This window comes from Bos indicus, chromosome 16 (assembly GCF_029378745.1).
Source record: "Bos indicus isolate NIAB-ARS_2022 breed Sahiwal x Tharparkar chromosome 16, NIAB-ARS_B.indTharparkar_mat_pri_1.0, whole genome shotgun sequence".
In the NCBI taxonomy this organism is placed as follows: Eukaryota; Metazoa; Chordata; class Mammalia; order Artiodactyla; family Bovidae; genus Bos; species Bos indicus.
In genome coordinates this window covers 51,002,633-51,064,356 of record NC_091775.1, presented here as the reverse complement: position 1 = coordinate 51,064,356, position 61,724 = coordinate 51,002,633, and the positions used below count along the sequence as shown (strand labels likewise).

Sequence of the window (61,724 nt, the reverse complement as noted above, 5' to 3'; positions counted from 1 at the left end):
AGCCCAGTGGGAAACGACCTTCCCTGGGTCTGCCCACCCATGCTCCAGGCAGGCGGGAGGTGCCCCGCTTGGAGAAGACAGGCTGGCTGGAAGAGGTTAAGTATTTCGAGGCAGTCGGAGAGCTGAGCTGAGAGCTGGGCCTCTGGGAGAGCCCTGCACACTGTCCTGTTCACTGCCTCCTGGAGTCAAGAGGCAGGCATCCTAGACAGGAGGAGGGGGTGGGGCGGTCTGACTCTGCCCCAGGTCTCCCATCACCAAGCCCCACCCCCAGCCCCAACAGCTGGAACATCAGACCCTCCTCTATATGATTTGTCTTGGAGTCAGACAAGAGGACAGATGTGTGGTGCCTAGCACAGCTGTGTGTTTGGGAAACACCTGGCGGGGGTGGGGGTGAGGGGCAGGTGCAGAGGAGCTGGAGGGTGCACTGGTGGCTGACAGCCCATGCGGAGGGGCTGTCATCTGTCTTGGAACTCAGGCTGCTACTTTTGTGATCCCTAGTTATTTTACTCCCGTATCCCTGATGCTAGGAGACTGAAGGCTAAAGGAGAAAGGGGCAGCAGAGGATGAGATGGTTAGATAGCATTACTGACTCAATGGACATGAGTTTGAGCAAACTCTGGGAATAGTGGAGGACAGGGAAGCCTGGTGTGCTGGACACAAGTTAGCGACCAAATTAACAATTAAGACCCTCATAACTAACTGTTCTTTAAATTCTCGCTATTTAAATCACTCGTGTGGTTTCTGTCTCCTAAGTGGACCCTAATGACACATGAATTGGCCACTAGGAATGACCCCAGGAGGCACCCCCAAACATGGAGTTTGGGAACCAGCCTGCTTGTATCCTTGGGCCTGACTGTGGGACTGAGCGCCTGGGAGACGTGACTCGTGGCAGCGGCTTTAGGAGTGACTGAGCTACCACCGTGCTCGGCTGTGAAGTGTTAGCTGAATCTGGGCCCAGGGAGCGAGGGCTGCGTGCTGCTATGGATGAGCGGCCCCAAGGCCCCTGGTGTCCTGCACACTCACATGGAGACGACAGGAGCTCAGGTCTGGGCTCAGCTCCACCACAGCCCTGAGAGGCCCTTCTGTCTCACAAGCACGGGGCTGACAAGGCTGAAAGACAGACACAACATCTGCTCCTGTGAGTAGTACAATCAGTGCTGGGACTTTCACGGCCTCCCCAGGCTTCTTAGGAGAAAGTTCAAGCACTGATTGGGAAGGATTGGGACCCTGAAACTAGGAATGGGATGTCTGGTTGGCCTCAGATGGGGCTGAGAACCTCGAACCCCTGGGGCCTCTGAGCCCCTCCCATGTCCAAGGAGACAAGCCCCTTTCACTATAAACCCTGCGAGAACCTCCTGTGGACCAGATACTTAGAAAGAGGCTGCTCATTCTACTCGATGTCCATAGTTGGCCCTCAGACCCACAAGTATGGTCCAATCTCTGCATGCTTAGGGTGGGGGCGAGTATAGCGTCCAACCCAGAATAAAACAACTTACAGTAATAGATCCAAACAATTTCAAGACATAATTAATCGACGCCAAGAATCCTGGGGATTATGCCGGGTCGGGTCAGGGGTGTCAGACCACAGTGGAGGGAGCACAGCACTGAGCTGGGCTGGCACCATTCACATAGGTGCACCAGCCAGAGAGTCTAAATTTGTGTGTTGGCTATGGGCTCCCCTGGGGTTCAGCGGTGAAGAATCGCCTGCCAAAGCAGGTGATGCAAGAGGCATGGGTTGGATCCCTGGGTTGGGATGATTGCCTGGAAGAGGAAATGGCAAGGAAATGGCAATAATTCCAGTATTCTTGCCTGGGACATCCACGGGACAGAGGAGCCTGGTGGGCCAATGAAGCTGAGATGCTAGAACCTCTCCTGTGTAACGTAGAGGAAGGAACCCAAGGGCACAGGGAGGTGACATGTTGGAGAGGACTTATCATTCATGACCCATGCCTCTGATACAGCCTCCGGTAGGGTCACAGAACTTACTTTAAGTATTTCTGTGGTTAACTATACAAACACATTTCCTGATTTTGAAAAACCCTTGCATTCCCATGTATGTTGCTGTCGAACATTTTGTTGAATTCAGGTTTGTTGGCACTTCATTTAGTGTTTCTGAACTGATAATTTGTAAATGAAATGGGTTTGTGGCTTTCATTTGATTGAGATTATGCTTTCTAAAAAAAAAAAAAAACTTGGAAGGGAACTATATTTGGTATTTTGTAATAAAAAACTATAATGGAAAAGGATAGAAAAAAAGAATACATATACATATATACGTGTAACGGAATCTCTTTGCTGAGCCCCAGAAACTAACACAGTATTGTAAATCAACTATCCTTCAACAGAAAAAAATAACTTGGAAGCTTTTCTTCTTTTCCTTGGCTGTGAAGGAGTTTAAAGCAATTACGAGCTGACTGTTCTTTAAAGGCTGGCAGATCTCCCCGACACCATCTGGAACTGGAGCTGTTTTGGGGGAAGCTCCCTAACCACCTTCTCTTTTCCCTCCGCGATAATTGTCCTGTGCAATTGTTACATCTACTCTGGAGTCAGTTCAGTTAAATAATATTTTCCCGGGAACCAACACATTTTATCCAGGTCTTCAAATTTATTTGCACAGAGGTGAGAAAAGTGATGTCTTATGATTCTTTAAATTTCCTGTGTGTTGTTTTTACTTCTAAAAATTTTGTGGCTTTGTTCCTTTCCTGTCTTTCCAGATTAAGTCAGATACTGGTTCATCTGTTTGATTTTCAAAGAACTGTATTTTGGATTTTTGAGTTCTTTCCCTTTTCTATTCCCAATTCATTAACTTCTGTTTCCTGTTATTCATCCCTGCCTGTTAATTTCCTCTATTTCACTGTCCTTTTTAAACTCAAGTTTAGGATGCACTTCATTTTGATTGGCTAGTGATGCACTCAGGATGTGAACTTTCCTCTGGGCACTGCAACTCATAGGGGCTCCCCTGGACTGCTTTTTTTTTTTTTTTTTAACTATTTTTCCAATATTCTCCAATTCCAGTTTTGATTTTTTTGGATCCAAGAGGTGTTTCACCTGCAGGGAATTTTAAAACATCAGTTTACATCTTTATTGTCTTGAGAATAGGTAATGCTTTCTGTACTACATCATAAACATTTCTTGGTAACCTCAGATTTTGAGAAAACAAGGTGCAGCCTGTGTTCTAGGGGGACAATCTGATTTACACTGAAACCACCTGATTATTCTGCCATGATGGAGGCCATCCAGGGCCTGTGAGTTCTTGTCCACTTGGGCGCCATGGCAGGAGGCTGGGATATGGCCTCACGTGGACCTGCAGATGTGGTAACGACCCCCAGCCCATGTGGAAGTGGATGGGGAGGACTCAGGGTGGGGGTCTCTGCCAGCTCAGCAGTGAGGAACTGGGGGGTGGGAGACTGGTTGGGGGCTCTTCCAAGACCATCAGCTCCTGGGAAGCTGTGGTGAGTCAGGCATCTGCAAGCTCACTGTGATGAGCCTGGCCTTGAGTGGACAGAGGAGGGCAGGACATCTTGGGGGGAGGAGAGCAAATGCACCCTCTGTCCCTTGCTTTACTAGATGGCCTGTCCAGCAGTTGTGTTCGTGAACAGGAGAGAAAAACTGCACAACTCGGACCTGGCTTCTTTGAAACCAACAGCAATGGGACCAGGGCTGGACTTCTCCACTCCCTCCAGGAGAAGTTTTCCAAGCCAACTGTGGTGGGAGTGGGTAAGTTTAATTATGTAGGAAGCACCTTTACATCCGACAGGAGATCAGATGCCAAGTAGATGCCTGGCTGCTCTGCTCATTGGAGGCCCCTTGGGGCAGGTGTCTCTGCTTGGCAGGGAAGGGAGGCCATATCATCCTCCCAAGGTGCTGGCTTCCCTGGAGAACAACCTTGATGAAAGCATAGGTTTTGGGCCCAGTTTGAGAGTTTTTTGCCTTTGAGGAGCTCCAGGCCCTGCAGGACACCTGGCCAGAGGCCAGGCCAGGGTCAAAGGCTGCTCCACATCTGGAGAAGGGTTTCCTGGGCTGGCACCATCTCCCCAGGGCTACGAGGGGCCAGCCTGAAACCCACTCAACCTGCAGGTCCCAAGCCAGGGATAAGGAACAGGACTTCTCTCTGAGGCCCAAGAGGGCCAAGAGGGCCCCAGCTTTGAGGACCAGGTCGCTGTTCAGGGAAGAGGCTCTGAGCTTCCTAGGATGGTTGCTCCAGGCAGGTGGGGAACTCTCTCCTCTGCTTCCCGAGGCTGGCCATCTGCCAACCCACCCAAAACTATGAAGAGGGAGAGGGTGGGGGAGCACCTCCTCAAGCAACCTCCCCAGGGGCTGGTCGAAGAATGATGATGACAGGGTGGCCTCACAGCTGGGCCTGGGGAGTGCTGGTCAGTAGAGCCGGCAGCCAGAGGACGCCTCCCTCCGGATTCTCGCCTTCAGCCTCTTCAGGCCGCTGTGCTCTGGGTCCAACAGCAGGCCGGCCTCTGCCACTGTCCAGGCCTCGCTGTAGCGTTGCTCAACTAGGCAACACCGCGCCTGGCACAAGAGTATGTGGGAGGCTGGAGCCCGGCCTGGCCGCTCCCACAGGCTGCTCTGGGCCTGGGTGGGTGCCAGATGGAGGGCCTGGGCGAAGGCCCCCGCAGCCCCAGCCTCATCCCCCAGACCCAGCAGCAGGCGGCCCCGGGAGCAAAAGTCCTCCACCTGTGTCTGGAGGTCGCTGTCCCTTGAGCCCTCTCGGAGCACGTGGTCTAGGTCCCCAAGTGCCCGGCTAAACTCCCGCAGCTCTGCCAGGCAAGTGGCCCGACGGCGCAGGTGACAGGTGCTGCTGCCACCTGCCAGGATGGCCAGCGAGCAGTAGCCCAGCGCCTGGCGGGGCTGTCCCAAGTTCAGGAGGGTGTCAGCTTCCTGGACTGCGGCCTGCACAGAGGGGATGGAGGGAGGGAGGTCAGGCCATCCCCTCCGAGCCCTGCACAGCCAGCCGCTGCTCGCTCCCCCATGCAGATGCTGTCTGCTTCTTCTGGGGGGTAGTGTATGGAGGCACAGGGCAGTGACCACCCCCTTGCAATCCCTTCACCCTGCTTGGGTGTCCTCCTGCTTCTCACAGCCCTACTGTCCCACCTGTGGTCCCAGCTCCTCTTACCTGGGTGACCTCCTCTCTTCCCTCTGCTTCTCCCCCTCTGATGGGGCCTCGGCCAGCCTCCCCCCTCCCCTGGGATGGCTGCCCAGCCCCAGGACAGCAGCGAATGCCCTTCAGCCCAGCCTGTTCCCGGAGCCCCCTCCTGGACCCCAAATCAGAAAGGCAGGGTCTGCTCTGTGCTAGCGCTCTTCTCACTTCCCTAACCAACTAGCCACTCCCGCAGGCCCAGTGGAGCCAGAGTCAAGGCCAGGGAGACACTCTCCAGGCGCCCCCGGTGTGTCCAGGAAGGCTGTGGTGGACTCACCCTCTGCTCATGGATGCAGCAGGGCAGGACCAGAGGTCAGAGGGCGCTGTCCATCCTAGCACTCTTTCCCTGGGGACTGCTGGACTGAGGCGCTGGCCGCCCCCATCTGGGTGGAGCAGCTCCAAGGGCCAATGCCACCCCTCTGCCCCCCAGGCTCACTTTCCTTTTTTGAGTGTACAGGAAGCCCATTCTTCAAACCTGCCAAAATGCCTTACCTCCCCTCGCCAACTGCCCCGGATAAATCCGCTTGCCTCCCTTGGCTCCTCCTGCTCTCAAGAACCCATAGTGGCTCCCCAAGGCCTGATGGGGAACAAACCAGATGCTGCCTCTCCCGCTGTCCCTCCCTCTCCCATGCAGTCAAGTGATACCAACGCCCCCGGCCCCCGCCTGTCCCCAGGAAAGCACAGTGCACCCAGCAGGTGAGCGCGTGGTCTTGTCTTCCCGGCCGTGCCACAGAGGATCGGCGACTCTCTCTCAGTGCAGCGCCCTCTCTACGGGGGAGGTCAAGAGCATCAGCAAGAGAGTCAAACCCTCGCGCGGCCCAGGGCAAGTATTCCATTTCTTCTTGCTTCACCTACGGCTTCTGCGAAATAGGTGTGGAAACTGACAAGGCACCACCAGCCGCGCAGGCGTAGTACCGCCGGAAGCGGGGCGCCACTACTTCCGTCTCACTTCCTCGTTGGCCCGCGTTGCCCAGCAACGGCCCAGCATCTCAAGAATTCTCGCTGCAGCGAAACTGGTCTCCAGGCGGCCAGGCCCAGCGCTCATCTCCCGGCCCAGCCCTTCTAAGAACTCGAAGATACACCTTTGCCCAGCCTTGTCTTGTGAACTCCGAGACCTCAACCTAGCTCCCTTCTCCTAGCTCACAGCCCTCCTCCCCTTCCTCTGGGATCTGAGACTCTAGCCCAGGACCCGCCTCTGAGATCTCTGGGCTTCTCAGCCGCCCCTCTGGTTCTCGGTCCTGGTAACACGCTGCTTGGTCGGCTCAGGGCTTCTTTTATAAGTTCTTTGACTTCCCTTGTAGCTCAACTGGTAAAGAATCTGCCTGCAATGCGAGAGACCTGTGTTCGATCCCTGGGTTGGGAAGATCCTCTGGAGAAGGGAAAGGCTACCCACTCTAGTATTCTGGCCTGGAGAATTCAGTCCATGGGGTCGCAAAGAGCGCAAAGACACGACTGAGCGACTTTCACTATCAGTTTTGGCCTGCTCAGCACTACAAGGGCCGCCCCCCTACATTGCCCATGGCTCCCTTAGCTCTTTCTGTCCCTAATGCCCATCCAGCCAACTTCCATACTGACCCCTCGTTGAAACCCCTAGTGTGGTTCTGTTTTCCTGATGGACCTGGAGTGACAGAGCCTGTGGAAGCATAAAGAGGTGAAATTCTTGCCCCAGGTCGTGCAGGGGTTCTTGACTGGCCTGCTGATGCTCTTGGCTTCTACCACCTACTGGTCCCTTCACTGCCCACCCCGTCCCCTGCTTCCTCAAAAAATAAAAATTAAAAAAAAGGGTTAAATTCAGCCACTGCAGGGAAATCCATTCTGCTGTCTGCATTCCCCCAGTCCACCTCCTGTACCTGCCTGGCTGCTTCTGCCTCCAGCAGGTGAAGGGAGGGGCCCTTCCCTCTGTCCCCACCCTGAGCCTCTCATGCCCCTTCCCCTGTACTCCACACCAGCTGCATTTTGATCACCTGTTTCTTGAACACTCCCAATTCTTTCCTGCCTCCAGTCTTTTGCCTTGGCCTCTGTATTGCCACGGCAATGTCACCTCCAGAGCTGCCTCACAACCCCACTGCCCTGTCTCATGGTCTTCCTGCACTTTCACCCTCTGAGGTGAACCCCCCCCCCCCACCACGGTGGTACCCCCTGAGATGCGAGGGCCATGGTGCTGGCAGTGGCTCCACCCAGGGCCTGATGGAATGTGCTCTTACCTTCTTGTCAAATGAGCAGCCGAAGGAAAAATCCCCTACCCAAACAGCCTCAGCCCAACATCCCTTCAGGGTCCCCTTCAGTTCACTAAGGGTTCACCTGCTTGCTCTCTGGACGGATGTCCCTCACATGGCCTGACTAGGGGGTTGGGGCAGGGTTCCAATGAGGGCCAAGTGTTCCTGCCTGGCTCAATCTGGCTCTGAGGATGCCGTCCCCTCCCTCTTCTCAACCCTGAGTCAACTTATATGTTTTACACAAAAAAGACACCCTGGGGGTGTCAGGGCTTGAGCTGGCCAGACCGAGGTGCCTTCTGATCAGGTACAGGGGGCTTGCAGGGCTGCACAGGGCCCTGGACCTGGGGGTCTCACACCTCAGGTGCTGGAGAAGGGCTGGGCTGGGGACTCCGAGGGGTGCTGTGCCCACCTGGGTGAGGCTCTGCCGCTCCGAAGCCTCCAGGAGACACAGCAGGAAGCCGAGGTCCTGGGCATCCATCTCTGCAAGGCACTGCAGGTCCTGTGCAGCGGCCACCACATCCCCCTTCTTGAGCCGGAGCAGCCCACGCCGGGCGCGGGCTGCCTCTGATGGAGGGGTGGGGTGCAGGACTTTTTGCAGATGGGCACCGGCCTCCTCAAAGCTGCCTGTCAGAGATTGGGGAAGGACAGTCACTGTGGGGCTGGGGCGGTGGTGGGGGGCGGGGGGACACAAGTAAGCTCACTACAGCATTTCTTGTTCAGCGCTGGCTCTGGGAGTGGCTGGTTAATGGAAGGCCTTGGTCCCAGAAGGAAGGAGCAGGGAACAGAGGGGCAAAGTGATACCTTTCACCTGATGACCGAGCCCCCCACCAAGGGGGTGTCATTAAATTCTATGACCCCCGGGTGGAGCAGTAGGACTTGGAGTTCCCTCACCATGGTCACTCCAAGGACCTGCTGTCTCTCCTGAGTAGGGCTGCATGGGATCAGAGCAGCCTCTGGGGTCCCCAAAGGCCTTGGTGGGGGTACCTCACAGGCTTGGAAGTGATGATGACATGCCCGGGAAATGCAGGTTGCAGAGAGAGCTCCCTGTTCAATTTAGCGCTGAAATATTCTCAGGACTTTGCAGTAAAGACCAATGTTTTGGTACATGTGGGCCTAATACAGTCTCGCCCAGAACCGGGCAGTCTGTAAACTTCTGAATAAATGCATGAATTAAAGAGGAGGCCTAAGCATCTGAGCCTTTCACAAAACCCCACATCATGGCTTCATCTCATCTCCCAGTGGACAAAGCTGCACAGGGGACCCACATGGGAACAGGGCACAAGTTCTGGGACTCAGGGTGGGAGGTACCTTAGACGCCACTGAGTCCAGGGTCTCTTTCTCCCATTTTACAGGAAAGAGTTCAGGATGGGAGGAGTAGGGATGATGTTCACGTCCCGTGTCTGGACAGACACATACCCACCGCAGCGAGCGCATCTGCCAGGAGCATGTGCCAGAGGGGCTGCCTGGCATCAATTTCAATCAGTGCCTTCCCCGCAGCCAGGAGGTTCTGGGCGTCCTTGTCACTGAGGCGGGCCCCTGTGTCCGGCAGCTGACTCAGGAGGGCCCGGCAGCGGGAGGAGAGGCTCTGGGTGATGAGGGCCTGGGCTTCTGGCTTCAGAGAGCGGATCTCGGGAACTGCAGTTTTCGGGCTGAGCCTCAGAGCGGAGAGGATGTCGTCCACAGCCTCCTGCAAGGGGAGGAGGGCAGGGTGGGTGGCAGAAGTCATCCCATATTTGTGTTCCTCTCAGTGCCCTAGTGTTGGGGACACCAGAACGGGCAGATGGCCCAGTCCCTGCCCTTTCACCATGGGGTGAGGGTCAGTCAACAGGAGGGCCTGTAGGGTAAGCTGTCAAGGCAGCATGTGGCGAAGTTACAGCAATGGTATCAGAGTTCTGGACAGGGGTGATGGTCTGAAGCCCCAGAAGGGCCATGCTGATCAAGAACCTGCTATGGCACAGAGTGGGGTTTGGGCTGGCAGCAGAAGGGCCAGAGGCCAGGGGCTGAGTCTGTAGCTCGGAGGTGAGGAGGGGAAGAGGAGTCTGGAGGCCCTGATGGTGCTGTGGAAGCACATGAGGTCCGGTGAGGCTGGGCCCTTTAGGAGAGCCTTGACCCCGGTGAGTCATTTGCATCTGACCTCTGACCTGGCCAAGAGTCCAGAGCCATGAAACCGCCCTCCAGTCCATCCTCCTATTGGTTTTCTACTTGTCCTTTTCTTTGTACTTTGATGTCTTTCCCCCTCCTTTTCTACCTTCTTTTAGGTTAACTGAAAAGGTTTATTATTTTATTTTAGTTCCTCCTTTAACCACTTCACTCTGCCTCTTTTTGGGAATTCCCTGACTGCCCTGAGGTTAGGACTCTACATTCTACTTCAGGGGGCACAAGTTTGATCTCTGGTCAGGGAACTATGATCCTGCAAGCTGCGCTGTGGCCAAAACAAAAACACAACACAACAAAACAAGAAACTCTGCCTCTCTTTAACACTTTCTAGCTGTTGTCCTATAGGTTACAAAGTCACTTGCTCAGTTGCTCAGTCATGTCCGATTCTTTTGACCCTATGGACAGTGTCGCCAGCCAGGCTGCTCTGTCCATGGGGTTTTTCAGGCAAGAATACTGGAGTGGGCTTCCACTTCTTCCTCCAGGGGATCTTCTCGACCCAGGGATTGAACCTGTGTTTCCTGCGTTTCCTGCATTGGCCACTGAGTCACCTGGGAAGCCATAGGTACAAAATGTGTCTCTAGAAATGGCATAGCATCGTCTTCTGGCTTCCACCGTTTCTATGAGAAGTCAGTCATTGCTCACACTGCTCTTCTGTTGCTCAGTTGTCTCCGACTCTGCAACCCCACGGCCTGCAGCACGCCAGGCTTCCCTGTCCTTCATCTCGAGGAGTTTGCTCAAAGTCACATCCATTGAGTTGGACTGTTACTGTTGTTCTACTATATGTAATATTTCTTTTTCTCTCTGGCTGCCTTGAGTATGTTCTGTTTATCTTTTGTTTTCAGAAATGTGATCAAGGGGTGCCCAAGCGTGGTTCTGCTTTGTGTTTGTCATCTTGGGATTTGTTGAGCTTCTTGTAAAATTTTTGGGCATTATTTCTTCAAATACTTTTACAACAACATATACATATATTAATATAAATACATGCACACATATTTGTCCCATTGTTTCTCCTCTGGGACTATAGTTATACATATGTTGGACTTCTTGGTATCATCCCAGAGGTCACTGAAGCTCCCTTCATTAAGAAGAAAATCGTCTCCCCCACTCTGTTCTTCAGACTGGATAATTTCTACGGATCCATCCTTAACTTTACCAACCTTTTCTTTGGCAGTTTCCAACCAGCTGTTAGGCCCATCTGGTAAATTAAAAATTTTAGATACACCTTTCAGCTCCAGAATTTCTACTTGATTCTTCTCTATAGTTTCTGTTTCTCTGCTACGATTTTTCATCTGTTCATTCATTACGAAAAATTTTCCTTGATGTTCTTCACATGTTTATAATCCCTGTTTTAACACCCTTATCTATTAATTTCAGGAGAAGGCAATGGCACCCCACTGCAGTACTCTTGCCTGGAAAATCCCATGGGCAGAGGAGCCTGGTAGGCTGCAGTCCATGGGGTCGCGAAGAGTTGGACAGGACTGAGTGACTTCACTTTCACTTTCACTTTCATGCATTGGAGAAGGAAATGGCAACCCACTCCAGTGTTCTTGCCTGGAGAATCCCAGGGATGGGGGAGCTTGGTGGGCTGCCGTCTATGGGGTTGCACAGAGTCGGACACGACTGAAGTGACTTAGCAGCAGCAGCAGCTATTAGTTTCAACATTTGCACCATCTCAAGTTCTGTTTCTATTGAGTACTTAGTTTTCTGATTATTGGTCACATTTCCTGGTTCTCTGTGTGTTCAGCAGTTTTTTGATTTGGGGCTGGAAGTTGTGGATAGTACATGGTAGAGTCTGGACTATGTCACCGTCTCATAACGGAGGTTGTGTTTTATTCTGGTGGCTCATTTTGGTTCTGTTAGATTTGGTTTTGTTCCTTGTGAGGGCAGATCCATTTCAGTTTTGAACTTAGTCCTAAAATATGACCTTGACTTGGCCTCCCTCGTGGCTCAGTGGTAAAAAAATCTGCCTGTCAAGCAGGAGACATTGATTCGATCCCTGAGTTGGGAAGGTCTCCTGAAGAAGGAAATGGCAACCCACTCCAGTATTCTCACCTGGGAAATCCCATGGACAGAAGAGCCTGGCGGGCCACAATTCATTGGGTCACAAGAGTCGGACGTGACTGCAGTGACTAAAAACATGACCTTTACTTAGGACATGGTCTCAGCTGAGTGCCTAAGGTATTCAGAAAAGTCTCTACTCTGGTGGGGTCAGGATTCCAACATCTCCTGCCACCTGTGAGCTCTGTGGGGCCCCCGCATGTGCAGATCAGTTCAGACAAGAACCCACCTGGAATCCCATGAAGACTTCGCCCCTCTGCATAGCCCCAGTTTCTCCATTGCCCTTCGTTGCAAATTTTAGCTACTGCACCAGCCAGGAATCCCAGGCTCTGCCTCCTCAGCTCAGCAAGCCGACTGCCCCACCTCCTGGTGAGTAACAGGAAAGGCTCCCCAGGCAGAAAGTCAGGTTATTGTGGGGCTCCCCTGGGGCTCCCCTTTTGTGGTTTCCCGTCTCTCAGGGATGGCAGGTCTTCACTGTCTGTTGTCCAGGGCCTGAAGACAGTTGTCATGTATTTTATGTAGGTATTTTGTTTTCAGAAGCCCAGTATCTATTACCCCTTCTAGCCACACACTTTAAAAGTCCAGAAATGGAGTTCTCCTGGAGCACGTGTGTGGGGGACAAGGTCTTAGAGAGACAGAGTCCTTAGATGGCTGGATGAAAGTATGGTCCTCTCTAATCCTCCCTAGACCATGACCTGGATCCTACCTGACCCTGGTGCTGGCCAGTGGTAAACCTATTGGCTGGTTACCTTTGCAAGGAAAAAGTCCAATTCTGTGCTGGCTCATGGGAATTCCAGCTACCACCCATGGAGCCCTCACTGAGGACCAGGCACCAGGCTGAATGGGGCTTCCCAGGGGGTGCAGTTGTAAGGAATTTACCTGCCAATGCAGGAGAGGCAAGAGATGTGGATTTGACCCCTGGGTCAGGAAGGTCCCCTGGAGTAGGATATGGCAACCCACTCCAGTATTCTTGCTTGGAAAATTCCATGAACAGAGGAACCTGGCAGACTATAGTCCACATGGTCTCAAAGAGTTGGACATGGCTGAGCATACTCGCAGGCACCAGGCTGAGTATCTGACAGCCTTGAATAAGCACTTCTACCTCACGGCTGAGGATCTGATAACCTTGAACAAGCACCCCCCGCCCCCATTTTACTGATGTTGAAACAAAGCTCAGAGATGTTTCAGGATTTGGTCAGAAAGTTAGAGGTAGGGGAGAAGGGTTCTGGATTCTGGACCCTCGCAGGCTGACTCAGAGCTTCTCTCTCAGTGAAAGGCTGGAGGGCTTGTGGGCACTTGGCCTCAGCCCATCTCCAGGAGGAGGAAGTCCGGGGGTACAAGGTGGGGTAGCCTCTGCTTAGAGATGTTTCTGAGGCACCTCTCAGAGGAGCTGGTGGCATGCTGGGAGCACCCAGGGGCGCGGTTCCAGGGGTCCGCCTCTTGGCTGAATCCCGTCTCTGAGAACACAGGTGCTTTCCCAGCACAGGAAGGGCCCTGCAGAGGGCTGGGTTCCCAACCACATGTGCGTGCCCAGGCTGGAACAGACACCAGGTGCCAGTGGCCTCGGGGGAAACGCGATACCCTGGCAGGCAGAAGCACCGTCTGCAGATGCTCTCATTCCAGTGGTATCTTGTATGGATCACTTTTCCTTGTCTTCTGGGACTCCAGTCCTTAAGGAATTCAGAAACCTGGCAGGCTGGTTACCTCTGGGTGTACTTTGACCCAGCGAAGCATCAGAGCAGACAATTGGTTTCAGTTTCTCACCCATGACATCGCTCTTGGCTGCAAAGTGCCCTTGTCCAGGGCTGTTTGGCTGTGGCTGCCTCTGAACACAGCTTCTCTGTGGAAAGTACCTGCCCTGGGCCTGGCAATGGACTACCTCCCACCCCTGCCCCTGCAAGCCAACAACCCGAAACCACAGGTCCTGTATAGACAGCTGAGGGTGGCACCCAAGAGGCAGCCAAGGTGTCTTTACTCTAAGGTGGGGTCCCGCAGTAAGCCCGAGGCCTTGCATATCTATCCACACTGATGGATGCTGGGAGCACAGGGACTCTTCAGATGAGAGCGACAGGCTACCTGAAACCATGGATGTGATGGTGAGGCTCCGGGAGCCCCAGAACGGGCGGGGTTTTGATGCATGTGTCACACTCGATGCCTGGCTCTGCGTCCTCTCTCCTGGGGGGCTGAGAAGGAGGGCAGTGCCTCTCCTGAGTACCACCAACTGCCCTGTCCCAAGTGGGGGGCGTGGGGCCGGTACCTTCTGTTTATCCAAGGCCAGGTACAGGAGTGCCCGGCCGCACAGCGCCTGTGCGTTCCCCGGCTCAGTCCTCAGCACGGAGGTGAAGTCGAACATGGCCGTCTTCTTCTGGCCCAGGAAGCCATAACAGCGGGCTCGGGCAAGCAGGGACTCAGTGGCCTGATTTCCTGAAGGAAGGGGGCATGGCATCAGAATGTGACCTCTGCCAGGCACGGCCAGGTTCAGCGTGTCTGCCCTCACCCAGAAGTTTCTGCACCCACCCTGGTGCCCAAAGGGTTGGGGGAAGGGGTGCGCCAGCTCTGGGGTCACCTGGGGAGCTCACAGACTGCTGCACACCAAGACACTCTGGGGAGCAGTCTGGATTGGCCTGGGGGCCCTGGCTGTGGAACATAGCCTGGCTCTGGGAGCCCAACCCAGATAGGTGGTATCTGGGAGAGTTGGTGGACAGTCCGAGGGGACTTCCTAGAAGAGGGGGCACTGCAGCTGCATCTGAGGTGAGATGAGGGGAGGTGGATCTGAGCAGCTGGTCATGGAATGGCTGCAGGTGTGAAAGTGCCAGCCTGGTCCCCCTACCCTCAGGGCCTGGATGTGTGGTATGGAGCCCAGGATACAGGGGAGGGTCCCAGCTCAGGCCCCAGCTGGCTGGGCCTTCTCCTAGGCCTTAGCATGAAGGTGACCAGGAGTCATGAAACACCTGTGAACCAAGCATGTGCTCAGACCGCTGGTGCCTGACAACACCCCTTCTCCACACGGCACAGGCTCCCCTTATCCCCAGGTACCTGGCAGGATGGGGGTGGGAGGAGGGGGCCGGGAGGCTCTTACCTGAGGCAAAGATGGCCAGAGAGAGGTAGGCGATGGCCTCCCTGGTGTGGGCCCCGCCCTCGGCCCCTCCCGGTCGTGCCCGCAGGATGGCCAGGGCCCTCGCGTGGCAGTGGCCCCAGAGCAGCTGCCTGTCCTCGTGAGAGAAGACGGCCAGGGTGGACTGGAGGCAGGCCGTGTCCCCGGACTGGACCACCTTTTTCACCAGCTACAAGGGAAGGGGTGTCACCACTGGGTCCTGTCTGAGGCCCGCCCAGACAGCTCCACCCCTATCCTCCGCGTAGGGGAGTGGCTCAGGGAGGTGGCTTGCAGGGGCGTGGCAGGCAAAGGTGTGGCTCATGGGGGCGTGGCTCTCGGGGGAGGGACTTCGGGCTGGGGTGGGGGTGGTGGTGAGGAGGGGTGGTGGTCTTAGCCTCCTCAAGCCGCGCCTCCTCCTCCATGACCGGCAGGCAGAGATCTGGCCTTACGGACCTGCGCACGGCAGGTCTGAGAACTTCAGGGAAAGCGGGCTTTCAAACTAAAAAAGTGACAGAGGCCCGGGGAGTCCTTCAGAAGGCACCAGGAGGGATCCTGGGACCTGTCCCTGCTCTGGGCGGAGTGCGTAGGGAGGGGGCAGGACATAACTTCACAGAAACCCACCCGATGCTGCCCCTGCCTCCTGCACATGTGTGGACGCCGGTCCCAGAGCAGGACAGGCAGGACCAGAGCATCCTTCCCTCCCACCCTTACGGCCCAACTCAGGGCAACCAGAGCCCAAAACAGGCCAGAGTGGAAGAAGGAGGCTGACAGGTTCCACAGCCTTGCCCCAAAGTCTGACATCTCTTCCCTGGGAACATGATCTTCTGCCCTCACAGGACCTGAGGGAGGCGAAGTCACACCGCTCCTGGGAGTAGAGTGGTCTCCGAGGGAGGAGAGCAGGGCTGGAGAGTCTGGGGGCTCCTCCACCCTGGGACAGGGTCACCAGCAAGCCTAGTTTACTTGGGAGATTTGGGACTAAGCTCCGCTGACACTCAGCTCATGGCTTTTTCTTCATAACAACAAAAGCAAATACAGAGCGCTACTGCATGATGGAGGTCGGCTGGGCCTTGGGGTACCTCCTGCAGCTAATTCTCATGAGAACCTGAAAGGCCAGGGTACAGTTGAGGAGACTGAGGGTCAGAGAGATGAGGACCTGCTGGAGGTGGCAAAACTGGGGCTGAGACAAGCTGTGCCTGGGACAAGCTGGGGCTGGGACAAGTCTGGGTGCAGGGTGTTCAACGAGGGGCCAGTGGGGGCCTGGTGCCCTCCACAGCACTGTGCCCTGTGTCGAGCTGCCCTGCTGTGGCCTGCCGGGGCCCTCTCACCTGGTTGGCATCGTAGGAGAATCCCCTCCGGAGCTGCAGCATGGCCAGCCGCGCCAGCACAGGGGCCGCCTGAGGCCTCCGGGAGAGGGCCGCCAGCAGGGCCTTGTGGGCGTCGTCCAGGCGGCCGAGGCGATACAGGGCGTCAGCTGCCAGGAGGCGCGAAACCTCATCCTCCGTGTCCAGTTCCATCAGAAGCGTGGCCAGCTGGTGCACGCCGTGGGCATCCCTGTGGAGAGAGCAGCTGGGGGAGAGCTGACCCTTCCCTATACCTCTTCCATCTGCCCAGGAGGTGGGCTGCAGGCAAATCCTACTTCATGCACCTTGTACAGGCAGCTCCCTTCCTGCTGCATCTCAGAGACCAGGTTTCTGCTGGAGGGTGCCTGCTCACTGGCCGCAGAGCCCGGAGCTGCCCTTTCTGACCCTCTCCCGGCCTATGGGGCAGGCATTTCACAGATGAGGAAGTGAGGCTGTATGCTGACCCCCAGACCACTCTGCCCCAGTTTTCTTTTCTGCAAAAACAGGTAACAGTGTTGGGCTTGCAGGGCTCAGGTGTGTGGTCTGCAGAGCTAGATAAGGCACAGGCGGCACTTGGAATGACCCCGGGGCCCTCTTGGGAATGAGCTTGAGCTCCTACTGGGACACAGCTGGAGCCTGGAATTGACGGTCCCCAAGACAACAATGGCACCCCACTCCAGTACTCTTGCCTGGAAAATCCCATGGATGGAGGAGCCTGGTAGACTGCAGTCCATGGGGTCGCTAGAGTTGGACATGACTGAGTGACTTCACTTTCACTTTTCACTTTCATGCATTGGAGAAGGAAATGGCAACCCACTCCAGTGTTCTTGCCTGGAGAATCCCAGGGACGGGGAAGCCTGGTGGGCTGCCGGTCTATGGGGTCGCACAGAGTCGGACACGACTGAAGCGACTTAGTAGTAGCAGCAAGAGAACAGATATAAAGGGCCCCAAATCTCCTACAAGAAAATTCCTCCTTACCAGCAAATCAAAGCGATGCAATTGAAGGAACTGGGGCCGAAGAAGCCAGTGTGTGTGTGTGTGTCTGTGTGTGTGTGTATGGTATAGGGATGAGGATGCTGACATCAAACACACCAGGGGCCCCCCAGCTCAGTGTTGTTAGTTTTGCTAAAATACCTTCTCACCACCTCCCAGCAACCAGAGAAATGCCAATCAAAACATCTGCAGGTTTACCTACTGGGCTGCTGAAAAAATTTGCAGAAGGAGCATCAGGGCTGGAGCGTGTGGCATGATTGGCAGGTGGACAGCTCCAAGGTCAAGGGCCTCACAGGGAGCTGTGCCCTCTGACCCCAGAGCTCAGCTTCTGTTGAATCTTTAGGGCAGACTAGTCCAAGACTGGATGTTACCTGGGTAGCATTATAACTAAGAGCAGAGGAGCTGGGAATACCCGAAGCCCTGATGGGATGTTCACAGGATGAGCTACCAGGCTGTCTGAGAAAGGTAAGTAGCAGCAGAAGAAATGTTCATGATCCAGTGAGTAAAAACGTGGGTTATATTTGCATATTGAGCACAAATTCAGTTTTGTGAACTCTATTTTATATGGACAAAGAGAAACAAGGGAATGCAAACAGTGTGATGCTGGGTAAGTTCTGTTTTTTTCATTTCCATTTTTGAGTTTCTGATTTTCTAAGTGCATAATGTATCTGCCCTTTGGGACCAAGGATCCAAGATCTGGGCCCCAGGACTAAACCCCCGACCAGTGCCTTAGGGAAATCACCCAGCAACTCCCTGCCTCTGTTTGCTCATCTATAAATTAGTACTGCACACACCCCGACTACCTTGGAGCAGACCAGAATGAAGCAGCAGCCCCAGGTGGGTGTGCGGGGCTAGTGTTTACCCTTCCTGCACAGCGCGGCTGTCTGTCTCCGCGGCCTTAGTCCGGCGGCCCCGCCAGCTCTTGGGTGGTGGCTCTGGCCTCCCCTGCAGCATCTTGCGGCCCTCCTCGCGTAGCACGGTCAGGAGCAGCCCCCGTTGGTTCCAGGGCACGTAGGTCTTGGTGACGAGCAGAGTTTCCTCGGGGCCTAGGCGGCAGGCGGTAACGTAGTCCAGTGCGCCCAGGAAGGCGCTGCCCGCCAGCACTCGCAGCAGCCCGCGGCCGCACAGGGCGCGCACGCAGCCGCTCAGGTGCGGCGGTCCCAGCTCCACCACCGCCTGGAAGTCCTCCTGAGCGCTCCCTGAGTCGCCAGAGTGTAGCGCGCAGAAGCCGCGGAGCGCCATCAGGGGCGCGCGGTCCCCGGCGCGGTCCGGGGTGCGCGAGGGCCGCAGCAAGCGCTCGCACAGCGCGCGGGCGCCCGCCGCGTCCCCTGCCAGCAGCAGGCACTCGGCCAGTCGGGCGCCCAGTGCCGGGCGCGCCCCGGGCGGGGCGACCCGACACAGGACCCGGAGCGCGCGGGTCACCGGAACCAGCAGCTCACGGCCAGAGTCCTCGCGGAGCTCAGGGCGACTCCTCACGGTCTCCTGGAAGTGGGAGAAGCCCAGGTCCGCAGCCTCCTGCACTTGGGCGTGCAAGCGCTCCCGGTCCCCGGCGGAGAGCACGGCCTCGAACTGCCTCCGAGCCCCCGAGGGGCTCTCGCGGAAGGCCCAGTGCAGGTCCCGAAGCAGGTCTTGGGCCCCGCTGTCTAAGAAAAAGGTCGCTGCAGCGCGGGTGACCAACAGGGTGGCCAGACGCTCACCTGGGGAGAGAACAGAGGCGTTGGTCTGTCTGTTGGGCCATGTCCTCCAGGGGAGCCACCTGTAGACTCCAACCCTCCAGTGGAGGACCCTCTGAAGCATCTCATGCCAAGCCCCTGGAGTCTCTCAGTGGCCAAGGACAGGGCATGAAGAGGATGAGGGCTGTCAGGAGGCTGGGAGCCCCTCCGACAGTTCCTGGCCTCTAGAATACAGGTTCAATAGTTGTGGCACACAGGCTTAGTTGCTCTGAGGCATGCGGGATCTTCCTGGATCAGGGGTTGAACCTGTGTCTTCTGTATTGCCAGGTGGGGTCTTTACCACTGAGCCACCAGGGAATCCCTGGGTCAATTTCTGTTGACTTCTTTATCTCCTGACTGTGGCTCACCTTTTATTTTTGTTTCTTTGCATGTTTAGTAATTTAAAAAATTGTACACTAGACATCTGGTTGATTTTTTATAGAGACTCTGGGTTCAGTTATGTTTCTTTGAAGAGAATTGAATTTTGTTTTAGCAGGCAATGAGTGTTCATTGGAAGGACTGATGTTGAAGCTGAAACTCCAATACTTTGGCTACCTGATGTGAAGAGCTGACTTATTTGAAAAGACCCTGATGCTGGGAAAGATTGAAGGCAGGAGGAGAAGGGGATGACAGAGGATGAGACAGTTGGATGGCATCACCGACTCAATGGGAGATGAGTTTGAGTAGAGTCCAGGAGTTGGTGATGGACAGGGAGGCCTGGCGTGCTGTGGTCCATGGGGTCTCGAAGAGTCGGACATGACTGAGTGACTGAACTGAACTGAAACTGGCTAGGTTCAAACTCCAAATTCTGTCTTCTAAAGTGGGCAGCAGCTGAAAATCCCATTTAGTTCTTGCAGCTTCCAGCTGTTGCTTTTTCAGGCAACCCAGTCTCTCCTGTGTGTGCAGGTCAGTGGACAGCCAAGGATTTAAGTGGATTTAATATACAGATTTAATCTCCTTTCAAGAAGACTAAACCAGTCATTCTTAAAGGATTAACCTTAAATATTCATTGGAAGATGCTGAAGCTGAAACTCCAATACTTTGGTCACATGATGCGAAGAGCTGACTCACTGGAAAAGACCCTGATGCTGGGAAAGATTGAAGGCAAGAGGAGAAGGGGATGACAGAAGATGAGGTGGTTGGATGGCATCACTGACTGGGTGGACATGAGTTTGAGCAGGTTCTTGGAGTTGGTGATGGACAGGGAAGCCTGGTGTTCTGTAGTCCATGGGGTCATGACTTAGTGACTGAACAATGAAGGACAGCAATACATGGATTTGGGGTCTTATCTCTTTTCCTCCCTGAATGTGGCTCTCTCCTTTTTAGGATTTCCCCTCTAACTTTGCAACTACTTTTTTCATCCCTAGTTTCTGTCATATGACATCTCAAGTGAGTAAAATGGCAACTTTCTGTCCTACATGGATTGAGGAGTCAAAAGCTGCAAAACTACAAATCTCACCTTGTGTAATCTTCATCTTTTAGGGTCAGTCTCTGGTTTCTGCCTGCATTTGGTCATTGTTCAATTGCCAAATATTTTAACTTTATATTTTGCCCCAATTTTATAATTATCTGTGGGACACACAGTTTAGTCCAGCTGCTGCTGCCGCCGCCACTGCTAAGTCGCTTCAGTCATGTCCGACTCTGTGCGACCCCATAGACGGCAGACCACCAGGCTCCCCCGTCCCTGGGATTCTTCAGGCAAGAACACTGGAGTGGGTTGCCATTTCCTTCTCCAATGCATGAAAGTGAAAACTGAAGTCCAGCTAGTTCAACATTATTGAAATCCAGAATCTTTTATTGTTAGATTAAAAAAATTTGACAATCTGGTGGTGAGGGGATATAACATGCTATAATGTTACCACTGTTCTTTTAATTTTCATCTTCCTGATTGCTGGTGAGGCTCATTTATTTAAAAATACTTTGCTGCCAATCTGGTGGGTAGAGAAAGTGGGATCTCATTGTTTTAATTTGCATTTGTATCATTACTATGATGTTGAATATTTTCCACATGTTTATTAGCCATCTGTGTTTTCTCTTTTGGGAAATGCATTTGCCAGTTCTTGTACTGATTTTTTCTCCCTTATGGATATGTAGGAATTCTTCAAATACTCTGGGTACTCATCTTTTATCCTCTGAATATTTTGCAAATATTTTCACTCTGTTGTGGATTGTCCTCTCATTTTCTACAATTATGGGCAAAATAGAAGTTTAAAAATTTCAATTCAATCAAATGTATCAAATTTTTCTTTATTGTTTCCATTACTTTTGCATCTTAAGAAGCCTAGCTGTACACAGAACCTTAAGATAGTCTCTCATATTTTCTTTTAGAAAATGTAAAGCTTAGCTGTTAACATAATTCACCTGGAATTTACCTTTTTTTTGCATGATTTGAGGTAAAGAATCAGTACTATGCATTGAATCATGGTCCTCTTTTTTTCCCCTGTAGCTTTGCAATGCTCACTCTCATATATTAAGTTCCAGATAATTATAGGTCTGTTTTTGGCCTCTCTAATTTGTTTTATTAGTTCATCTATTTCTTAAGTCAGTATCTTTCTGTATTGATTAGTATGCTGCTGCTAAGTCACTTCAGTCGTGTCCGACTCTGTGCGACCCCATAGACCGGTCAGCCCACCAGGCTCCCCTGTCCCTGGGATTCTCCAGGCAAGAACACTGGAGTCGGTTGCCATTTCCTTCTCCAATGCGTGAAAGTGAAGTCACTCAGTCGCGTCCGACTCTTTGCAACCCCATGGACTGCAGCCATATAGCTTTGTATTAACTGGTAGAGAAAATCCTATACCAGTGTCTTCTTCTCCATCTTCATCCCTCCCCACTCCCCTTCTCTTTCTGCTCTTCCTCCTTCTTCTTTGTCTTGTCTATTATTGGCCCTTTGCTCTTCTATCATATCAAATATTTCTATCGGTAGACATTGGCTATCTCTCTGCTTACAGAGGCATTATTTATTCTCTTTTAATAAATGTTTACAGTGTTCTCCATAAAGTCATATGACTCATTGAAATAAATTATTTTCTTTTGCTCCAGTAAAAGGTGTACTGTAAAACCATTAAGCTCCTATTCATTGTTGGTGTCTGTAAACATAAATACTTTTTGTATCTCCTGTTAAATTCTACCCTTATATCTAATACATTTTTGTTGTTTCTGTTGGGGTTTCTACATAGCTAATCATATTGTCTGAAATAATGGTTACTTTATCTCTTTCTAGACTTATTATTTCCCCTTATTGCATTGGCTAGCATCTCTAGTGCAGTGAGGTATAAATGGGGGAGTGGGCAGCCACCACATTCTTGGTTCTAAAATATCACCATTAAGTGTGATATTTTGGTAGGTTTTGATAGATTTTATCTTTTCCAATTAAGTAAGTTTTCTTCTATTCCTGGTTGTTTAAGTTTTGGAGATGTTAAATATTATATAATACTTTCCCCTAATTTATTCCCTAATTTCTTTTTTCTTCCATGAATGAATGTTGTAAATTATATTATTACAGAAACATAACCCTATAAGTCCTGTATTATTTAAGTCAGTTTTGGTTAAAAGATGCGTCAAAAACCAATGCTTTGACTCAGCATGCAGTTGCAGCAGCCACTCTTGCTGTGTAACGAATTGCCACAACACCTAGTGACTTAAAGCAACAACCGTTTTCTATTTGCCATGATTCTTCTTCCATTTGGGCTGAACTGGCAGTTCTGTTGGTCTTGTCGGGGATCACTTCGGTGGCTGAAGCCATCTGGTGGCTTGCCTGGGCAGGCAGGTGTAAGGCGGCCTCGCTCACGTGTCTGGGGTTTTGGTGTTGGCCGTGGGCTGAGCCTCCTTCCCGGTGTGTGCCCTCGTGATTCACAAGTTATCTTCCATGCATGGCACTGGGGAGGTTCCAGGAGGATGGAGATGGAGCCTGGCTTCCAGAACCACACAGCATCACTTCCACTGTTTTCTGCTGGTCCCAGCTAATCTCAAGGCCAAGCCAGCTCTGTTTCCATGCTGGGTGAACCATGGCTATGTCTTCCACCTACCGCAGGAGTTCTTAATGAGGAATCTTGAACAAACAGGAGACGGCCGCCGGGAACTTTCCAAAGATAAGCAGTCAGGTAACTTCGACCCCAGGGAGACGTGACTCTTGTTCTGTGTCTTGTCCTCATGCATCGAATGTCTCTGTATTGTTGTCGCTGTTTAGTGGCTAAGCCATGTCCAACTCTTCGTGACCCCATGGACTGTAGCATGCCAGGCTCTCCTGTCCTTCACTCTCTCCCAGAGTGTGCTCAGATTCATGTCCATTGAATTGGTGATTCCATCCAACCATCTCATCCTCTGTTGCCCCTGTCTCCTCCTGCCCTTAATCTTTCCCAGCATCAGGGTCTTTTCCAATGAGTCAGCTCTTCATATCAGGTGGCCATAGTATTGGAGCTTCCACTTCAGTATCAGTCCTTCTGAAGAATATTCAGGATTGATTTTCTTTAGGATTGACTGGTTTGATCTCCTTGCTGTCCAAGGGACTCTCAAGAATCTTCTCCAGCACTACTCTTCCCTGTATCTCCATCTACTAAGAAGGACTGAGGATATTCCCAAATATGGAAGACTTGTTCAATGTTTCCAGGGACTTTGGATAAGTAGCCTTGAGAATAGAATACATTTGTTATAGGAAGCTACATTTGTAAAAAGTCTGTTATAGCAAAATGCATTCATTCACATAGTAAGCCATGCTTGTGCAGGTGTGATAAGGTGGCTCCCAGTGATGGAAGTGATTTTGGCCTAATTAAGGTGGTGATTTGTAGGGAAGGTTCTCCTGTCCATGTCAGAGCCCAGGCAGGACAGACAGCTTCCTGCTGTCTCTAGGGGGTGGGGAGCAGAGTTTTTCCAGAACATGTTCTTCCAGGCTGCAGCCCATTGGAGGCTGTGGATTTCCGTAGGGGCTCTGTTTTTTTTTTTTTTTGTGCTCAGTTGCTTCAGTCGTGTCCAAATGTTTGCAACCCAGTAGACTGTAGCCTGCCAGGCTCCTCTGTCCATTGGATTTTCCAGGCAAGAATACTGGAGTGGGTTGCCATTTCCTTCTTCAGGGGGTCTTCCCAAGTCAGGGATTGAATCCAGATCTCTGCATTGCAGGCGGATTCTTTACTGATTGAGCCACCAGGGAACCCCAATACATCCGGGTTGTCACTGGTTCTTCTGACCAACTGGCTATAAATCAGAGGTTCCTCTGAACCCCTCTTTGTTTAGTCACTCACTCCTGTCCAACTCTTTGTGACTCCATGGACTATAGCCTGCCAGGCTCCTCTGTCCATGGAATTCTCCAGCCAAGAATACTGGAGTGGGTTGCCATGCGCTCCTCCAGGGGATCTTTCTGACCCAGGGATCGAACGTGAATCTTCTGCATTGCAGAAGAGGCAATGCCTCAGGTGCCCACTGAGGCACCTGCAGGGGCTCTACTCGTCATTAAAGTGACAGACCTGCCCCTCACCCAGGAGCTGCTGAACGACCCCAGCTCACAGGCCTCTGTGTGTCTGTGCTTTGGGCACCAAGGGCCTCCTACTCAGGATTCTGTTGTGACTCTGTTGAGCATTTTTAGGTCATTGATAGTAGGAGGACTGCAGGGTGTCTGCTCTGGCATATTCCTAGAAAGAAATCTGCTCACTTTTCAGTTCTGTCTGGTTCCCGTCTCACCTTGGCATCACCAGGAGCCTCACAGGCACACTGGACAGACATGCCCCTCCCCCTCTGCATGGATTGGCAGAGGCAGCTCTTTATCTCATAAACGCAGGTGTCATCACCCTGCGGGCTCCTGAGTTCCCTTCTTCTTGTCCTCCTGTCCCCTTTGCTGGGTCCTCTTTTGTGGGGAGCAGCGTGGTGGGTAGTTAGGAGCACATGAGGGCCAAATTCCAGCCTCTGTGAACACTCTGTGTGCCCTTGGTGGCCCCATCGGTGGAGTGGATATCCTGCATCCAGCTTCCAGTGGTGCTGTGCAGTGCCGTGCACACATGCTTCTCATACCTGAGCAATGGGTCCGCTCACTGAGTGGCAGCTCCTGGCCCCTGCCTCTAGGTGTCCAGCTGCCCTACTCTGTCCTGGGGGCTCTTCCGATCTGGACCATGACCATCAATCTCTTCCAAACACCTTGAGACCATGACCCGGGGATCTCAAGGCTCATGTGTCCAGCTGCCTAACTACACATCCAATTGATGGACTCTAGGAACATTTTGGAAGAACTTAGTGGGTTACTGGAGAGCACTTAGTGGTGACACCATTTTCAGGGTTTGATACACAATTTCACTGAATCTGCCCAGTAACCTTCAGAAATGGGTGTGACCACCACCCCCACATGTGCACAGGGAGGCCAGTGGGTGGCAGGGAGTTGGGAGTGGGGTGGCAGGCTGGTGTGTGGCTCCTGGGTGATCCCAACCACGGCCCCACTACTTCCGGGCAGGAGCAACATCTCAAACTGGGGGTGTCTCCATCCCCTGAGGCCCCCTTTCCTGTCCTCTCTTCTCTGTCCTCTGCCATCCAGCTGCTGAAGGTGAACTCTTAAAGATCTTCCCTGTGCGCACCCCCCGCCCCCGCCCCCAGCCCCTGCCATCACTACATCCGGCCAGTCTTATCATTTCTGTCTCAGTGATAACTCAGACCTGGACCGCATCCAGCCTCTGGCAGTTTCTCTTCTCAGTCTGGCCCCCAGGGCATGTTCTGTGCACAGCAGACAGACTTGAAAAATGCAACTCAGAATACCTCACTCCAGTTTAAAACCTCCCTGACTTCTTGCTGCTCTGAGGAGAAAATCCAAAGTCCTCAGCCAGAGGGCTTAGCCACGGCTACTGCCTTTAGAGCCTTCTGTTGCCCTCTGCCCCCACCCACTACCCCCTACCAGCCATGCTGGATCCATTCAGTGGCATGGACACCCCAAGTTCTTTCTCACATCCTGTTTCTGCTGCCAATCCTTCAGTCTCAGCTCAAATGATGCCTCCTCCAAGAAGCCTTCCCTGACCAGCAGGCTAGAACAGCACCTTGCATAGTCGCACAGTGCTTTCTCAAAGCATAAATGTTCTTTTCTTGGTGCTCTGTAAGGTCAGGGGCCTGTCCGTTTTGTCACTGTGGTGTCCCCAACGCCAGCACAACCCCCTCCCCCACCATAAGCAGGACTTAACCATGCAGTGAAGCGACAGCAGGAGCAACTTTTGACCTAGTCCTTGGCGGGTGTGGAGGGCATGCCTACCTTGGGGTCTGCAACCCGTTGGGGTGGCCTCCAGGGCCCGGCTGCAGGCTGCCCGGCAGTCCTCATACCTGCCATGCTGGAGCAGGGCTTCAGGTGACAGGGTAATGCTCCAGATGCCCTCAGGGTCCAGGGCTGCAAGGAGTCCCTGGCAGTTGGTCACCTGTTGGTTGGCACCGTCCCCAGCCTCCTGATGTTCTGAGATGTAGTCCTGGAGGGCTCTGACCAGAGCAGGGAGGTAGGGCTGCTGATGCGTGTGAACGAAGGCCACGGTCCGGTCGGCGCTCTCCACGAAGGCCTGGAGGTAGTCGGCCACCCCGGTGCGCACCTGTGTTCTGGACAGGACCCAGGCCAGGGCGCGGGTCAGCCGCAACTCCAGGCTCTGCTGGGAGTGGGCGTCCAGCAGGACCCCACAGCGCCGCACCACTTCCCCGTGGTGCCCGTGTGCTAGCAGCCCAGCCAGGGAGTGCAGGGCTGCAACAGGGTGGTCGGGGCAGAGGGTGGCCAGGAAGGCGCAGGCCAGGGTCCCTGTCAGGGAGACCACTGCCATGCCGTCCCAGTGGATGGCTGGTATCTGGCTGTCACCTCGGCACCAGGCCTCTAGGGTGGCCACCACAGATGACCCCCGGGTCTCGGGCAGGGCGGCTCGGACACTCCGCAGGGCCGAGGGAGCGTGGCAGCTGAAGGCAGCCAGATAGAAGGCAGTGGCCAGCGGGGTCTCCCCCAGCGCCAGGTGCTGGTCACCCTCTCGACAGAGGCAGGCCACGAGCTCCTGGGCCGACATCACGCCCGCACCTCCGATGGGCCCATGTCCATCCTCACAGCACCTGGAGGGGGAGTATGGTTAGTGCATAGATGGCCCACCTGGCCTATGGGCCCCCCCCCATCCTGCTTCAGGGCTGCCCCCTTCCCCTTCCTACTGAGACCTCAGGGTCAGCGCGGAGCCCCCAAATGAAGACAGGGTGAATTCAGCCACCAACGGGTGTCTGGGGTGCCTGCCCCGCAGGCGTCTCCACCGGGCTGGGGCACATCTCCCAGGCCAGCCCCCAGTTGCTGTCTGCCTCCAGGCCTCAGTTTCCTCCTCTGCAGAGGGGGCCATGACCCCGCTCAGTGATCAACACTCAATGGACATCTGACTTCTGAGTATCCACATGGGGAGGAATCGGGCAACCTGAGGGGTCAGGGACCTCTGGCCCTCACTCCAACTGCTGCCCCTCCTAGCACAGAGCCGCTCAGGAAGGTGGGACCTCCCACCGCCAATCTGGGTCACACAGGCATCCCCTACACCTTCTCAGGGCTCTGAGTTTCCACTGACCTCCAGCCTCAGGACCACAGCCCTGCCCACCTCCCACACTTGGGCAAGGTGGGGGGAGGGGGTGGTGCAGGTAGGGCTGGGGTGGTGAGGGGCACATGGCCAGCTCTTGGGTGGGGTGGGGAGCCATGCTGGTGAGGGGGGCAGTTCTTGAGGTCAGTTCCGGGACCAATCCTGCAGAAGGCCTCTCTCTGCAACCAAACCTTCCCACCTGAAGAATGGCTCAGTGGCTGGGGATTTCTCTCCTGGTTCCCACGTGCCTGCAAACAAGCCCCCCACCTAATGTTTGCTCTCTGACACACACCCAGACACAGACACACACCCGTTGCACACACGCACGCACTCACATGCATATGCACACACACGGCACACACGCAGGTGGCTCCCAACGTGCACACGCGCTCACACTCGCCTGTGCTCCGAGGCTGTGCGGGGTGCGCGGGGAAGGAAAAGGCTCGCCACCCAGACTTGGGGGGCGGACAGGAGCAGGGGCGGTGGATGCGGCTCCGGCGGAGGGTCCGCGGACCTGGGCTCTCAGAAGCGCCGGGGTCGAGAGGGCGGGTCCGTTTCCCTGGAGACTGTCAACAGCCCGGGCGGGCTGGCGGCTCAGCCGCGCCCCCAGCGGTCCGGCGCGCCCCCGCCCCGGACCCCGCCCTCTGTGGCCCCTAGCCGCCGCAGCCAGACCAGGCTGGGCTAGGGTAGGGGGCGTCTGGACGCTGGGGAGGAGCTGCCCACAGTCTAGGACGCACCTCCAGACCCATCCCCACACAGGTGGGGAAGGAGCTCCGCGGAGGTGGGTGGGCCTGGGGGCCCCCGCCACCCCCAGAACTCTGCCTTGCTGCTTCAGTGCCCCTTTCTATCGTCCACGCCCCTCCTGCAGGGTGCTTCTAGGAAAGCGGCCCCCAGGTCACCTGTTCACTTGGGCTCCTGTGGGTCTCCCTCCCTATCGTCTACTCTCTGCTGAGCAAACAGACCAGACCCCCCTCCCCACCACACCCCGTCCCAGCAGAGGGCCTGTCCCCTCCTTGAGATGAGGCCTGGAAGGTGGCCCTAAGGGGCTGTGACATGCCCTGCTGGCCCAGGATCACCTGGACTGTGGTGGAGGAAGGCCGGTAGCATCGGCTGATATTTTAGGAGTTGACGCCCTCCCAGTAGGGAGGGGGATGGGTGGGAGGAGGCAGCAGAGGTGGGCAGGGCAGAGCTGGACTGAGGCTGTTGCACTGGGGTCTGAGATGCTGAACCCTGCCCTGGTGGGGCCCCTAGGGAGGTGGATAAGTTGCACCTCCCTGGAGGGGTGGTCCTGTTTAGGGTGAGGGCCCCTCCTAACTCAACATGCCAAGGTTCCCAGATGCCAGGCTCATCCCTGTCCTTGTGGGGCTCAGGGGACCAGGTGGAGTGACCGCTCAGGCACTGGGTGCTGTGGGGCAGGGATGTCCTCCCCAGGGTCCTGGTCCCTGGCGAGTGGCCCCCCCAGCCTGATAGGGGGCTCCCAGGGAAGAGGCGGAGTCTGGGCTCTAGGTCTGCAAGGGTCAGACGGCTGTGGTCAGCATGGCCTGGCCCCCCTGTCTGGCTCCTGGCCTGCTCTTCAGCTCCTTGACATTCACAAAGGCACGGCACCCAAATGAGCGAGTGGGGACCCAGCGGTGACAGCTTATGGAGAGATTTCCTGTGACTTTGATTACTTTCATTTTATTACCCTAATTAGGCGAGCCAGTAATGGAGCAGGCCTGTCGCAGGGCTGTGGGGAGGGCCTGGGGCATGGAGGCGCAGTGCTGCCTGACATCCCCCATCACATTAGCCCGAAGGGTCCCCCGAGCCTCTGCCCGGGTGCATGGTGCCCGCAGGCCCTAGGGCGCTGGCCAGATGAGCCCAGTGATCTCGGTGGGCCGGAAGCTGTGATGGTGGCCCCCACCTGGGAGCAGTGCATCTGGATACAGGTAACCTCAGGGCACCTTTGGGATGCAGAACCAGGAGCAGTTATCCTGTATGCAGAAATGTGTTGCTTTAGGTGCCAGTGTGACCACTGAATTCAAAAGGAAGGCGTTTCTTGTCTGCATCAGCGGTTTCACACTGTTTCTGACTGGCGTCCAATTGGAGGTGATTCTGGGCACTTGTCCTTCGCACCACTGTGGCCCGCAAAACCCTGACAGGCCAGGCCACATCTTTGTGGGGAGTGTGCGACTCTTCCACAGGTTTAGGGGATGCGTGGGGTGTCATTGTGATGGAAGTGCTGAGGCTCCAACTGAACACTCTTGGGCAGATGCCCCGCAGAGCCAGGAACGGAGCAGGTGTCAACCCTGGGCCCGCAACCCCCAGCATCATCACTGCCCACCACAGGACGCGGCTCTGTCCACCAGCTGCCCCAGGGGACGTGGTCAGACCTGGGCGGGTTTAGGGGTTCTGCCCAGTCCCCCACAGAACTCCCTACGCTCCCCAAGATGGCCGTGAGACAGCTGCCCCGAGGGACACGGGCGATGCCGTCTGGGTCCCAGTGTGCATGTGGTTGCTTTCCTGGGGGCATCCTGGTCATACCACTGACTGGGTGATCAGTGGTGGTCAGATGGTGGTCAGACGGTGTGAGCAGAGGCACGGCAGAGAAGTTGGAAATAGAAGGAATTGGTGAAGGTGGTTGGGTGGTGATGGCTTTGCAACTGACCTTGTATTTGTGTGACTTTTACCTCGTGTGAGGTGGGGTGTGATGAGTGCTCCAGGCCCTTTTGGTAGGAAGACGCAGAGCAGTGGAGTTGCTTGCCTGGGGACCAGCTCCCTGGGCCCAACCAGAGTTCAATCTGAATTTTCAGCAGCGCCTCCCCCGGGGTTCCTCTAGGAGGAACTGGGCGGGGGGTGGGGGGGTGGGCATTGGTTTACCCATCAGCTCCACTGAAGCAGGTGCTGGTCCATTCCCTGCCTGTACACCTGCCTCTCCAAGGTCAGGCCTGATCCCAGCGCTGGGCCCAGAAATCACGAGGCGGTGCTGGGTATGTCCTGCTCCTACTGTGGCCCTGCCTGTAGACCCCGCTGTGACCCCTGGAGGACAGCGGGTTGGAGGCCGCGCCTCCTCTGCTGTCACAGAGACTGGGCCTCCACGCCTGGGCCTCCTGAAGCCTGTGGGCTGCCTCCACCACTGGGCCTCCAAGCGGGGGCCTTGACACAACCCAGGAGGCAAGCTGGTTTTGTGCTCCCCTGGCCATTAGGGAGGAGGGGCCAGGCATCCCCCACCTGTCTCCCTGGGAGCTACCCTGGGGACCTCTAACCTACTGACTTCCTCACACCTGCTCCTTCCTCCCCAGGCACCAGCTGGGAAGGCAGGCTCCTGGGGGCTCTGCCAACCTCAGTTAGAAAGTGCAGCTCTTAGCAATAGCCTGTGACTACTCCCAACACCCCCAAAAGTGACTGTGGGTTCTTGGGGTGACTGCCTCTCTCCCTAGGAGCAGCTCTAGTCATCTCTCTGGGCTCAGTGGTCCCCAGCATCCTGGACTCCCCAGGGGGTCTCCCAGGGTGTGTAAGCCCCCTAGCTGCCAAAGTTCAGGGCACCATCACCCCTCTTTATAGCCCCTCCGTCAGCCCCGAGAGGCTTACCTGTGGAGTAGCGGCCAAGTACACCAGTGCACTGGTGGGGAACACGGTGGGGAACACCAGCAGGATCCCGGGGACCAGGGTAAGTGAGAGTCTGGTTGTCACTAGATGAAATTTCAGCTTCTCATCCCTGCCACCCGTGGGCAGGAACTATAGGCAGAGCACGCCTCTGGAGTCTGGAGCCCGGAGCCTGGGGAAGGGGGAGATCCACCAGCCTGGACCCCTCCCTCCACTGGCCTCATCCTGAGCTTCCCGAAGGCCCGGCAGCCCTCAGACTGGCACAGGGGCTACACCTGTCCCGTGCATCATTCTTCATCAATAATGCAGTGGGGGAGGCGCATCCCCTTATCCACTGCCCACCTGTCTCTTAATCTCAATTACAGTGGCTGCAACTTGCCAAGGCCACCTCTGCCTTCCGGGCACTAGAGTGGGTGAAGCTTGTGTTTAGGAAGGAGCAGGTGTGTGATGTTGAGGTCCTAGGCTTTGGGGGATGGGGCCCCTTTTTTTATCAGGGAGACTTTTGGGGCTCCCCTAAACCCACATCTCCTGCCCGTGGGACCTGCCCTGCCCAGTACCCTTGTCATTCAGCCAAGACATACTTGTCCCCTTGTTGTGCCTGCCCGCCCTCCCCCCCGCCTCCCCGTACCCCTCTCCCTCTCCACAAGTCTGTTCCTGCCCCAGGGGCTTTGCACTCCCCTCACTTCCTTCTCTGACTCACTTCATCTGAAGTGACTCCCTGTTCCCCTCTGTTCCCTTGCCTGCTTCACTGTCCGGCACTGTCCACTTGTCTGTTATTGGATTTTGTTGTTGGAATGTTGGCTCCAGGAGGGCAGGGTTGCCACAGCCCAGCAGGTACCTACCTGACACGTGGGAGGGGAGGAAGGAAGGAAGGAGCAAGGCCAGGCCTGGCTCCCAGAGAGGCAGCTGGCCTGGTGTCACAGAGCTCCCCAAATTCGGCAACCTTAACCAGACACCAGCTGCTGTGGCTGCGAGAGCAGATTCTGAGGAACCGGCTTCTGAAAAGCAAGAAGTTTGGGAAGTTCACTCTTCTCCAAAGCCACCCAAATTTATCCTTTGCCTTTTGCCTTCGTCCAAAGCTTTTAGCCATCAGGGAATGGGGGAGATTGATGGGCCGAGTCCGTTGGCTGGTTTGTGCACAGAGCCTGTATTGGTTTCAACTAACCAAGTTTATCAACCAGGCACGGAATCATTAATCACACAGAAAAATAACACAGTGAAATGACTTTTCAAAATGTCGTTGGTATAATTATCAGCTTGCCCATTACACTAAATGCCGCCATTTATATCTGTGATGCTTAAGTATGCAAACAGTAATTAACGTGGTAATGAACTAGGGACCCCAGAGCCTCCCCTCCCCGAGCTAATTTGCATGTTAATTATTATTAGCGACCAGGGAAACAAGTTATAAACAGCCTAATTAGCAGCCGGATCATTTTTACAAGAAATTGCCGTGCACTTTGACATGCGAGTGAGCGTTAGATTAATGGAGTCGGGCTGAGCTGCCCTCCTAGGGGGAGGGGGTGCCCTCTTGGAGTCAGTACCACGGTACCACGTTGGATGCACTGCAGCTCATTGGAGGCGGGTGCCCAGAGTCTCCGGCTGGCCACCGGCCCTGTCCAGGGCACGGCCCCCTCCTTCTTGGTTGTGGTCTCAGGACAGACAGGAAGAGCCAGGGATATGGCGGGGTCAAGTGTGACCAGGGTGGGGGTCACCATTAGAGAAAATATCCCTCTGACAAACAGTAAGGAAACCTTCATTCTGGGCTGCTGCAGCCGGGGAGAGGAGTCAGGCTCCTGTAACAGGACGAGGGGGTTACAACCCAGGAGCAGGACTAGGGTGTGAGTGGATGGAAATTAGAAGGGCAGCCGTCAAGGGGAAGGGGCTCTTGCTAAAGGCGGACCAGGGTGATCAGGATGGGGGGAGGGGATTGATTGGATAGGGATGGTGATCTGCTCCAGAGACTAGGGGCGGGGGTTCTCCCCTAACTGACTCAGCAGCTTTCCTGCTCCCCCTGGGTGTGGCAGCCTGAAGGCAGGGCCCAAGAACGAGGCCGGGTGGAGGATGGGGCTCCAGGAGGCTGCCTGTCTGGGGTCTGGTCAAGAGGAGATTCCATGTTCTCCAGGTTTGCACCGGCTCCTGTGGGGACCTGCAGCTCCTTGGCCAGCACCAGGTCCGGTTGTGGGTCCCGCTCTGCTCTGTTCTGCTCTGCTTCTGGTGCCTTATACCCCCTCTCCCACAGAACAGCCCTGTGAGCAGGTAGCTGTGGTGTCCGGAGAGCACTGGGTCACCTCTCTGACTGTGCCACTCTCCGAGGGGGGTTCCTGCCTCAGGACCTTTGCATCTGCCTCTCTTGTCTCCCAAAGTCCCCACCCTCCAGATGCTGGTTTGGCTTGCTTGTGCTATTCTGTTAGGAATTTGTTAAGATTCTCGTCTTCAGAGAGACTGCCCGCTGCCCCATCCAGAACCCAGCGGGTCATGCATTACACTGTCTATCTCACTAGCTGAAAGGTCAGCTCACCAGATCAGGGAGGTTCCCCTGGACCCCTGTCTTCCTAGCCCCTGGTACAGCCTGGCACGTGGCAGGACTCAGGGAATTCTGGGGAGCTGGGGTCAAAAATGACTGAATGTTAGTTCTGAGCAGGTATGGCCTCAATAGTAAGGAGTTATGCTTCATGGGTCAAGTCTCCACCCAACAACTTGACTCTGCCACTGGGGCACAGAGGTGGCCACAGACAGTCAACACTTGGTGGACGGGCTGTGCTGATAAAACTGGACACTGACACCAAATCTCATTATTTCCCTGAGTCACAAATTATTACTTATTTTTTAAAAATATTTTCCAACCATTAAAAAGTGTGTAAACCATCGTTAGTTCAAAAGACCAGAGAGTAGGCGAGATTTGGGCATTCTTCCATGTTTTCCTTTCCACGTGGACTTTAAAATCTGATTGGTTCTGGGATTTCCCTAGTGGTTCAGTGGTCCAGGGCAGGGGGTGCAGGTTTGATTCCTGGTCAGGGAGATAAGGTCCCACATGCCTTGCAGCCAAAAAATCAAAGCAAAGAACAGGAGCAATATTTAACAAATTCAGTAAGGACTTTAAAAATGGTCCACATTAAAAAAATCTTTAGACTGGTTCCAGTAAAACCTTGCATGGCATTTTAGGGGGATTGAGATTTTTTTTGTATTGGAGTAGAGCTTTCACTTTTCACCTTTCTGCATTGGAGAAGGACATGGCAACCCACTCCAGTGTTCTTGCCTGGAGAATCCCAGGAATGGGGGAGCCTGGTGGACTGCCGTCTATGGGGTCACACAGAGTCGGACACGACTGAAGTGACTTAGCAGCAGCAGCAGAAGAGCTGATTTACAATGCTGTGTTAGTTTCAGGTGTACAGCAAAGTGATTCAGTTATACACATATATGTATCTGTTCTTTTCCGGATTCTTTTCCATTGTAGGTTATCACAAGATATTAAATATAGTTTCCTGTGCTATACAGTGAGTGAAAGTTGCTCAGTTGTGTCCGGTTCTTTGCGACCCCATGGACTATACAGTCCAAGGAATTCTCCAGGCTAGAATACTGAAGTGGGTAGCCTTTCCTTTCTCCAGGGGATATTCCCAACCCAGGGATTGAACCCAGGTCTCTTGCATTGCAGGTGGGTTCTTTACCAGCTGAGTTAGGGGATTTTTTATTAATTGTATTGATTAGTTTGGAAGCCTGGCCAATTTCATCTAGATCTTGCATGCTTCTGAATCACCTGCAGCTACTTAATCTTCTCCTGTTGCTATTTTACAGACGTTCTCTTCCACTGTAGCTTCAGGTGGTTGTTTGCCTGTAAGAGAGCCACGAGTTTCTTTGTGTTAATTCTGACTCTGGTCACATGGCTGATGTTTCCTGTTGGCTTAGAACCACCTTTCACTGATTCAGAGGATTTTCCCCATGCCAGATTGCGACTCTGGAGGTGACTGGCTTTCCTTCCTCTTCTTCTTGTTTAGTTGCTGAGTCGTGTTCTATACTTTGCGACACCATAGACTGTAGCTCTCCGGTCGCCTCTGTCCATGGAGATTCTCCAGGCAAGAATACTGGAGTGGGTTGCCATGCCCTTCTACAAGGGATCTTCTTGACCCAGGGACTGAACCCACGTCTCCTGTATTGGCCGGCGAATTCTTTACTGCCAAGCCACATAACGCCTCCTGCCTGGGCATCACCTGAGCACTGTCCGGGGCTGACTATCGGTGATGCAGCTTTCCTTTGTGGCCCTGTCAGCGATGACCCTGTCGGGAGGTCACTGTGGCCCCAGCCTCTGGGTTCTGCACCTGCTGCTTCAGATGCTCCCATGCTCTGTGCAGACCCTCCGGCCACACCTGCTCTTTTCCCACCCACAGAGGTGTGGGCTCTGACCCCTCCTGGCACTGGAGGGCCTCCTGCAGAGTGGTGCCCAGAGTCTGCGGAAATGGGCACTCCCAGGGTCGGGGGAACTGAGATGGCCATCTCACCAACTCAATGGACATTAGTTTGAGCAAGCTCCAGGAGATGGTGAAGGACAGGGAAGCCTGGCCTGCTGCAGTCCATGGGGTCTCATGGGTGAGGTACGTGGGGGCCTGGCCTGGTGACTGCCCACCCCACTGCCCTCACCACTGCTCCCAGGTGAGGTAACAGCTGCAAAGCCTCACTATTAGGCTGCTTTTTCTCTGGGGCCCAGACCAAGGTGGTCCTGGACTGCAGACCCTCAGGAGGGGTGTTAGAACTGACCCTTTATTGGTCTGGGGCTCACTGGGGAGTGGGGCGGTGATACCACCAGACTGCAGCCCCTTCCTGTGGCTAAGGCTCTCACCTGGGGTCCAGGTGCAGTGGAAGGCAAGATGCTGGGCATGCAGTAACCATGACCATGACCTGAGCGAGTATAACTGTGTCGGTGAGGGATGTGGCTGATGGCCTCCCTGTCCTGTGCTGAAAGCCTCAGGGAGAGAAGACAGTGAGCTTGGGGGGCTGATGGATGGCAGGGGTGTGGGAGGGGAGGGACGCCATCTTGCCTGGTCCCCTGGAAGCTGTGGGCAGACTCCACTGAATGCAGCCTAATGATGGGCAGCAGGGCTGCAATGGTGGCTGGGTGCTTGGCCTCCGAGGGTTTCCTTTGACAGGGAAGGTCCTGATAGCAGAGGAACAGATAGGTCCAAATAGCCCAGAGAACTGGGCTGGGGAAGTGCTATGGGTGTGCTGGAGGCTCTTGATCTGAGGGCCCCTGGTCCTCCTGGCAGCAGAAGCAGGCCCCCACTCTGTAGAGGAGCACAGGCCCCTCCTCTGCCACTGGAGATCTCAGGAGATCTCAGCTGAGGCCGTGCCTGCTGGACACCCCTCTCTCCTGGGGCTCCTCCCTATTGTCTAGGGTGGGCTCAGCACTGCCCCAGAGGGATGTGGAAGGAATTGCAGGGCTGGCCAATGTACAGGATGGTGGACCATATGGGCGTGGACCCTGCAAGTGCTGGGCTGGGCATGTGGATGGAGTTGGCTGCCCATGTGGGTGTTCTGCAGCTTCAGAGTCCATGCTGTCAGCGGCTGTTGGGCGTTTCCTTGGAGCGTGTGAGGTGAAGATGCTGGTACTTACTCGTGTGGTCCTGACGGGGAGGCTCTGGGCAGCGGGGATGTTAGGACGCCCTCCAGGAAGTGCTGTTCTCTACAGCAACCAGGACAAAGGGGTGGATGGGGAGAACGAGAGAGTCGTTAAGGAGAACTGTTCACTGAGTGTAATGGTGGAGTCACGTCCTCTCCAAAAATGTGCTGGAGTCATACTCACCTTCCCCCCAACCTCAGCATGTGACTGTATTTGTAGATAAGATCTTGTTGGAGGTAACTGAGTGAAAAGGAGGTTGTTAGGGTGGGCCCCAATCCCATAGCACTGTCCTTGTAAAAAGGGGTAAATTTGGACCTAGACACACACAGGGGGGATCACGTGAACAAGGAGGAGAGGAATCAGGGTGAGGCATCTACAAGCCACAGAACCGAACGCTGAGGGTTGCCAGAGCCTTGGAAGCTGGGGAGAGGCTCGGACAAGATTCTTCCTCACAGCCTCCAAGGGGAGCCAGCCGTGCAAACACCTGGGTCTTGCTCAGACTCCCAGGCTCCAGACTGTGAGAAAGTCAAGTCCCGTTTAAGCCACCAGGGAACAGATGTGCTGAAGTTTTGAATGGGAATGGGGGCCAGGGTTGACAAGAAGCTTCTTCCCTCAGGGAACCAGTGATGGGGGAGGCTCCAGACCATCCCTGTAGGTGCAGCTGGGGCTCTGCCGCTGCTGCCACCATCCTAGCTCTGGGCCTCAATGCTGGTGGAAACTCCAGAGCTGGGAAGCAGGGCCACGTGGGCTCCCAGAATGAGAAGCTTCAGCTCCCTTCCTGGTGCCCTGTGGGCTCCCCCAGCCTCACCGAAGGGGGGCTGGTCCTCTGGAGAGGGGACCCCCGGCACCACTCCTAGTACATGTAAGGCACTCAGCTGTTGGTGGGGTGGAGTGTGGGGACACATTGCCCCCAGCACTTGGGGCCCCCATTTACTGCCCCTGATGAGCCTCTTGGTCTGCAGGGTGTCAAGGAGCCCTGCTCTCCGGGCAGGGAACCAGTACAGAGGGCGCCTTGGCCACCATAGAGGTGGCCTTCCCTGAGGTCTTGCAGATGTGATCTGTTGTTGTTCAGTTGTGTTCGACTCTTTGGGACCCCATGGACTGCAGCAGGCCAGCATTCTCTGTCCTTCACTATATTCTGGAGCTTGCTCAAACTCATGTCCATTGAGTTGGTGATGCCATCCAACCATCTCATCCTCTGCCAGCCCCTTCTCCTCCTGCCCTCAATCTTTCCCAGCATCAAGGTCTTTTCCAATGAGTAAGTTCTTATCAGGTGGCCAAAGGATTGGAGCTTCAGCTTCAGCATCAGTCCTTCCAATGAATATTCAGGACTGATTTCCTTTAGGATTGACTGGTTTGATCTCCTTGCAATCCAAGGGAATCTCAAGAGTCTTCCACATCACAGCTTAAAAGCATGCATTTTTCAGCACTCAGCCTTCTTTATGGTACAACTCTCATATCTGTGCATGACTACTGGAAAAACCATAGCTTTGACTAGACAGACCTGGGAAGACAATAAAAACAAGAGGGTCTCTGGGGGGTGGAAGCAGGAGCCTGGACCGTGGGGATCAGGCTTGGCAGCTGAACTGGGTCAGGTTTGCTGGTCACTGATTTCTGCTTTATTGACTATGCCAAAGCCTTTGACTGTGTGGATCACAACAAACTGTGACAAATTCTTCAAGAGATGGGAATACCAGACCACCTGACCTGCCTCTTGAGAAACCTATATACAGGTCAGGAAGCAACAGTTAGAACTGGACATGGAACAACAGACTGGTTCCAAATAGGAAAAGGAGTACATCAAGGCTGTATACTGTCACCCTTCTTATTTAACTTATATGCAGAGTGCATCATGATAAATGCTAGGCTGGAAGAAGCACAGGCTAGAATCAAGATTTCCAGGAGAAATATCAATAACCTCAGATATGCAGATGACACCACCCTTATGGCAGAAAGTGAAGAAGAACTGAAGAGCCTCTTGATGAAAGTGAAAGAGGAGAGTGAAAAAGTTGGCTTAAAGCTCAACATTCAGAAAACTAAGATCATGGCATCTGGTCCCATCACTTCATGGGAAATAGATGGGGAAACAGTGGAAATAGTGTCAGACTTTATTTTTTTGGGCTCCAAAATCACTGCAGATGGTGACTGCAGCCATGAAATTAAAAGACACTTACTCCTTGGAAGGAAAGTTATGACCAACCTAGATAGCATATTGAAAAGCAGAGAAAAGCAAAGCATACTTTGCCAACAAAGGTCCGTCTAGTCAAGGCTATGGTTTTTCCAGTGGTCATGTATGGATGTGAGAGTTGGACTGTGAAGAAGGCTGAGCGCCGAAGAATTGATGCTTTTGAACTGTGGTATTGGAGAAGACTCTTGAGATTCCCTTGGACTGTAAGGAGATCCAACCAGTCCATCCTAAAGGACATCAGTCCTGGGTGTTCACTGGAAGGACTGATGCTGAAGCTGAAACTCCAGTACTTTGGCCACCTCATGCGAAGAGTTGACTCATTGGAAAAGACCTTGATGCTGGGAGGGATTGGGGGCAGGAGGAGAAGGGGACGACAGAGGATGAGATGGCTGGATGCCATCACCGACTCGATGGATGTGAGTTTGGGTAAACTCCGGGAGTTGGTGATAGACAGGGGGGCCTGGAGTGCTGCAATTCATGAGGTTGCAAAGAGTTGGACACGACTGAGTGACTGAACTGAACTGAACTGAACTGATCTGTTTAATGGGAGATCTTCAGGCCAGGGGAGCCCTGGTCCAGACACAGTCCCTCCATGAGGTCCTGGATTTGAAGCAGGAGGCCAGGATTGAAGGGACCTTGTGGGCTTGTGGGGCATTTTCAGGCATCAGGAAAGCAGATGTTTGTGGCCAGGTGTTGGGATAGGCGGTGGTCTTTCCCCACTACTGCTTGCTCCCTCCCACCACACCTGCTTCCCAGTGAGGGAGTGGCTTTCTTCCCCAGAGACATCACGCGTGGCCACATGACAAGCTTTGGAGAATGGGATGTGAGCGCACATGCCTTGTGGCTCCATCAGGAGGAGCTGAAACAGGATGTGCTTTGCCCCTCATCCTGAGAGAGTTAATTCTTAGGTAGGTTGATAAGGAGTCAGGGGTCCTCAAGGAGGAGAAAGGGACAAACATTTTTTTCTACATTCTTCGTCTTAGTCACATAAGAACGTTTTTTTTTTTTCCTTAAGCTCTGAGTTGTTATGACAACAATCTATTTCTTCTAAGGCTAACTTCCTTTGAGCCCAGAGCTAACCAATTGCATGACAAAGTGGTGCATCTTGCTCAAGGGTATGTTTTTCCTTAAGCTCTGTACTAATGGTTATGTAACAACAATGTATCTTGCTTGAGGACCTGTTTCTCCTTCTTAAGAATCTTCTGACTAATCCTGTTATTTTAAAATGTATGTTGGGGGAATGGGTCTGGTAAGACCTTTCTATTGTTAGTAACCAATTGAAAAAGTATATAAGGCCTTGATAAGACTGGCAAGGGGGGCACTCTCTGCCCCCTTCTGGTGTCTGTGTCAGAAATCTTCTCTGTCCCTTTCCACTTTAGTAAAACTTTTGCAACATGAAGCTCTGAGTGACTGAAGCAGAGTCTTTGGTCCTGAAGTGAAATTTTCTCCTTCTGAGATCACGAATCCAACACCATTCACCCGTACGCCTTCAATCTCTTTCCCCTTCTGTCAGCCTCCTGCAAAAACATGGTCACAAATATGGTGGCATGATTCAGCTGGGTTAAGTGCTAAGTCACTTCAGTAGTGTCTGACTCTTTACGAACCCATGGACTATAGCCTGCCAGGTTCTGGTGTCCATGGGATTCTGCAGAAAAGAATACTGGAGTGAGTTGCCATGCCCTCCTTCAGGGGTTCTTCCTGACCCAGGGATCGAACTCTTGTCTTTTATTGCACTGGCAGGCACATAACCCAACTCAGTGGTAAAGAATCCACCTGCCAATGCAGGAGATTCGGGTTGGATCCCTGGGCAGGGAAGATCCCCTGGAGAAGGAAATGGCAACCCAGTCTAGTATTCTTGCCTGGAGAGTCCCATGGACAGATGAACCTAGCAGGCTACAGACTGTGGGACCGCAAAGAGTCGGACATGACTTAGTGACTGTGCTAAGTTGTTTCAGTCATGTCCGACTCTTTCTGAACTCTTGGACAGTAGCCCTCCCGGCTCCTCTGTCCATGGATTCTCTAGGCAAGAATACTGGAGTGGGTTGCCACTTCCTCCTCCAGGGAAACAACAACGGCCCAATCAAAATTTCTTCCTGGAGGTCAGCTGTCCCAAATGGGCCAAAATCAAGGTGTGGGCAGGGCAGCTCCTCCTGGAATCTCCAAGCAGCATCTGTTTCTTGCCTCTTCCAGCTTCTAGAGGCACCCACATCCCTCAACTTGTGGCCCCTCCTCTATCCTCACCATCAGCAGTCCAGTGTCTTCTCCTCCCTGGACGCTGCTCCACTCTTATTTGTCCTCTTTGACTCGGACCCTCCTGGTCCCTGGAGACCCTCATGATGACCCTGGACTCACTTGTATAATCCAGGATAACTTGCATACCATTGGCAAAGTTCCTGTAAGGTCACTCTACATGGATTCCAGGCATCAAGAGGCGGGTGTGTTTGGGAGGTCATTATCCTGCACAACGAACTGCGCACAGATCATCATCGCCCAGATGGAGGCTGCACCTCAGCCTGGGATCTGCAAAGAGAAGGTCAGGTAGAGCGGAGTTGAGCCCAGCTCAGTCTTCCCCAGGGAAGTCTGGCGAGCTGCAGTCCATGGGGTCACAAAGAGCCGGACACGACTTAGGGACTGAGCAACAATAACAACGGTCTTCTCCAGATGTGTCCTCTTCACCACGGTTTCTGCTAAGAGCACCTCCATCCCACCACTGGTCTTTACAGACAGTGGGAACCCTATTCCCTGACCTGGTCTTTGTCCCCAGGCTGGGTCTTCATCTGAAGTCTTTTGCTTTTATCTGAGAGGAGGTGCATCTTTGACCCTAGAATTTCTGGATGCCCCTTTCCCCCTCCTGTGAACAGACCTTCTTGCGGTACTTCTGATCAGATGTCGCTGGTCAAGGACAACTCAGTGCCAAAGATCCACCTCTGAGCCTCTTCCCCGGAGCCACATGCGTGCTGGGTGCAGACCTACCCTCCCGGTTGTCTCTGGCATATGTTTTAGCCATTGTTTGTCTACGCTGTGGCATGGTCATAGCTCTGGCAGCCTCCTACAAGTTTTCCCTCCGCCAAAGCCAATGTTGAGATGCTGTCATGGTCATCATTCAGGTACCACTTTCTGCATCTGTCAGCTCAGGCTGCAGCACAGACACTCCCAGCATCTCAGACACTCACAACAGCTGCTTATTTCTTGGTTGCCTTCCGTGGGGACTGCAGGCTGACTCCTCTTGTGCTCCACCTCCCGCAGTGAAGCACCCAAGTCAGGAGGATGGACAAGCTGTGCCCATGGAGGGCTTGGGAAAGGAGGGGGAACAGATAATTGTGAACAAACGATCAGTCATCAACAGGGGTTACATGAAAACAATGAACACGGTGAATACAGGCTTAAATACAATTAGACGTGCTTTCTCGCTGCAAGAATTCTCAGAATCTTTAATAGGCCAACTGTTTGGTATGTTCCCAAAGGGCACTCTGGAACAAAGCCTCTTACAGGTACCTTTAATCAGAACCATCCCCCTGACCTACAGGACTTACTGACACGCTGCCAAGCCCACCTGGGACATGCTGCAAAGGGTGAATTTGGAACTGACTTGAGGCACAGAAGAATTGCCACTTTAGAACTGTGGTGCTAGAGAAGACTCTTGAGAGTCCCTTGGACTGCAAGGAGGTCAAACCAGTCAATCCTAAAGGAAATCGACTCTGAATATTCATTGGAAGGATTGATGCTGAGGCTGAAGCTCCAATACTTGAGAAGTGCCGACTTGTGGGAAAAGACCCTGATGCTGGGAAAGACTGAAGGCCAAAGGAAAAGGGGGTGGCAGAGGATGAGATGGTTGGATGGCATCACTGACTCAACAAACATGAGTTTGAGCAAACTCCGGGAGATGGTGTAAGACAGAGAAGTCTGGCGTGCTACAGTCCATGGGGTCACAAAGACTCAAACACAGCTTAGAGACCAAGCAGTAGGCACTTTGGGATATTGTGGGTTTGGTTCCAGACCATGGCAATAGAGCAACTATTGCAATAAAGCAAGTCATATGAAGTTTTTGGTTTCCTAGTAGTATGAAATTTATGTTTATATCACACTGTCACTTACTAAATGTGCAATAGCATTATGTCTAAAAAAACAACATATGTACCTTAACCAAAAAATATTTTATTGCTAAAAAATACTAAATGATTGCAATAGTAGCATCAAAGATCACACAACAAATATAATAATAATGAAAAAGTTTGAAGTGTTTCAAGAATTCCCAAAATGTGACTCAGACACACCAAGTGAGCAAACGCTGTTGGAAAAAGGGTGTTGATAGACTTGCTTGGCACAGGGAAGCCACCAACCTTCAGTTTGTATAAAAACCCGCGGTGCCTGAGAAGCTTAGTGCAGCCAGGAGTGCCTGTGCCCAGTGATGGCATGATTATACGGAGACGTTGGGTGTAGCTATGTCAGCAGGGTCTGAAGCCAAGGGAGGTGGCAGAATCCAGAACGGTTTTATTTCCTGTGGGAGCTGGGGTCCTGCCCCCTGGGGCAAGGGCTGGGTGAGAGGCTGTGACACGGCTGAAGGGCGTGACAATGGCATCCAGGGTCTGTGAGGGACGACTTGACAGTGTCCAGGATCCATTGTCCAGCTCAGAAGATGCTTCTGTGTCCCCAGAGGGGCAGCGAAGGTGCACTGGTCGTTCTGGCTTTAGGAACAGCCCAGCCCAGCATCTCACTGGCTCACAACAGCTGTTTCTTTCTCGGCTGTATCACGCGAGGGCTTGGTTGACCCCAGCTCTGCTGGACTCTGCTGGTCTTGACCTACTGGATTCCAGGAGCATAGTCAGTCCTGGGCTGAGCAGGAGTGGCCGGCTTCCCCAAGGGTGCTGAGTGATGACTGGATTTAAACCCGTGGGCCTGGTCTGTGATTCCAACCCTTTTTAGGACTGGAGCCTGCCATGGGGCGGCTATAAAAAGCTCAGCCACTCGGATCATGAGAAAGGTCACTTGGGAGTGGGCAAGTCATGGTTCCCTGGTGAGTAACCATCCCTGATCCCTTGGAGAGCAGGAATCCAGCAAGGAGACGACAGTACAGAGAAAGTACCCACAGTAGCTTATTGTTAAATTTAGAAATAATCACTTTTTGGTGTATTAAATACTTGCAGTATCTAGGAGAATCTGGGATATTCAATTACCCAACAGACTAGCCTTCTGCTTCTACATTAAAGTTATAAATAATTGATTCAGGTTTGTAATTTTAAGTTGAATGACATAGGGCAACTTCACTAAGTGTGAACAGTATTTTAATTTGAAGATTTTTCTATATTTATCAGTTTAATTTATTGGGATTATATGGGTTCAGTTCAGTCACTCAGTTGTGTCCGACTCTTCGTGACCCCATGGTCTGCAGCACGCCAGGCTTCTCTGTCCATCACCAACTCCCGGAGCTTACTCAAACTCATGTCCATTGAGTCAGTGATGCCGTTCAACCATCTCATCCTCTGTCGTCCCCTTCTCTTCCTGCCTTCAGTCTTTCCCAGCATCAGAGTCTTTTCCAATGAGTCACTTCTTCCCATCAGGTGGCCAAAGTATTGGAGTTTCAGCTTCAGCATCAGTCCTTCCAATGAATATTCAGGACGGATTTCCTTTAGGACTGACTGGTTGGATCTCCTTGCAGTCCAAGGGACTCTCAAGAGTCTTCTCCAACACCACAGGTCAAAAGCATCAATTCTTCAGTGCTCAGCTTTCTTTATAGTCCAATTCTCACATCCATACATGACTACTGGAAAAACCATACCTCTGACTAGACAGACCTTTGTTAGCAAAGTATGTCTCCGCTTTTTAATATGCTGTCTACGTTGGTCATAGCTTTTATTCCAAGGAGAAAGTGTCTTTTAATTTCATGGCTGCAGTCACCATCTGCAGTGATTTTGGAATCCAAGAAAATAAGGTCTGTCACTGTTTCCACTGTTTCCCCATCTATTTCCCATGAAGTGATGGGACCAGATGCCATGATCTTAGTTTTCTGAATGTTGAGTTTTAAGCTGACATTTTCCACTCCTCTTTCACTTTCATCAGGGTTTTTCTTCTTTGCTTTCTGCCATAAGGGTGGTGTCACCTGCATATCTGAGGTTATTGATATTTCTCCCGGCAATCTTGATTCCAGCTTGTGCTTCATCCAGCCCTGCATTTCGGATAATTCACTCTGCATATGAGTTAAATAAGCAGGGTGACAATATACAGCCTTCATGTACTCCTTTCCCAATTTGGAACCAGTCTGTTGTTCCATGTCCAGTTCTAACTGTTTCTTCTTGACCTGCATACAGATTTCTCAGGAGGCAGGTCAGGTGGTCTGGTATTCCCATCTCTTGAAGAATTTGTCACAGTTTGTTGTGATCTACACAGTCAAGGGTTTTGGTAGAGTCAATAAAACATAAGTAGATGTTTTTCTGGAATTCTCTTGCTTTTTTGGTAATCCAATGGATGTTGGCAATTTGATCTCTGGTTTCTCTTCCTTTTCTAAATCCAACTTGAACATATATGGGTTATTTAACAAATAATTGGAGGAGGTTTGTTTCATCTTAATGTGGAAGTATTTCAAGAGGAAATGCAATTTACTCCCTTCATTGTTGTTCACTCGCTAAGTTGTGTCTGACTCTTTGCACCACCATGGACTTCAGCATGCCAGGCTTCCCTATTCATCACTATTTCCCGGAGTTTGCTCAAACTCATGTCCATCGAGTCAGTGATGCCATCCAACTGTCTCATTCTCTGTTGCCCTTTCTCCTCCTGCCCTCAGTCTTGCCCAGGATCAGGGTCTTTTCCAATGACTCAGCTCTTTGCATCAAGTGGCCAAAGTATTGAAGCTTCAGCTTCAGCATCAGTCCTAATGAATATTTAGGCTTGATTTCCTTTAGTATTTATGGTTTGATCTCCTGGCTGAGCACTCCCTTATCAATGTTTAAAATGTTTACAGAAATTTAACAACTATCCCTTCTTTAAGAATTATGGTAGTGGGGCTCTTCCCTGATGGTCAAATGGTTAAGAATCCACTGCCAAAACACAGGACATGGGTCTGATTCCTGATCCGGGAAGATCTCACAGCCTCGGGGCAACTTACCCGTGCACCACAGCTACCAAAGTCTGTGTGCCCAGAGCCTGTGCTCTAGAACCAAAGAAGCCCACGCAACGAGAAGCCGGAGCACCATGACGAAGAGCAGCCCTGCTTGCTGCAACAACCGAGAGCCTGCACGCAGCAATTAAGACCCAATGTGACTAAAAATGATAAATAAATCTTAAAAAATTATGGTTGCAATTTTAAAGTAAGGTACAGAATAATAAGGTTTCTCTGTGTTACTCAGATCTTAAGAAACAGCTGGAGTTTAACTTTCTGAGTATGAGACCTCTTGGCTGGATGGCTGTGGCGTGGCGTGGAGGTGGGTGGGGATTAAAACAAATTATCTGATAAAAACTGTTAATGTCATGTAAGAACAGCTGGACAAAAGCTCTTTCTGTGTCTCAATACTTGAGAAAATGATGAGGAGGCTCCTATTTCTCCAAATATCTGTCTCTGACCCTTCTTCAAGGGAACCCATCTGTTATCAGTTAGCTGCAGCTGCATAACAAACCACCCCAACACTCAGGGCTTAAAACAGTAAGTGCTGGCTATCGTTCATGTCTCTTTGGTCTGCAGTGGGTCAGGTAAGGACCCTGCAGGCCGGGCTGGCTCCCCTCACCCCATGCTCAGGGGTTGACTGGCTATAAACTGGACACCTCAGCCTCCTCCACAGGCCAGTCTGAGCTATTTTTGGAGCAGAAGTAGGGTGAGGAGAGAGGCAGAGAGAAAGAGCAGTTTTCCCAGGCTGCTTTGGACCAGCGTACTGCTGCCTCGCTCAGCCTGGATCCAAAGGGTGGAGGCGGAACTCCACCCTTGTGAGATGCTTGCAACACAGGCTTGCTATCGAGGTGTTGGGGGCAGAAGAAAAGGCCAAGTTCTGTGGACTCTGAGACTCTCTCTGTTTTTTTTTTTTAATTATTTTATTTTAAATTAGAGGATAATTACAATATTGTGATGTTTTCTGCCATACACCAGCATGAATCAGTCACAGGTATACATCGTTCTCCCACCTCCTAAACTGCCCTCCCATCTCATCCTCATCCCACTCCTCTAGGTCAGCACAGAGCACCAGTTTTGAGTTCCCTGCATCATACGGCACTTTCTGTTCTTAAGGGACTGCTCTTGGTGTGCTGGCAACAAGCCATCATGGTCATTTAGAGTTTTCTGTTTGTTCCCTGGGTCTTGTGTGTTCTGCATGGAGATCCTCACGAGACTATAAACTTATTGACCCCTCTGCCACCCAGTACAAACTTCACCTTGCTGAGGCTGGGGCTGGAATTCCTCCTGTACACGCTTTCCACGGCCATTTGGCTGTGGACTGTAGCTCCCATGGGCAGTCCATCTAAACTTCTGAGAAGCTCTGTGCAGATTTCATAAACCCAGCATTTGAATCATTGACTCAGATCTCATGATGTGAAAGGTGAAGTGTGGAATTTTCAGAAAGACTGAAATCATGGCAGTATACCAGCACATCTTCTAGCGTCTTGGGTCTTAAATGTAGCATGGTATTATGGGATGCCAAGATACAGGGTCCTGGAGAGCAGGGGTGCTTTGCCTGGGCCAAGCCTGCGGCTGTTGCTCCCCTGAGAAGCCCCATCAGTGCCTTTCCACATCCCCAGGGATGAGGCCCAGCCTCCCCTCTAAGTCCACAGGCTCTCGGCTGCTGTGGCAGCTCTGACCCTGACTCTATGACCCTGCGGTGCACCAGAGTGCTTTTTGTTCTCAAACAAAACCCTCTCTTGAGCTTGTCTGGGCAGGTGGGGGTGAATCACCCATTTCTTCTGGGGGTCCCCACCTTGCAGTGTTGCAGAAGCCTCCAGGCCTTTCCTAACTCAGAACTGGGGTTGCATGTGCTGCCCTCTGTTCTGACAGGCCCTTGGGAGCTGACTGGAGGCCTTGCTGCTGTGAGCGGGGTCCTCAAGACCCCCTTAATGGGCACTGCAGAGACCCAGGACCCCCTCCCTACACTTCCTCTGCCCTTCTTCCTCCTCACCTGGATGCCCTGAGCTTCTCAGAGTACCGGCAAGACTCTGTGTACATGTGTGTGTAAATGTGTGTGAATCAGCATGTGTGTCTGCAGGTGAGTATGTGGGGCTGTATTTGTGTATGTGTGCATAAGCTGTGCATGTGAGTATGTGCAAGTGTGTAGGTGTAAGTGTGTGCTGCATTCAGTGTACCTGTGTATATATACTCATGTGGGCACATGCGCACACATGTAGAGGTGTGCATTTGGGTGTGGGCCTAGATATGTGTGTGTGCACACAGGTGAATGAATCCATGTGTGTGTGAATGTGTGCGTGCTGTGTGTGGGTACGTGTGTTCCTAAGTGTGTGCCCATTGTACCTGTGAGAGTGCACACATGTGTGTGCAGACAGACACCTCAGGCTGAGTAAGAGCTTACACCTACACTTGTAGCCATGACCTTAAACTCACAAGAGCCGAGAGGCTCACGAAAATCTCCGTGTGGAGGGTTTTCTGGGGGTGAAAGTGGGGTGTCTGTCCCGGTCCCCACCCATGTGCACAGGCAAGGCTGGAGCGCTAGGACAGGGTCTGGGGCCTGGGGACCAGGGAGCCCGGCTGGAGGTGGGTCCTGGGAACAAGGGGCTGTGGGTCTGTGGGTTGGAGGTCTGGTGGGTAGGGTTCGGGGGACAAGGGGTTATGGTGGAGGTCAGAAGGCTGGGAGGCTGGGGGCCAGGGTGTCAGGAGGCCTGCGGGTGTGGTGACCTCACACCCCCAGGGACCTGGGCCTCTGGGAGGGTGGGGTGGGGTCAGCCTCGGAGGTGCAGCCTGGCTGGAGCCGTGGCCGTGTTCTGCTGCAGCCCTGCTAGCGGTGATGGTGCAGCAGACAGAAATGGCCCAGCTTTTCCCGTCAGGACAGATAAACAGTAGGCCTGCTGTTTATTTTTGCCGAGACCACCGGCTCCTCTCTTCAGAGTTGAGGGAGTCACCCAGGACGTGATGAAAGAAGCTCTTCATCTGCCTGGGACGGCGGGTCCTGTTGGCCGCCCGCTGGACCTGTGTCTAGGGGATGGTGGTGTCCGGGGTACGTGGTGGGGATTTGGGACCTGAAACCTCTGAGCCCGGCTCAGTATTGGCTCCAGGCCGGGGCACCAGGGAAGGGGTTCTGGGCCTCCGGGTGCCTCTGGCGGTGGGGCCGGTGCTGGACACTGGCTGGTGGGGTCAGGGCCGTGAACGCAGAGCCCACAGCGGTGAGGGCTTGGGGGAGGCACGTGGAACGGGGGGTGGACTGAGCTGTTGCGGGGCCGGAGAGGGGTTCTGGGGGAGGTCCAGCAGAAGGCAGAAAGGAGGCTGCAGGGCGACCCACGGGCCTGCAGCCGGTGCCTCTCCCTTGCCTGTCCTGCCCCACCTGGGCTTCTGGCCCTGCCCACAGCTGCTGGGAATGGCATCTCAGGGGTGGGAGGGTGGCGTCTGGGGCCACCCGCCGGGGTCCACCCCAGCCCCTGCTCCCTGTCCCCACTCCCCTCCTTCTCAAGCGCCCCAGACCAGCACCTCCAACCACGACGTGGCAGAAAGTTACTGATCTGGCTGGCAAGTGACTGGGAGCCTCACGCCTGTGTCTCCACCTGGGTAGTGGGTGGAGGACGATTGACGACCCAGACGCCTGTGAGGTTCTCCCACCCTGTTGGGGGGGTGGGTGGCAGTGGCCTCTGGAGAGAGGGCCCCCGCCCGCTGAGCAAGCCTCGTCTCGGATCGCTGTGTGTCCCCCTGTACGCGGTTTCCTTACCAATACAACAGTCTAACGACGCCCCCTCTAGGCTGTGGGGGTGGGGGTCAGAGAGAACACAACCCCTCCCCGGGACAGCTCAGTGCTGCCCTGCTCGTCGTGAGCACTTGGAAGATGCTGGCTCTGCCCACTGTGGTCAGCGCTGAGCCTAAACGGGCTGCGTCAGCAGCTTTGGTCAGCCTAAGGGGTCAGCCTTCTGAGCCCCTTGGTACAAGGCCTGACCCCGTCGAAGCGGCGGGCGGATTCCCTCGCATGGTCATTGCACACAGGCACCAGCAGAGGGCGCCCGCACTCCACACACAACTTGGTCCTCCCAGCGGAGGCCGCCTGGGGTGTGCGGGAGGCTGGGTGGGGAGCTCGCCTTGGATATGGACACGTAAAGGTGCAGGGACTGGGAGCTTGGGGCCTTGGACCTGGTCTCCGAGATGTCACCATGACTGGGGTGGGAGGGACAGGGGTGAGGGGCTGCTGGCCCATGCCCTCCCGGCTGGCCTGCCTTTCGAGCATCCACGCTTGGCCCTGCGAAGCTAATTCTGGTGGACGGTGCACAGAAGGCGTCTGGGCCACCCCATGCTGCTCCACAGTGCGGGCGGGGAGACTGAGGCAGGCGGGCCAGGGGCTTGCTCAGGGACACATAGCCTGCAGCTCTTATGGGGTCTCAGACTGAAAACCGAGTTGGCAGCCCCTTCCAGGTTCTAACCATGGGGGTGGTCCAGGGATGGGAGAGGGATTCTGACCTTTAACATCCACAGAGATGGCTTTTCTGCTCCATCTTGTTTTGATCTCAGAGTCTCAGTTCCATGAGAACCAGAATTGGTCCAACCTACCTGGGGTGTGGTGGAGTGGGGCTCACTCACTGTGGCCTGCTCCACCTGGTCTGAGAGCAGCCACCCTTCCTGGCTGAGCCTAGGTGGACAGAGACCTAGGGGTGCCCTTCAGACTCGGGGGAGGGCACCCAGCCTGTCTGCTGTGAGGCTGGTACCATTAGCACAGAAGAGCCCAGGTGACCGGCGGGCTCTGAGACCTGGGTGACACAGGCATGGGACCTGCCTCCAGCCGAGGGCAGCAACAGCCTCCACCGAGGTAAGCCGAGATGGGAGCAACTTGTCCTTCAAAGTTGGCTGGGATGCCCTGGAATGAGCAGAAATGAGTATCCCTCCCCGGTCCAGAGCTGATGGGGTGGGGCTGGAACTTTTGGAAATCATCACAGAAAAACATTTGGACCCAGAGACCCCACTACTTGGAATGCATGCAAAGGTAGTAACGTGGGGGGGAGGGTGCGGTCACTGAGAACCCGGATGTCCCTTGAAGGGTTAATTTGTGAGGCCCCCCAAAACGGCCAACATTGAAGGAATGGCTAAAGAATCGCTACATAATCATAACATGAAATTCTTTTTAAAACTCAGAGACATCACTTTGCTGACAAAGGTCCATATAGTCAAAGCTGTGGTTTTTCCAGTAGTCATGTACGGATGTGAGAGTTGGACCGTAAAGAAGGCTAAGTGCCGAATAATTGACGCTTGTGAATTGTATTGGAGAAGACTCTTGAGAGTCCCTTGGACTGCAAGGAGATCAAACCAGTCAATCTTAAAGGAAATCAGTCCTGAATATTCATTGGAATGACATGCTGAAGTTGAAGCTCCAATACTTTGACCACCTGATGGGAAGAGCTGATTCATTGAAAAAGACCCTGATGCAAGAAAGATTGAAGGCAAAAGGAGAAGTCGGCAGCAGAGGATGAGATGGTTAGATACAATTACTGACTCAATAGACATGAATTTGAACAAACTCCAGGAGATAGTGAAAGACAGAGGAACCTGGTGTGCTTCAGTCCATGGGGTTGCAAAGAGTCGGAAACAACTTAGTGATTGAACAACAACAACAAAATGAGTCATATTGAGAGGAAAAAAAAATCAGGATGTGTGTATTACTTGCCTGTAGCTGCTGTAACAAATTACCATGAACCCAGTGTTTTAAAACAGCACATGCTTATTATCTTAGAATATCGATGGTCAGATCCTATAGGTGTGGATGAACTTGGGCCCCTCCTGGGACTCCAGGGAGATGTCTGCTTCCCCACATGTCCAGCTTCTAGAGGCACCTGCACTCCTTGGCTCGTGGCCCCATCCTGCACCTTGAAAGCCAGAAGCTCAGCATCTCCCAGTCTCTGTTTCCACCCTCACCCCTCCCTTTCAACTCTCATCCTCCTGCCTCCCTCTCATAAGGACCCCAGTGACCACATTCAGTTCAGTTCAGTCACTCAGTCATGTCTGACTCTTTGTGATCCCATGGACTGCAGCACGCCAGGCTTCCCTGTCCATCACTGACTCCCAGAGCTTACTCAAACTCATGTCCATCGAGTCAGTGATGCCATTCAACCAACTCATCCTCTGTCGTCCCCTTCTCCTCCTGCCTTCAATCTTTCCTAGCATCAGGGTCTTTTCCATTGAGTCACTTCTTCCCATCAGGTGGCCAAAGTATTGGAGTTTCAGCTTCAGCATCAGTCCTTCCAATGAATATTCAGGACTGATTTCCCTTAGGATGAACTGGCTTGATCTTCTTGCAGTCCAAGGGACTCTCAAGAGTCTTCTTCAACACCACAGTTCAAAAGCATGAATTATTCTCTGCTCAGCTTTCTTTATGGTTCAATTTTCACATCCATACATGACTACTGAAAAACCATAGCTTTGACTAGATGGACTTTTGTTAGCAAAGTAATGCCTCTGCTTTTTAATATGCTGTCTAGGTTTGTCATAGCTTTTATTCCAAGGAGCAAGTGTCTTTTAATTTCATGGCTACAGTCACCAACTGCAGTTGATTTTGGAGCTCAAGAAAATGCTTTCACCCTCCTGCGTCCCCCTCTGACTCTCACCCTCACCCCCTCCGATTCTCACCCTCCTGCCCCCCTCTCTCATAAGGACCCCAGTGACCACATTCAGCCCATCTAATTAATCCAGAATGAACCCCCCCCACCCCCATCTCAAGGTCCTTAACTTCATCTCATCTGTCAAATCCTGTCGCCAGGGTTGATTTTACATGCCTGGCTGGGCCATGGGGTGCCCGGACATTGCGTCAAACGTGAATCTGGGGTGTCTGTGAGTGTGTGTCTGGGTGAGATTAGTATTTCAGGCGGCAGACGGGGTGCAGCAGGCTGCCCTCCATAACGTGGGTGGCTTCGGTCAGTCAGCTGAGCCCTGGAGAGAACCGAAGGCTGACCCTCCCCCGGGGGGAGGGAGCTCCTGTTCCTGACGACCTTTGACCGGAGACTGCACTAGCACATTGCTCTTCTGGGTCTCCAGCTTGCTGACCTCGGGATTTTCGTCATCATCAAGTGGGCAAATTCCTTGTAATAAACTCTTTCCATGTGCACGTCCTTTTGGCCCACTTTTTCTAGAAAACCCTGACGTACACCAGGTGAGCTGACACTGCAGGTTCTGAGGACGTGCATGTCTTTGGGGGCTGTTGTTGAGCTGACCGCACGGGATGCCATCATCATGATTGTGTCAGAAAATGCTGGAATTGGGCTCATCTCTGGGTGCCAGGGCTGCACCTGATGGTCCCCCTTCTTTCAATGTTCTGGGGTGTTTGGTCCTTCTGTTCTAATTGTTGTTCAGTCGCTCAGTCGGGTCTGACTCTGCGACCCCATGGACTGCAGCGCTGTAGGCTTCCCTGTCCTTCGCTATCTCCGGGAGTTTGCTCAAACTCATGTCCATTAAGTCAGTGTTGCCATCCAACCATCTCATCCTCTGTTGCCCCCTTCTCTTGCCACCCTCAGTCTTTCCCAGCTTTAGACTCTTTTCCAATCAGTCGGCTCTTCACATCAGGTGAACACAGTATAAAGTACTGTCCTAATGGGAAGACTAAATGCAGGTGGGGCATCCTGACCAGATCAGATCAGATCAGATCAGTCGCTCAGTCATGTCCAACTCTTTGTGACCCCATGAATCGCAGCACGCCAGGCCTCCCTGTCCATCACTAACTCCCAGAGTTCACTCAGACTCACGTCCATCCAGTCAGTGATGCCATCCAGCCATCTCATCCTCTGTCGTCCCCTTCTCCTCCTGCCCCCAATCCCTCCCAGCATCAGAGTCTTTTCCAATGAGTCAACTCTTCGCATGAGGTGGCCAAAGTACTGGAGTTTCAGCTTTAGCATCATTCCTTCCAAAGAAATCCCAGGGCTGATCTCCTTGAGAATGGACTGGTTGGATCTCCTTGCAGTCCAAGGGACTCTCAAGAGTCTTCTCCAACACCACAGTTCAAAAGCATCAATTCTTCGGCACTCAGCTTTCTTTATGGTCCAACTCTCACATCCATACTTGATTAGGAAAAATCATAGCTTTGACTAGATAGACCTTTGTCAGCAAAGTAATGTCTCTGCTTTTTAATATGCTCCAGTTTTGTCATAGCTTTTCTTCCAAGGAGCAAGCATCTTTTAATTTCGTGGCTGCAGTCACCATCTGCAGTGATTTTGGAGCCCAAGAAAATGAAGTTTCTCAGTTTCCATTGTTTCCCCATCTATTTGCCATGAAGTGATGGGACTGGATGCCATGATCTTAGTTTTCTGAATGCTGAGTTTTAAGCCAGTTTTTTCACTCTCCTCTTTCACTTTCATCAAGAGGCTCTTTAGTTCTTCTTCACTTTCTGCCATAAGGGTGGGGAAATTAATAGGAAAAGTAGGAGGGGGACACAGCCCACATAACTGGGGTGCACAGGGATCGCAAGGTCTCAGGGGGCAAGGGGGTGCTGGCTTTCAGCCGCAGGTGGGTGGCCTTTTCTCTCTCCTGGGTACACCCCTCCCTGTCCTCACCTATGGGGAGCCCTGCTCCCTGAGCCAAAGCTGCTGCCTCACACCCGCTAACGAGCCTGGATTTGAGAGTGTGTCCCTGCCTCCCCAAACCCTGTCCTACTGGGATTAATGAGGGTTTTGAGGAAAGGTTCTTTGAGCCCCAGTTTCTCAGGCTGTCTACACTGCCTGGGGTCCATCACATGGTCGGCTGCGGTTTAGGCAGTGTAGACTGGGCTTTGGATGTCCCTCTCTCGGGTCAGCTGGGGAGCCCTTGATCTCATCCTTGAGGAGCTGCTGGGGTACCTGGGGTTGAGGATGCATGTCTGAGGTGAGGGCGAGGTGGTGGAGGCCTGATGGGCCAGGCCCCAGCTGGGCAGAGGGTGGTCTGAGCTTTGGGGTGGTGGAGGTGGGGTCCCCAGCTGGAGCCCCACTAAGGTGAGTACACTGTCCCCAAGAAAGTTTGTCTGCTGGTGACCCTCACCCTGTCTCCGGGGCCACACGTGGCATGTGTGGGATCTGTACTGGGGACTCTCCCTCCCCTCTCTGCCCTGGGAGTCTCAGCTGCACGCCTGACCTCTGTTGGGAGTGGCCGGTGCACTTCCACCTTGGGGAGGCCAGACCCCTGACTGTGCTGTGTGTACAGGCTGGACAGGAGGAGCCAGGTCCCAGGCCTCCAGATGAGTCAGGGGGCTGTGGGCCAACTCAGGGTCCCCAAGAAGGACACACTGCTTTCCCACCTCTTATTCCCTCTGGGAGCACCCATGTTCACTCTGGTTGGGCAGGATGAGGCACAAAGGATGCTCTTGGGATGGTCGCCACGTCTCCAGGTGGATGAAGGGGCACTGAGGCTTGCTGGCTCTGGAGGAAAGGGTGTGAGTGCAGAGGGCAGAAGGGGTGAGGGAGGGGAGGAGGGAGAGAAGGAAGGAGGGGGAGGAGGAAGGAAGGGGAGGAAAGGAGAGGGGAGGGGAAGGGGAGGAAGAGGGTGGGGAAGGAAGGAGGGGAGGAGTCTGTAGGTCTGAGGGTCCCTCAACCTCGCTGCTCCCCTCATCTGTTGCTCAGCAGCACGTGTTGAGCCTCCCATAAGCTGGACACTAGATTGGAAGTCCTTGCTCCTTGCTTGCTACGTTTGCCCAGCTGTCCCAGGCCTGAGGGAAAGGCCATCCCTGCTCTGTCCTCCTTTCTCTGGAACCTCTGAAGGATCCCTGGGACATTTCACCTTGGTGTCTGGGAGAAGGGGCGCAGGTGGCCCAAAGTGCTAGGACAGTGGCTGTGGGGACCCTGTAAGGGACATGCTTGCAGGGCAGGGAGGACTCTGAGGTCCTGGGTGGGGGGGGGAGGGTCATTGAGGTCACCCAGTGGGACCATCGGGGCCTGAGCCTGAACCCCGCTTCTCCCCTCTCATAGGAGGGGACTGAGCACTTCTGTGCTGTTCTTGGGTCTCTCTCTCACCACCCAGGCCCACTCAGGTCCCCGGGGAGCAATGGAAGCTCCTGGGTGGGGGGTCCCTGGGCAGGGGTCTGGGGTCCCTGGATGGGGGTCTGGGCGGGGTCCCCTCCAGGACTGGCACCATCACAGGGGCTCCTTTAACTAGCTGCACGTGTGCGCCCGGCTGGCTTCCTGAGTATTACGTCCGCGCCCAGAGCACGGATACTTTCTGGCGACGAAGAACTTGGCCCTTTTCCCCATGTGCCTGCCATGGGGGTCCCCACCCGGCAGCGAGCGTCTTGGCATCTGAGTTTGCCAAATGCAGCTGGGGAAGAGCAGGGGGTGGCCCTTGGGCTGGGTGCACCCAGATTTGGGTGCACCCAGATTTGGGTGCACATGCCCTGGTGGGGATAGTGGTGTGGACGGAGAGGTGGCTGGTGGAGGGGCCATTAACTACCAGGTAACAGATTTGATTAATTTTGTGCCTGGAGGGTTTTTTTTTTTCTTTTCCCAAAGAATCAGAGAAAACAAAATATTTTTCTAATTAAATAAATCTACGGTGCACGCTAATGGAGGCCGTCTGTGGGTTTGTGACAGGGCGGGGGAGACGTGGAATAATGATTTTATTTTTTCATTAAATAGAATTATAGGCAGTTACTCAAAGCAACGCTGAGCCTAATTGAAAGAAACCCATTTCTTCTTAATTTACTTTCACGGTTTTGGATGATAAAAGAGTGTGTTCGTTGGAAAATTAAATAAAAAACACACCACGAGGAAAGGGGTCTGTTTAGGTGCATTATTAGGTCCTCCCAGCTTTGCGTAACCGTCAGCAGGCCCAGGTGAGAGGCAGGGGTACTCAGGCTGTGGGGTTCTGCCTGAGGGTCTTGGGGTTGGAGGAGGCTTGATGGCATCGAGACTCCAAGACCATCAGGCTCTGTGGGGTCCCAGCTCCCCTCCCTGGGAGCCTGGCATACTCTGTCCCGCAAAGCACAGACTGTCTGCTGTCCATCCCAGGTGGCCCCTCCCCTCTGACTTCCCTGGGGTCTGGACCTCCCTCCCAGACCTACTCTGCCCATCAGAACCCTCGAGAAGTGGACTGGCCTGGAAGCATGCGGCCACTCATTGGTCTTGCTCTGGTTATGGGCACACCTTCGTGAGCATCATCTCTGCCCTATCTCTTTGAAGGCCTCTCGCCTCCAGGGTCTATGCTGACCAGGTGCCTTGACCATCTCCTCAGTCACTCATCAATGTTCCACTTCCTCCAGGAAGCAGCCTCTGACCAGCCCCTCCCTACGGCTCATCCTGCTGTGCCCACCTCTGGGTGCACCCCGCCGCCATCCCTGCCACGGGCATCGAAAGAGGATGCAGTAAGCTCCTAATGTGTGCAGGGGAGTCCTTCCGGGTCTGGGGTGGGGGTTGCTGCATAGCCTGCCTCGGTGGCCGAGGGCACCCAGTTCAGGGCTTCTGAGCTTCCTGGGATGCAAGGAGCACCCTGTGTCCACACTGTCGATGGGGCGGCCACGACTCTGAAGAGCAGATGAGCATTTGCGATGCAGTGGCATGACTCTGGAGCTAGATTTTAAATTGTATTTATTTTAGTTAGCTCAGATTGAAATCGCGTGGTGGCTGTTGGCTACCATGTCACGTGGTAGTTCTTCTGCGTTAAATACAATCTTCTGACACGTGGTGGCGGTCCCCGGTCTCTGTGACACACACACCCCCCTTCCATGCTCAGTTTTGGGGGCATTTCCTGGGTGAGAGGTATATGCAGTCAGACAAGCATGAGGATACTTATTTTTAATTGAATTGTATTTTTGAAAACATAATGCAAAGTTCAGAATATACAACACTCTCCAGTGAGAAGCAAGGTCCCCCTGCCCCTCACCCTGCCTGTCTGCTTCTCTCTTAATCCCTCAGGTCACAAGCACCGGTGCAGTGCTATGGAGGGCCAGCACTTCCCGGATCCCCACTGTGAGTGGCCAGAGACATCACAATTGAAACTGACGGCGAGGGCCTCTCCTAGGTCAGGGTCTAGTAGGGCTCCAGTCTCCTTTGAAATCAGGGCTGCTCCTGGATGCCATGGACAGATGGATGGTGCCACTGCCTAAGGGCCTCGTTGGGGTTTCTCTGGGCATTTCTGTTTGTGAGCCCCTGTTCTGTTTGGGCTCTGAGCTGCCGGACATAGCGTCCCTGGCCAGGGCTGACCTGAGGTCAAGGGCCCTAGAGAGGGAGGAGCTGCTGCCGCAGGCCCTGGGCACCTGCCTCCCACTCCCTCCCACCCCCTCGGCCTTGAGCTACCCCCGCCCCATCCTGCTCCCCTCCGCCCTTGAAGCCGGGTTCTAGGGCTGGGAGCAGGCCTGGCCCCCTGCAGGAGGGCCTGTCCGTGCTGCTGTGGCCACACGGTCACCTCTACGGGAGGTCACCCCCTGGGGCCAGTTGGCTGGGAGGCTCTGTTTCCATTCATGGCTTCTGCTACTTTTTACACTAACTGCTTCTCAGGCCGGACCCAGTGGCCATGGATAATGGCTCCCGTCTGTCTGTGAGCTTCCAGGCTGCTTCCCCTGCAGCCCCTTCCTCTCTAGCCTGCACCCACCGGACGCCCGGAGCCCCTTAACCACACTGCTTCTGTCCCCTGGAGGCAGCTGGGGAAGGCAGCACGGGGTCCTCACAGCAGCCACTTGCTCTCATGGGACCCAGGCTGGGCCTGCCTGACTCAGGGGCCCCCCTGAGTTCTCCCCAAGCCCCTGGCAGGAGGCGGACACTGCACAGAAGCTCCTCATGCAGGGCTTCCATGGCCACCCCAGGCATTGTTAGGCATCTGCTGTGTCCAGCTCCGTGCTGGACCCCGAGGCCGGGGGGTGGCTGCATAAGCATGGCCAGGAGCTGAGCAGCTGAGTCTGGGTTCTCACTTCCTTTCCACGGGGACCATGGAGGGTCTCCAGGCCACCCTAGCCTCGGTTCTGTTTCTCACAAGAAATTCTGACAAATGGCCAGGTTTCTCCTTACACACCCGCTGTGATCACATCCTGACTCAGGGCCCAGTGGGTGGAAGGGTTCTGGCTCCATCTCAGCTCAGCAGAGAGGCACGTGGGGATTGATTAGTGATGCCTGCCATGGGCATGGGCTGGAGAGGGAACCCCAGGAGAGCCCCAGGAATCTCTCCCGGCTCTTGGCCTTCACTGCCTTTGAGCTGCTGACCCTGGATGCTGCTGGGATGCCCGCTCTGCGGCAGGGTCACCAGGGCCTTTCATCACAGCAGCATCTTCCCCAAAGCGTTCATTGATTTCACTGACTCCGCAACACGTATCTTTGGGCACCTTGTGCAGAATGAAGCTGTGTGTGTTGGGGTGTTGTCGGAGGGGAGGGCAGGGAGGCAAGAGAGTGATGTCAGGTTTGCTGGTTGGCTAGCAAGTGGGAGAGGTTCCTCTACCTGAGCTGAAGTGTGAGCTTCAGCCTAGCCTTGAAGCCATACTTGGGGGCTCTGAACCCCACGTCCTCTGCCCAGAGGTGCTAGGGAGGTGAGGGCCATGATAGCCAGTGCCCTCCCCTTTCTGGAGCCCTCTGCCAAAAGCGCCAGAGCCCGCCCTGTCTTGCTGGACCCAGGCTTTTGGGGCTGGGACGTGGGCCTCTTGCCACCGTAGCCTTAATGGGGATGAGGAGGGCCGAGGGGCCCAGACAGCAAACCAGGGACTCCTTGCTCCTCATGGGCTCCCCTCAGGATGAGTGGGGAGGAAGGCTTTAGGGGCCTTGGTGCCCCAGTCTCATCAGCACATCCTCCTTGTGGCCTTAGAGCCCTGGGGTGAGGCTGACCCTGCAGGAGCACAGTGAGGGGGCTCATGGGGCCTTGCGGGGGCGTGACGGATGGGGTGGCCATCCTGCTGGGCCGTGATGAACGTCCCTCTCTGTCGCAGGCTCACTTTGGACTCTAATACTCCTCGAAGGTGAAGGCCCATTTTTCCCCTGTAATCACAGCATTAAACTTTAATGTCCAGTATTAATAAAACATACTCTCCCTAATAGAGCCAGCGGGTGTGACGATGGTCCCTGGGTGACCATCTCTAACGCTCTCCTGGTGGCCGGGGGCTGGAGGGCAGCACTGGGGGGACAGCCTGACCGCCTCCCCCCACCCCCGCTGCACCAGGTCTCCTGGACAAGCACGGGGTCGGGGGCAGGGTTCTCTGAGTGGTTGGGTGGGGGCTGTGGCCTCCTGCGGTCGCTGGTGGGTCTGTGTGCAGCTGGTAAGAGCATTCTCACCGTTTGGGGTGAGCATGCTCACCGTTTTGTTTCTCTATGTCGGACTTCGTTTTGTGTATTTCATGTTATTTTTAAGATGTCATCACGTATCACACGCACCCTTTCAGAGCACACAGTTGGATTCACCTCCTGCTGACGGGTATTTATGGCCCCCAAATCCACCCCGTGGGCACGTGCAGAACTGTGAAAATCTTGAGTCACAGGTCACGTGTCCCTGGCTGAGCTTCAGCTCTCACCGGACAAGGCTCCTTCCCGTGGGTTGATTATCTGGTGCTGTTCTCCACCTTTCTGTGCTTCCCTTTGGTGATTTTGCTGTTTAAGGGCTTCCTAGGTGGTGCAGTGATAAGGAATTTGCCTGCCGGTGCAGGAGATGCAAGAGATATGGATTTAATCCCTGGGCAGGAATGCTCCCCTGGAGGGGGAAATGGTAACCCACTCCAGTATTCTTGCCTGGAGAATCCCATGGACAGAGGAACCTGGTGGACTACAGTCCACGGGGTTGCAAAGAGTTGGACACGAATGCGTGCTGTTTAAGGTGGCCCTTCCTGGTGCTGGGGCACTGTGCAGCCTGTGTGGGGCCTCGTGCGGGCGGACTGTGCACAGACACGAGAGGGACACTGATCTAGCTGTGATCCGTGTGCCAGCCGGGCAGTGACAGCACCCAGTACCCGGCGGGTAACCCTATGACCACCTTCGACGGGCAGGTCCAGGCCCTCCTAGAGACCTGGGCCTGAGTGAATGGGGATTCAGGCCTCTCCTCCACCTCCTGTGCAGCCAGGGGGGTCAGCACCCTCACTCAGCCTGTCCTGGCCAGAGGGCGTGAGGAAGGAGGCAGGACCCTTGAGTCTACAGGCTGACAGTGGGCTGGGGGGTTGAGTATCGCTGCTCTCATTGCCCCCAGGCCATGAGGTTTAAGGTGATTATGGAGGCAGAGGCGGCCAGGAAGCAGGGGACAAAGAGGCTTTGGCAGAAGTAGCGGTCAAAGGACAGGAAACCCTCTTGGAAAATCTGGTCGTGGCTCTCGGTTCCCTGGAGGAAGGGCAGCGGGGAGCAGAACAGGAGCTTTGTGTGCGCGGCCCCCTCCTGGAGCCGCGCCCTGGCAACATGTGGCTCCCCGCCTGCATTCCGCCACCTGGAGCCTTCCAGAAGCTCGGCCTCCTGGCTGGAGCCGGGCTGTGTGGTTGGGGCATGAGACCCTGGGGACACCAGAGGCTCCAATTCCAAGATTGTGGATTTGGAGACTGGGTTTCAAGGCTGTGCCCTGGGGCCACTAAGGGGCTGGTGGGTGGGGAAGGGCGGGGAATGGGGCTGTGGTTGGGCTGTGGTGGGGCTGGTGGGCCAGGGGGGTCCAGGACCTAAGGGGCCATTTGGAATTAAGCCAAAGCTCCAAGGACCTGTGAGGTCATGCAGAAAAATCAAAGTTAAGGGGATCTCACTGAGCACGGCGTTGGCCCCCAGTCCCTTAAATCTCACCATAGGATGTGAAACATCAAGTGGGTGGTCATTTTGGACTATTTTCAAACCAGAGTGGCCCCACACCTGGCTGGGCTGCCCCTCCCAGCCCGGGCCCCCAGTACTGCCACCCTGGGCCCCGAATGTCAAAAACACACAGTCCTGTAAAACCTGTTCTTGCCCCTCTGCTGCACCCCCAGCCCCTGTTCCCTTCTCTCTTGGCCTCGGACCTGGGTTCCTGCAGGACGCTCCTTGGGCCACGGGTGGTCCCCAGCCACCTCCAGGGGTCTTCAGGCTGCGTGGTAGTTTCAGATGAAAAAGTGAAGAAGCGG

At 53.8% G+C, this 61,724-nt stretch overlaps 1 protein-coding gene across 3 annotated transcripts; it reads right to left on the bottom strand.

Annotated features, from left to right (window-relative positions):
* Window positions 1–2,273: 2,273 nt before the first annotated feature.
* On the bottom strand, window positions 2,274–27,801 carry TTC34 (tetratricopeptide repeat domain 34). 3 transcript variants are annotated; one of them, XM_070768350.1, is made up of 9 exons: window positions 27,648–27,801; window positions 25,933–26,756; window positions 17,870–18,704; window positions 16,000–16,225; window positions 14,660–14,864; window positions 13,838–14,004; window positions 8,782–9,052; window positions 7,775–7,989; window positions 2,274–4,902 (listed from the first exon to the last, which is right to left on the bottom strand). In XM_070768350.1, exons 2-9 carry the CDS (start codon window positions 26,711–26,713, stop codon window positions 4,375–4,377), a joined length of 3,228 nt encoding a protein of 1,075 aa, XP_070624451.1. In that variant the 5' UTR covers window positions 26,714–26,756; window positions 27,648–27,801; the 3' UTR covers window positions 2,274–4,374. The 3 variants fall into 3 exon arrangements, with proteins under 3 accessions (XP_070624451.1, XP_019832501.2, XP_070624452.1); XM_019976942.2 differs by having other exon boundaries at window positions 27,654–27,801; XM_070768351.1 differs by having other exon boundaries at window positions 4,694–4,902; window positions 8,786–9,052; window positions 27,654–27,801.
* Between the last annotated feature and the right edge of the window lie 33,923 nt (window positions 27,802–61,724).

Excerpts from the sequence above, each read along its gene's own strand:
- TTC34 (XM_070768350.1), bottom strand. The coding sequence starts at position 26,713 with ATGTCGGCCCAGGAGCTCGTGGCCTGCCTCTGTCGAGAGGGTGACCAG. Across the intron at positions 7,990-8,781 it reads AGATGCGCTCGCTGCGGTGG|GCAGCTTTGAGGAGGCCGGT; the intron begins GTATGTGTCTGT and ends AATCTCTGACAG. Across the intron at positions 4,903-7,774 it reads AGCGGCAGAGCCTCACCCAG|GCCGCAGTCCAGGAAGCTGA; the intron begins GTGGGCACAGCA and ends CCCTCTGTGCAG.